The sequence below is a fragment of the Rattus norvegicus genome, chromosome 6, assembly GCF_036323735.1.
Source record: "Rattus norvegicus strain BN/NHsdMcwi chromosome 6, GRCr8, whole genome shotgun sequence".
Taxonomy (NCBI): Eukaryota; Metazoa; Chordata; class Mammalia; order Rodentia; family Muridae; genus Rattus; species Rattus norvegicus.
The window spans coordinates 13,140,692-13,211,986 of NC_086024.1; the positions used below are offsets into that span (position 1 = coordinate 13,140,692).

The following is a 71,295-nucleotide window of genomic DNA, read 5'->3' on the forward strand; positions in this document are numbered from 1 at the left end:
TAGGCCTCACGGCACACCTCGGGCCCTCGGCACACCTAGGCACCTCGGCACACCTAGGCCCCTCGGCACACCTAGGCCCCTCGGCACACCTAGGCCTCACAGCACATGTAGGTCCCACGGCACACCTAGGCCCCACGGCACACCTGGGCCCCACGGCACACCTAGGCCTCTCGGCACACCCAGGCCTCACGGCACACCTAGGCCTCACGGCACACCTAGGCCTCTCGAAACACCTAGGCTCCACTGCACACCTAGGCCCCTCAGCACACTAGCCCGTCAGCACACCTAGGCCTCACGGCACACCTAGGCCTCACGGCACACCTAGGCCCCACGGCACGCCTAGGCCCCTCAGCACACTAGGCCCCTCAGCACACTAGGCCCTCAGCCACCTAGGCCTCACGGCACACCTAGTCCTCACGGCACACCTAGTCCTCACGGCACACCTAGTCCTCACGGCACACCTAGGCCTCACGGCACACCCTCGCCCCACGGCACACTAGGCCCTCGGCACACCTAGGCCTCACGGCACACCTAGGCCCCTCGGCACACCTAGGCCCTTGGGCACATAAAGGCCCCTCCGCACACCTAGGCCCCTCAGTACACTAGGCCCTCAGCACACCATGGCCTCACGGCATACCTAGGCCTCACGGCCCACCTAGGCCTCACGGCCCACCCAGGCCTCACAGCACACTTGTCCCCTCAGTACACCTAGGCTTCACGGCACACCTAGGCCTCTCGGCACACCTAGGCCTCACAGCACACCTAGGCCGCTCAGCACACCTAGGCCCCTCAGCACTCCTAGGCCCCTCGGCACACCTAGTCCTCACGGCACACCTAGGCCTCACGGCACACCTAGTCCTCACAGCACACCTAGGCCCCACGGCACACCTAGGCCTCACGGCACACCTAGGCCTCTCGGCACACCCTGGCCTCACGGCCCACCCAGGCCTCACAGCACACTTGGCCCCTCAGTACACCTATGCTTCACGGCACACGTAGGCCTCTCGGCACACCTAGGACTCACAGCACACCTAGGCCGCTCGGCACACCTAGGCCCCTCGGAAGTCCTAGGCCCCTCGGCACACCTAGTCCTCACGGCACACCTAGGCCTCACGGCACACCTATGCCTCACAGCACACCTAGGCCCCACGGAACACCTAGGGCCCACGGCACACCTAGGCCCCTCAGCACACTAGGCCCTCAGCACACCTAAGCCTCACAGCACACCTATGCTCACGGCACACCTCGGCCTCACGGCACACCTAAGCCCTTCGGCACACTAGGCCCTCAGCACACCTAGGCCTCTCGGCACACCTAGGCCCCTCGGCACACTAGGCCCCTCGGCACACTAGGCCCCTCGGAACACCTAGGCCTCACGGCACACCTCGGCCCCTCGGCACACCTAGGCCCCTCGGCACACCTAGGCCTCACGGCACATGTAGGTCCCACGGCACACCTAGGCCCCACGGCACACCTGGGCCCCACGGCACACCTAGGCCTCTCGGCACACCCAGGCCTCACGGCACACCTAGGCCTCACGGCACACCTAGGCCTCTCGAAACACCTAGGCTCCACTGCACACCTAGGCCCCTCAGCACACTAGCCCGTCAGCACACCTAGGCCTCACGGCACACCTAGGCCTCACGGCACACCTAGGCCCCACGGCACGCCTAGGCCCCTCAGCACACTAGGCCCCTCAGCACACTAGGCCCTCAGCCACCTAGGCCTCACGGCACACCTAGTCCTCACGGCACACCTAGTCCTCACGGCACACCTAGTCCTCACGGCACACCTAGGCCTCACGGCACACCCTCGCCCCACGGCACACTAGGCCCTCAGCATACCTAGGCCTCACGGCACACCTAGGCCTCATGGCACACCTAGGCACCATCGCACACCTAGGCCCCTCAGCACACTACGCAATCAGGACACCTAGGCCTCACGGCACACCTTGACCTCACGGCACACCTAGGCCTCACCGTACACCTAGGCCCCTCAGCACACTAGGCCCCTCAGCACTGTAGGCCCTCAGCCACCTAGGCCTCACTGCACACCTAGCCTCACGGCACACCTTGTCCTCACGGCACACCTAGGCCTCACGGCACACCTAGGCCTCACGGCACACCTTGGCCTCACGGCACACCTAGGCCCCACGGCACACCTAGGCCCCACAGCACACTAAGCCCTCAGCACACCTAGGCCTCACGGCACACCTAGGCCTCCCGGCACACCTAGGCCTCACTGCACACCTAGGCCTCACGGCACACCTAGGCCTCTCGGCACACCTAGGCCTCACGGCACACCTAGGCCCCAGGGCACACCTAAGCCTCTCGGCACACCTAGGCCTCACGGCACACCTAGGCCTCATGGCACACCTAGGCCCCACGGCACACCTGGGCCCCACGGCACACCTGGGCCTCTCGGCACACCCAGGCCTCACGGCACACCTAGGCCTCACGGCACACCTAGGCCTCTCGAAACACCTAGGCTCCACTGCACACCTAGGCCCCTCAGCATACTAGCCCGTCAGCACACCTAGGCCTCACGGCACACCTAGGCCCCACGGCACACCTAGGCCCCTCAGCACACTAGGCCCCTCAGCACACTAGGCCCCTCAGCACACTAGGCCCTCAGCCACCTAGGCCTCACGGCACACCTAGGCACCACCCCACACCTAGGCCCCTCAGCACACTACGCCCTCAGGACACCTAGGCCTCACGGCACACCTTGGCCTCACGGCACACCTAGGCCTCCCGGCACACCTAGGCCTCACCGTACACCTAGGCCTCACGGTACACCTAGGCCCCTCAGCACACTAGGCCCCTCAGCACAGTAGGCCCTCAGCCACCTAGGCCTCACGGCACACCTAGCCTCACGGCACACCTTGTCCTCACGGCACACCTAGGCCTCACGGCACTCCTAGGCCTCACGGCACACCTTGGCCTCATGGCACACCTAGGCCCCACGGCACACCTAGGCCCCACAGCACACTAAGCCCTCAGCACACCTAGGCCTCACGGCACACCTAGGCCTCCCGGCACACCTAGGCCTCACTGCACACCTAGGCCTCACGGCACACCTAGGCCTCTCGGCACACCTAGGCCTCACGGCACACCTAGGCCCCAGGGCACACCTAGGGCCCACGGCACACCTAGGCCTCTCGGCACACCTAGGCCTCACGGCACACCTAGGCCCCTCAGCACACCTAGCCGCACGTGTACACGTCTTTTTCATCTTTTCCTCACCTGTGCCACACGCCTGTTTTCCTGCAGTGTCCTAGAGGCCAGTTTCTCACTCCTAGGATCCCTACAGAGAACAACATAGCACAAGAAGCCAACTGGGTGTTGGTGAGAACCTAGGTCCCCACCTTCCTTTCTTGGAGAAGGCTTGGATGATTGGAGACTTTTGGATCCATGGAACCGTGTCTCAATGGGTCCATTTCAGAGCGTCCCCAGCACCCCCAAATTCCTCAGAAATGAAATCCTTCAGGGAAAATGAATTTGCGAGGAAGGAGGAGGACTGAGCAGGCTTGAGCTGTAGCTTCATGTCCCCGCCAGCGGGGACCCAGTTATTCAGGGTCCCGAAGAGGCTTTCTACCTGTGGGCCAAAATGGGGGTGAAGAGAAGAAGGAGACCAAGCAAAAGTTCTGTTGTCAAGGTCTCGTTTATTGGGATGAACATTGCAGCTTTTAAGGCTTTCAGGTAGGGGGAGTGACCTTTGTGAAATATGAAGGAGGGGGAGATGAGGGTATAGGCAGTGATAGCTGGAGGCAAAGAAGTCAGGCGATGAGGTCAGGTGGTGGAGACACTGGGTGTTGACTGAGGAGATAACTGGTATCTGCTCGAGCTGAGGCATCCCTTGAATGTTATACTCCTGTGCCGTAAATTCATGGGAGAGGCTTTATCCAACAATCTTAAGATTTATGGCAGTCATCTTCGGGGTGAGTCTCTGTGGCCAAACAGCCCAGAGTCACTTTGAACCATGCAGTCAAAAAGCGACTAGGCCCAAATCCAATATGGCTCCGTGCATCTCCCCCATTTTTCTTTAAAAAAAAAAAAAAACCATTAGGTGGAAGTAGTGGTCTGAGAGAGATCAGACATGCCTCACAGAGTGCCCAGCTCGGCCATGGCAAGCCACTCTTGCAGTTAGGACTGCACCCCAATGGCTAGGAATGAACTTATGCTGTAACACACCGTTCTGGGCTATACGTGTGTGTTATTGGGGGAGAAACTGGGCAGAGGAGCATTTGACCGGCCCGCACGTTTAAACGGGGTGTAGCCACCTCTGTCTTAGGATCGACCTCTCAAACCCCAGCCTCTCTGTCATAGGACCACCTTGTCGCCCTCAAGGCTCCATGTCTAGATTGGTCAAGGGTCAGAGGAAGTTGCCCGTCACTGAGGAAAGCTACATTGGATCATCTTCTCATTCCTCTTACTTGAGCCCAGGGGCGAAGGAGCAGGAGCCAGATGGCATTAATATAAGAGATTGTGGAAATTGAGCCTCTCCCGATAAGTTGTAGGCACCTCATCTGGTTCTCCTCAGCTGCTATGGCCATACCACCAAGGACCTAGTCAAGCCTCTCCTGTAATAAAATTTAGAATTCCCAATTGTTAGCAACTACTCCAGAAAGTTCACCCACTGTGCTTGCTTAACAATAGATTGGGGGAGGGTAGCTCCAGACACTGCAGACACAATGGCTGCAGCAGTAATGGCTGCTACAATAGCAGCGAAAATGCCAAGGTCTTTCCCAGGACAGTTCAGGATCGGTCATTCTTCTCTGGAACAACCAGCAGGCAATGGGACCATGTCTGAGATCTGCAGAACCAAGGCAGAGTTCCCCAGTCCACAGCAGCTTCCACCAAGCAACAGTGCACGGAGGGTCGGAGCGCAGGCCGTGGTGGGACGGGACACAATGACTGCAGCAACGCCAGAATTTCTGTGATGACAAAAGATGAGTGGGAATCCTCCATATTCCTCCAAGGACACAGGAATGACTCCAGGGACCCGAACCAGGAGAGCTGAATCTTCATGCTCCCAGGATCAGCAAGTCTCACCAGCCACTCGGGCAGCTGGCACACTCCTGTAGCATCCTGTAGAAAAAACACAAAGATTCCCTCTTCCCCATATAAAATATCTGAACAGGATCATGCCAATATGTGGATCTTTCTATTTCACCTAGGCAGAAGTATGCCTAGCTGTAGGGTGCCATAAACTCAGAGTGTTCCTTGGCATCCAAATTTTAAAATTGAAATAAAAGGAGCATATTTTAGCATACAGGGATAACTCCCCTTTTTTATTTATTAAAATATTGTTAAAATATTATTTATTAAGGTAAGTCCTTAAGGATTAAATTGAGGACACTGAGCACTTGTATTTATAAATTGACTTTTATACCAAATTATTGTCTCCAGCATTATTGTTTTGGATATATAAAGAATGAGATTTTTTGACTAACTGTTTCTATATAAGGCCTATAATCTACCTGGTATCATTGTCCTCCCTTGCTAAGTAAGGTGTCCAGGCAATCCAGTTTGAGTTCTTAAATGGCCTATAAAGGAACAGTACTTAGTGCTCTTAACCACTAAGCCATCTCTCCAGCCCCTTACCAGCTTTATTTACCTAAACATAAGCATTAATTAGAGATGCCAAATCCTATAAATACTGTACTAGAAATCCCTGAGCCGGCAAGGTGAGGCTGGGAGTTGAAAGTAAGCAAATGGAGTCTTCCTCTATTTGTGAGGGAGTGTTATCAACTCCATTATCATTTTCAAAGAGCTGGGTCTATGGTTTTGTTTAGTTGTCTGAGCCAGAGCACTGAAAGGACAGTGAGTTGTCAGACAATTTACGCTGAAATAACTCACTGATTTCATGTAGAAAACTTGTCTCTAATAAAGCATTAAGTAATTGAAATCAATCGTAAACCACAAGCCACACATTGGCTATCAGTATATGAATTGAAAGCTTGTTTTTTTTTAACATTATAAAAACAGTGGCTAAAGCCAGAAATTTAATAATCTGTGCTGAAACAGCAGAAACTCAAGAGAATAAACAAGTGATCCAATCATACATGTAGCCTTTTCATTAGATGAACCACCTATAAATACAGTAAGCGCATTTCCTATGGGTTGTATGCACAAATATACAGGAAATACAAAAACATGTAAAGACTAAAATTATCAATTTTGCCTGAAAAATTTGTATATATAATAGGCCAAATATCAGTATTTTGTAATAACCAATTAACTGTTGTTTGGCTTTTTAAAATACTTCCATGACTCTAGCCTACAATTCTGTATTAACACAACTGAAGCTTTATCTCCAATGAGGATAACAAACAAAGACCTAAGTCCTCTGGTAAGGTGAGGTACTTAGCCAACTAGCATATCCTTAGTAGCTTAAAATTAGTTTTAAATACTCTTTTCTGGAGTAGTCTAACAGCTACTCCCCAAATATTAAAGCTCATTTAGAGAGCAAAAGTTTGTAGTAAAAATTTCTATATACACTTAAAGATTTAAAGTTCTAACTTCTTACATTGAAGAAGCGACAAAATTACATAATATAAGGCTATTAGCCATTCTTTAGTAAAAATTTTAATGATATCACTTTATGGGCTCTCTAAAATTATAAGCAAGCTCACGAAATGAAAACTCACAATCGCCAGGATGTAAACAAACTGCATAAAAACAATCCTCTAAATCTATCTTGAAATGGCAGTTGGATAAGCAAACAAGCTGTAATGCTCTCACAAGTTTTAAAACCTCATCAATCCTTTTTAAATCCTGTAACAATCTCTACCTGTTTGATTTTTTTCTTAATTATAAATAAGTTTGAGTTAGTCAATGTAACACTGACAATCTTTAATCACAATCTTTAAGATCTCTTTGTAACACCAGAGCACAGCCACAACTTTGGAAAGTCACCTGAGTTCTGAGTATGTGACTAGGCAGCTGTTCTTGGGACAGTGGAATTAGCATCAAAATACAGTAACTTTAGGGCAAACCACACCTTTGGCTATGACTGCCAATTCCTACATGTGAACACACGATGGTGCGGTCTCCAATACCTCAACAAAGAGACATTGCCCTAAAATCTTTTAGAAGCCTGGTTTTTAGAATAAGAATTCCATAAAAATATTACCTCAATTTGGACCTGTTTCCCTAGGTTGGCTCATATCCAGATTACAGTTTTAAGCCAACTTTCTGTTACCAATGTTACACCTTTTAAGCTGTGAAGCTCCTGGTGTCTTTAGGATCAGCTAGTATAAACATTTAGCCAGCCCCTGGGGAGCTTGTCCAGCAGACTTAGGCTTCTAGCTACAGATGTAGGCTCCAAAAGCCAATTGAAACTGTTCTTTATGCATTGTTCCCTTCTTGAAACGAGTTAAAACCAAGTCAAGGTGTGAACGACTGGCAGATAAAGTTTTTATCATTTTTTTCTTTTGAACACGAAACATAAAACATTTAAACAACGAGAAACAAAGACCACAGACATAAACTGACAGACATGGATAGCTTGGTGCACCAAGGACACACAACAGACCTAGAGGGAAAAAACTAGATGGTGTCCCACGATAGGGACCCACATATCCTACCTATGGAACCCAGAACTAGAAATAAGCATTTCTCCAATAGGAGCCAGCAGAGAGGCAGGACGTCTCCTGCCTTTCTTCTGTTCCCAGGAGAGCCCTGAAAAGTTTTTCTCTTTCTCCAAAGCATCCGTGGAGAGTCCGGGAGGACTGTTTTTTCCCAAACCCATTCTCTCTCATGTCTAGGGTGTAAACTATCTCTAGTCAGGATCCAAAGACTAAAATATAACTCTAAAAGAACGCATATGCAAAAACACTTTACCATTACCTTGTCCCTTTTTTATTACAAGTTTTACTTAAGCTAGCCCCACACTGCTTAAAATTAACCAGGGACACCTTTAAAACAAAAAAACTTGATTAAATCCTTTTTCTTAACTCTTAATCCTCTCTCCCTGAGTGAGCGCTTGATCTCTCCTATGAAACAAGCCTCCTAAATCCATACCTTCCCCATGGCAATTAGACGACAATTATTCGACCGGTCCTTACCTCCTTCTCCAGCGACGCACGAGCGATGCGGCCTGAAGAGTCCTTGATTCCCGCTGCAGCTCTCTTATCTCCATCGTCCTGTAGTCGGCCTTGCTTCGGGGTCCCTGTGTTCGGGCGCCACTTGTCCCCGCCAGCGGGGACCCAGTTATTCAGGGTCCCGAAGAGGCTTTCTACCTGTGGGCCAAAATGGGGGTGAAGAGAAGAAGGAGACCAAGCAAAAGTTCTGTTGTCAAGGTCTCGTTTATTGGGATGAACATTGCAGCTTTTAAGGCTTTCAGGTAGGGGGAGTGACCTTTGTGAAATATGAAGGAGGGGGAGATGAGGGTATAGGCAGTGATAGCTGGAGGCAAAGAAGTCAGGCGATGAGGTCAGGTGGTGGAGACACTGGGTGTTGACTGAGGAGATAACTGGTATCTGCTCGAGCTGAGGCATCCCTTGAATGTTATACTCCTGTGCCGTAAATTCATGGGAGAGGCTTTATCCAACAATCTTAAGATTTATGGCAGTCATCTTCGGGGTGAGTCTCTGTGGCCAAACAGCCCAGAGTCACTTTGAACCATGCAGTCAAAAAGCGGCTAGGCCCAAATCCAATATGGCTCCGTGCAGCTTCAGAGCTACCTGCAGTCGTCTCCGCCCTCACCCCCTCCCTGCACCCGCCCTGGCACCTGGACCCCTATCTGGTACTGGAGCTTGGGCTGTGAGGACTGCTACATAACCTCTGGGTGGAGACAGTGCAGTGTGCAGTCAGTCAGAAAAGAACTGAATCGTTTTTCCTTCAAATTTATATTTAAGCCCCCAACACACCTGCGAGCGTTTAGGAGATGGAGGTGTGGAGTGTGTACCTTGTGGGGACCCTCTCCGAGGTAGGATTAGTGCCGTGTAAGAAGAGGCCAGAGGATGGACAGGCCAGATATCTTCACTTCAGGAAAGAGCTACCATGACACCCACCACGCTGGCTCCCTTGTCTCAGATGTCATCCTGCAGAACTGGCTGAAGGGGATGTGTATTGTACAGGCCGCTCAGCCAGAACCACCATTAGCTCCATTCGCAGGACATTGAGGGACATAGAGGGCTACAGAGAGTAACTTGCTCAAGGGAGGAATCCCATGAGCCCAGAGACACAGTTTAAACCTAGTTAGTTTAGAAAGGGGTAGCCAAAGGGACAGACATGAAGTTGGTCTGTTTTAAAGATGGAGGCCGGGCCTGGTCTGACACTTTTTGACCTGGCAGGAAGGGTCCCTTACATGCCATGTGCCCCACAAGCACATGGTGCTTGTGCAAGCAGCTAGGTGTCATCCTGTTTACTTGCAAAGGCATCTGCTGGCACACGGGCTGTGGGAAACAGAGCTTGTAACTACAGCTATAAATCAAACGTGGACAGAGGAAAAGCTGTCAAACTTACAGAGTAGTTTGTACAGAAGTAAGAAGAAAATGCACCTGAGATGTGGCAGCCAGGCTAGCTAGGTGCTGCTGAGGGGGAAGCTTGCCCCCGCAGTGAAGGATATGTGTGTGAGGATCAGGGCTGTCCTCTGTCTCAGGAAGCCACATTATAGCCTTCATGCTTAGGATGTCAAAACAGCTCGTCACTTAGACAAAAAAAGAGAACAGGTTCTTCATCAAGGGACCTGTGCAGGGAGACAGCCGTGAGCTAAGTCCAGTTTAGTCCAGTTCACCCTTAGCCTCCTTGTTCTCTTGCTGGCTTTGAGTTCTGACTCTGTCGCTGTCCCCTCTTTGCCCTTGGGTAGAACACTTAGAGAAAATGATTCTAGGTGTTGATGGCTGCCTCGAGCTTCTCCAGGGTTGGCCTTCTCAGTTGTCTTTCTTCTTTTCAATGGTTTTATTCAGGCTTCAATCTCCCTTCTCAGCTCTGCTCATTTCTAGTCCTTGAAGGTCTAGATTGAATCAGGACATTCAAGGGCCCCGTTCTTCTCATCCTCAGTTGGCTTAGGTACAGGCATGTGACTCAATTCTCATCAAGGAGATATAAGACGTCTCCATTTTTCCAGGAAGAAGGGAGAACAGGAATTTAGAGAGGATTTCTAGGTTTGGCCTGACCCAGCACAGTTGTGCATTTTGAGGTTAGCTACTCCGTGCCTCTGTGTTTCGGTCTTCTGGTCTATATAATGTAGTGTCTCAGTGACTCAGGGTGTCCAGGAATGGTAAAAGAAGTGGTGTATGGGGGACTCTCAGATGAGGCGTATTGTAGATGCCCAATTATAGGCATAATGTTTTTGTGTACTGCATAAAGGTTATCCTTGTAGAATTCAGATGCTAATTTCCCTGCCCCCATATCTTGTTGCAATCCAGACATGCCATTGTCATGATTTTTCTAAGAATCTTCCCTCTCAAGTTTGTATAAACATTGTTCCCTGTTTATTCTCTGGTTTGTCAATAAAACTGGTCAGCCAGTTTATTAAAATGGCTGGGCAGAAAAGAGAATAGGGCTGGGCTTCTGGCAGCCAGGGGAAGGGGAGAGAGAGAGAGAGAGAGAGAGAGAGAGAGAGAGAGAGAGAGAGAGAGAGAGAGAGAGAGAGAGAAGTAAGAGGGAATTCGCCATGAAGAAGGGGTCTGGAGACAAATCATGGACAAACACCGGAAGCCCAGAGAGCCTGACCAATACTAAAATGCAGGTATCTCAGGGGCTTTGCCTGGTAGGTAGCCAGATCAATTTAGAGGATTAGAATAGATCAATGACTGCGTAGCTACTGTGTGGTAAAGCTAATTAAATAAATCTTATAGTCTCAGTCTCATTCATTTGGTAGCAGGCTGGGGTTAGAGAAAAACAAGCCACTTTATAAAAAAAACCCATTTACACCCAGTCATAGGGAACCATTACTGTGAGCTTATGTCACCGCACACATCTCTCCGGCCTGCCTCCCCCAGATGTCTTTATAATCCATCTGTGTTGGGGTTCACCCCCCGCCCCCACTTCAGCTTGCCAGACTCTCCTGATCACGTGTTGTAACCCCGAGACTTGATCCTTAGTCTAGTCTAGGTTGGCCTTGTGAGGCAGGTAGACCTGCACTAATAGGCCATTTCCTGGATCTTTAGAAGCAAAGGAGGTTTGGGAGCAGAGAAGCCCTGGCGTGAAGGCTCAGGCCATGAAGAAGGGTGTGGCAAACGGGCCATCGCAGAGAGGAAAGCCGTAGGGCTCAACACCCAAGAACAGAAGGAGAGGTGAAGCTGAAACCATTGGGAGATTCCAGGACTCTAAGCGAGAAGCGAGGCCTTCCCCCGTGGATTTAGTTTTTATGCTTTGATTTTTGACCTTGATCTCCCGCCTCGGCTTCTTGACTGAAAATACTATAGACGGTTCTGTGGGAGACCTGGCTTTGAGGCTGGAGGGTCACCTATGTCAGTTCTTTAAGACTGCGTGTTCACTGGCCTTTACCCTGCGTGTGTCCTCACGCCATAAGATGTAGTCTGGAGGGGCAGGAGGCCCTGGAGGCAGCTGGGAGCGCTGACTGCTCTTCCAGAGGACCTAGGTTCAGTTCCCAACACCCACATGGTGGCTCACGCTGTTTGTGGCTCCAGTTCCAGGGGACCTGATACCCTCCCACAGGCATACATGTAGACAAAACACCAATGCATACAAAATAAAAATAAATAAAATTATTAAAAATAATATAGCCAGAGATACTGTTGTCTATCATTCATCATAACCCAGAAAGCCGCATTTTGGCTCTGTTCTTTAACACAAGAGAATTCAAGAGTTAGGATCTACAGGGACCTGGGCGTTAGGTTTGTGGGGGTTTTGGTTTGGTTTATTTTTGTAGGGGGCATGCTTAAGTTTTCCTAGGGGTCCACCCCCAACCCCCAACTCCTACCCTTCTATTCTGCGGCTATTCAGAGCCGTTGGCTATGTTGGATTAAACTGTAGAAAAGACTGATTTGGGATCATCTATTTTTAGCTTAAAAATAATATAAGCGTATTGTCAAAAAAAAAAAAAAGAGCTTGGCGGGTTGGGGGAAGGCATTTGTGATCCTACCAATAACTGTTACTTCATTTTCTTCCCAGCCTTGGTCGGAGTGCTGGTGTGTTTCATCACTATGTTCTGTTGATCTGTGAATCTGGTGTCAGCATCCTTGCTGCCGATCCATGACTCTCCCAGGTAGACGGACAGTTTGTCTGTCTGTCCTTCCTATTCTGTTCTTTCTCCATCCTGCTCCGAACCTTGGCAGCTGACCTCTGTGGACTTTACCCACTCACTTCTATGCCTCTGGGACTGGTAGGGTTTAGCCAGTAGGAGGGCATCAATCAAAGAGCACAGAAGAAGGGTGAGGGCTGGGCACTCCTTTCTGGTGTTTGTCTGTTGCTGTTACTGTAACAAAATGCTGCAGGCTGTGGGGTCTGAACCATGGACAACTGTTCTCACATTGATGGGAGCTACAAGCTCCGAGGTTAAGGGGTCAGCAGGATTGATTCCCCCTGAGCTTCTCTTCTTGCTTTGCCTGTGTTTGTGTGTTAGAGAGACACGAGAGGACGAGGAGCAGAGAGGGAAGAGGGGGACAGTGAGAGAAAACAGATCCTGGTATCTCAGTCTAGATTTCCTTTCCCTTCAAGGTTACCAGTCAGCTTGGATTGGGGTCCCAAGCTCAGTTTACCTACCTTTTGCAGAGTTTCTGTCTTTAAGCATCGTATTGGAGAATTAACACTTCAATATATGGACATGGAGGACAGCTCCACAGCTTCTGTCAGACCGAGGACAGCTCTGGGCAGTGTTCTCTCACCCTCCCTGCCTTGGTGGCATTAATATTGCTGGGGCTATTATCAGCCCTAGGGCCTACAGTCCCCTGTGACCCCCCAGATGACCCACATTTTTATAAATAGTCACTTTAATTGACTCTGCTCACTGGACCATTTTAAGAGGGTGGCTTTCTGCTGGTGAAAGATCCAATAGCTGTAAAGGGGGAGGGGACAAGCCCTGGTTTAGCTCCTACAGGGGGACACTTGGCTCTGGTCACTTACTAATGAGGATGTGGAGAGGGGATGCTGACCGTGTAGCACATAACCTCGGGCAGAGTGGTTCACATCTCTAAGGCAGCCTCAGCAACCCTAATGGCTGCTTCTCCTGCCTCCAGCCTCAGTCCCAGTTCTCAAATCCCGTCTCTTCTGTACTGGACTGGTTATCAGACCCCCGCCTGCCCCTGTGTTTGCCATTAGCCCATCCCGGTTTTACTCAGATATTTCTCATTTCTCTCCCTGAGAATCGCTCGCGTGCTGGGATGGACTGGGGTTCTCTCGTGAAGACCCTGACATCGCCTTGTAAAACGCCCATTTCCCTCTCCACACTCTGACAGTTCTGCGTCTGTCATACCATGATGGTCATCTGAGGTGCGACACTGTAAGGTACTCTGGAGGAGTAGCGTGCCTTTAGCCATAGAGACTACTATTTTTTTAGAAATGCTGTGTGTATTTAAGCAAACTTTTTGAGCCAGTGTTCAGATCTCAGCTGCACATATGACGGAAACAAGGAGAGGATGACAGTATGAGTTCTTGAATCACATGGCTTATTGCGAGGGCAATTTTTACTTAGGTTTATGATCCTTTCAAGCAGATGGCAAACGTGAACAGCTCTCGCAGTGACGCACACGGTAGAGGAATGTAATGGTTAAGCTTGCTCGTCAGCTCAGTGGGATCTGGAACCCACTGGTGGGTCTGTCAGGAGAAAAGATTAAGTGAGGAGAGAAGACCCTGCTTATAGCATGAGGTGCCTTCTGTGGAGTATGGGGTGCCTTCTGTGGAGTATGGGGTGCCTTCTATGGAGTATAGGGTACCTTCTGTGGAGTATGGGGTGCCTTCTGTAGACTATGGGGTGCCTTCTGTGGAGTATTGGGTGCCTTCTGTAGACTATGGGGTACCTTCTGTGGAGTACAGGGTGCCTCCTGTAATCTTCAGTCGCCGTTAACACCTGACTGACCGTGTTGGGGAATCCAGCTACAGGACAGATGTGTTTCTTAGGCTCTCTGGCATCCGGATAGCCCACACTGTAAGCCACTCTAGCAAACCACCCCTCCCCCACTCCCAGCGCTTGGTTCTGTTCCTCTCAAGACTCTTGTCCGACACAGTGAGGTACGTTCGTTATTCATAACATGAGTTGCAAAGTTATTAATCTGATGCTCTCTGAAGCAGGGCTCTGTGAACAGCAAGCTGTAATTAAAGTCTGAACTCTTCATGTGAGGAGCTCTCGGAAAGTGACAGCCTACGCTGTGCAGATTCCCCTGTGGGGGGAAGGTGGAGCTAGGGATGGAAGGAGAGACTTCTGGGTTCGAGTGCCTGCAGTTTGTGGCCTTGACTCTGAGCTCTCAAGTTGTTTGTCAAATTGCTGGGTTTATCTATAGCTTGAATCTGAGTACAACATCTTAATTCATTGGTCACTCAGAAATCATCTCTCTCTCTCTCTCTCTCTCTCTCTCTCTCTCTCTCTCTCTCTGCGCCTGTGTGCATACATGTTTATTTTTTGAGAGAGATAGCATTTCATTCTGTAGACCAGGCTGACCTGGTACTCAGACTCACCTGCCCTTGCCTTCCAAGTGCTGGACTTAAAGGCAGGCATGCGCCACCACTGTCACTGTCAGCTCTGTATTTGAAGTCTTGTGCTGGCCGTTAGCAGGCAGTTCTCCTGTGAGGCCTGGGAAGGTCTGTGTTACACTCTCAAGCGGGGAGGTCACTCCAAGTCTCATACTTGTGGTTGAGAGAAACTTTGAACAGGAGCAGGAAGAGGAGTACACTTCAAGTCCGTGTCTGTAGCTGTGCAAGTGGACTCTTTCAAAGCAAAGGAACATGGAGATGCTATACATGAGCTTTCAGTGGCCTTCTGCACACAAAGATTTGACTTCTCCTGAGTGACACTGAGCAGTCGCCTGTAGTCCATGCTAGCACAGAGTCTGAGGCTCCAGGACCATTGTTCAAAGGGGCCAGAAGAGCTTTCTTAAGATCACAGAGCTTGCCTGAAAGAGAACAGTCATCGGGTCTCTCAGTTGGAGAGTTACTGGTAAGAAATGATAGCTCCATCACTGGACAGTGTTCCAAACATTACCACACGCTCCATAGATCTAAGACGCTCTTAGGTGCTCCCCTCCGAAGACCCAGGTAAACAAGAGCCTGAAACCCTCACAGTGGCAGAATTGCTAAATGTCCTAATGTCTGGGCCTTGCTTTACCACATGGCGTCCTTCAGAAAAGCCTCGGAGTAGTGGTTCTCAACCTTCCTAATGCTGTGACCCTTCAGTGCATTCCTAAGACTGTGGTGACCCCCAATCATAAAACTATTTCATCGCTAATTCATAATTGTAATTTTGCTACTGTTACAAATTATTAATGTAAATGTCTGATATGCAGGTGTTTGATATGCAACCCTCTAACAGGTTAGGATCATATAATCTGAAACATACATCTTTATAATCCAACATTTCCGTAAACTGATCACATATAAAACATTACTAATTTAAATCTCATAAAACTTGAAATTCATGGAATACATTTTTGGAAACATTGCTCTTTAGCTTTTAAGGATCTTTGAAGTAAAAGAGAAGGTGTAATTATTTAAGATAGTTTCTACAAGCCTTTGGAAAGTGCTAGTAGTTAGTAAGTTAATTGGGAGGGTTCAAGTGAGGAAACAACTTTCTGCTCCAGGCTAGATAGTTGAGAACTGAAAGTTGACAGAGGAATTAACAGGAAAACAGCAGATAAGTTTCTTAGTTTGAAAGTTTACAGGAACTTGTGGAACTCAGTGAGGGAAACTTAAAGACCTTCTTCATGGGGGAGAGAAATCTGCTGGGTGTGGGCAATCTGAGAGGGAGTAAACGGCTTTGAGGGGAGATAAATGGGCTCAAACATTGCCCAGGACAAAGTTCAAAGTTCACCTAGATTTGTGTGCATTGCATCAACTCTACTCTTTCTTTCTGGATACATTCTAGAATATTCTGAGGTCTAAGTTGGTATATGAACATGTCGTAATGGCCTAAAACTTATGGAATTGAAAGCCCGTGTGTGTGTGTGTGTGTGTGTGTGTGTGTGTGTGTGTGTGTGTATGTGTTTGCATGTGTGCAATAAGTCAGGTTGCACATTAGACGTCACGATCTGCCACTCTCACCTTATATGTTGAGACCTCTCCACAGAGCTCAGAGCTCATGACTGGCTAGCCTCGCTAACAGGCTTGGCCTGGATGTCCTCTGCCTCTGCCTGCCAAGGGCTGGGGTTGCAGGTGTCTGGGACCATCTGTCACACTTGCCCTGCTTCTACGTGAATTCTAAGGATCAGAATTCTGGTTCTCCCACCTGCAGGACAAGCACTTTCTCTACCGAGCCATCTCCCAGGCCCTTATGTGGGTATAAGGACCCTGCTCACCTTGTCTGACCTTATCCTTGGCCTCGCCTCCCTCCTGTCCATTACAAACCTTCTTTCCTGTTCTGACTCAGGATCTTCACTCCCATCTGCCTCCTAAAAGAAGCTTTTTGGACCGTCATTGACAATGAATTCCTTTAAATCATCTAAGAAAACATGTGTAATCCACTGGGAATCTCAAGGCAGTGAGTCATCGCTCTCCTTGTCCCCCTCAAATTCCCATCTCTTATGTAAGGCTGAGTCACTCTTCACGAGGTCCGTTAGCTGCAGGAAAGAAGCGGAAAGCTCTCAAGATGTGTGCGTGTGCATGTACTCGTGTGTGTGTGTGTGTGTGTGTGTGTGAGTGTGTGTGTGTGTGAGTGTGTGTGAGTGTGTGTGTGTGTGTAGGGGGAGGGATGATGGCTGTAGCTCTGAGGGGCCAGCAGCACAGGACCCACATCCTCCAAGGTCATAATCTCTGCTGTTTCTGCTTCGTTTTCTACACTGGGGGGGCATCTGATTGAATTTGTAAGGTGAACTGACACTGTCAGAGGTAGGCAGAGGGTGTCCCTGCCCCAGTCCCACATGCCCTCTGGGAAGGCTTGGGAGCTGCACCTGTGCTCTCTGCAGGGTTCATAGTGGACAGGACAAGTTCGGGGTCAGCTTGCAGGTCCGAGCCATGGCTAATGCTGGCTTTCTCATAACGATGTGGGGGAATCCAAGAGAATGGAGACCAGAAAGGGCATTCGGGGGAGTAGAATGAGGGAGCCCAGTCCTTGGATGATGAGGTGGTTCACTGGGAGCTGACCGTAAAATTGTCACACAGGCATCAAGCAGATAAAGGGAAAGTCATCCCCAAAGGGGACAGAATGAGACGGAGGCCAGCATGACTAATGGAGTCAGTGTAACATGTCTAGGCTAAAAGAACAGTGCAGGAAAAGAGCTGGTCCCTAGTCATGAGTTCACATCCTTTTCATTGGGTGGGGACAGGGGTGCTGGCTGAGTCCCCAGCAATGAGCCTGTTTCTGTTGGGGAGGTGGCTGCCTTAGATTGCCAACCACCTTTAATGGACACTGTCTTTTTCCTGAGGCCAGGTATGCAGGACTAGCTTCCCAAGAACAGCGTCTCCTGGGAAAAGGGGTGGACAAGTACTCAGGGTTCAATACAGCAGTCCTAGGTCCTTGTCTCAACTGGATACACACCTCCCACGACAAGAGACAACTGTCTATCAGAGGTGACAACCAGCCAAACATTCTGAAGGTCATGGAGCTATCCACTAATCACTACCCTCTTGGGGTCCATGGGCCTTCGAAGGGGCGTCCCCAACATCGCCAGAACGCTTGCCTCGTGGTTTTCTGACTTCATGACCCTCCGTTGAGATGGCCACTGACCCCATGTGCTGGTTAAGCACTTCACAGGTGGGCAAACTGCTGAAGCACCAGAGGTGGGGTTTTTTTATTTTAAAGATTTAGAAAAAACTAAAAATGGCACAACAGCGATTTTCTACACATCAAAGATTACATGTTGAAATGCTAACTTTTAGACACACTGGGTTAGATTAAAATACGGCTTTAAAAGTTAATCTCAACTGTTTCTTTTTACCTCTGGCCCCGCCTCAAGGCCCACAAAATGAAAAAAGGGAAAAAGCCAACAGAAAGATAAATGACACCAACAGAATCGTGGGGACCAAACCTCAGATGGGGGTAAGAGGTTACTGATGTCAGCAACTAGGTAAGGTGGGGTCTAAACCAGGTCTGGGCTGCACTGGATACCTTGACAATGTAGCCAATGACGATAAGGTTCTTCTGGTTTAGGAAGGTTCTTCTAGATTAGGAATCCAGGGACTGTCTTTCTTGTAAGAAGCCGTGTGAGCGCAGAGACACCCACAGACAGAAGTACACTTGGTAGAAGAAATGGAGACTGAGAGATACAGCCACAAGACAAGGAAGGGCATAGATCTACCCCCAGCCTCAGAAGCTAGCAGATGACTTGAGGAGTAGGAAGGCTTCTCCACAGCGTTCAGAGGGAGCATGGCCATACCCATATCTTGATTTCTTTCATGCAGCCTTGATGTGAAATGACTCTATTTTGTTTGGTTCTGTTGTTCTGCTTGTTTGTTTGATTGATTTTTGAGATAGGGTCTGTGTGTACCCCTGGCTGTCCTGGAACTTGCTATGTAGGCCAATCTAGTCTGGAACTGAGATCCGCCTGCCTCTACCTCCCCAGTGCTGGGATTAAAGATGTGCACCAGCACTGCCCGACTAAGTTCTATTGTTTTAAGCTACCCAGTTTGTGGTACTTCATTATAGAAACTTTTGCACTCACTATGAAAAAATACCTTATTAGTGATTTCTATGAATTGTGGAACAATAATTCAGGATGTATTGCATAGGCCGAATTGAGTTAGTGAGGTTTAGAACACAGGTGAACTGTGATCGCAACTCACATGGCTTACGTTGTGTTTCTAGTGGGCAATGCTACTCAAGGGCGAGCAACAATGTGAGATCTGAGGCACTTCAGTTGGCAGAGGGGACTGGAAGGCCAGAGGAAGTCGGGCAATTAACTTCCTTTCCACACAGAAAAGGAATCTTCGCTATCCCCGCCCCCATCACAGCATTCCCCTGACGGGCCTTGTCCAGGGAAGGCTGGGTAAGTAGGTGTCAGACAGCCACAGCCCCCGTTTCCTCGAGCTCTGCTTTCCAAGGCACTGGTTCTAGACTCTAGCTTGTTCTGCTGACTGTCGGCTGCTGTGAACAGTGTCTTGGGGTGGGTTACACAAACAGCTTATCAGTGTGAGAATGCCATGTTAGGATCCAGTTGTTGCTCAAGCTGATTAGGCACAAATCCACCTTCTGTACTCTCGTGGGTACGACAAGCATCCCACGGAGACATTCCCTGTGAGTCCTTAGCTTACAGACTTCAAGGAGCCGGGATCTCTTCTGGAGAAAGGAGTTTACATCAAAGCGGGTTCTGGTGGCCATGGGTCCTGATCCCCTCTCTCTCCTCTGACTGGGAATCAGAGAGCCTGTCTACAGGCTGTGCTATGAAACTTCTCCAGTTCCCAGAGAGATAATAAGAAAGACCCATAGCTCTGCCACATAGGCCCTGATTTCTGCTCTTCAGAGCCTCTGCATGGACGTGTTTGTGGCAGGTGCTGGGGCCATGCTATGGTCTCTCTACTCACTGCATAGGTGCCTTTCATAATAAATCCCACGTCCTAAGAATCCATCTGTGTCTCTCTGGAACCCATAGTCCAGACCTTTCCATTGTCTCCAGGGTTGGTGGGTGGAGTGAAATGTGGGGAAGAGAGAAGCCACCTGGCCTAGCCAAACCTAGTTCCCTGGTTCATGTTTTCCTTGACTGGAGTTAGGATTCAATCAACCAACTGGAGTCGGTAGTCCGGTCAAGCGGGGTGATGGCTGTCCACCCAAGCCAGGGGACTGAAGGTCAGTCACAGAATATGGAAATGGGGACGAGGTCTCCTTGGAAGCTTGCCATCCTGGAAGGGCCTATGTGTTTTCAGAGGTGAGAGTTCAAGAGGTAGAGATCTGATGGGGGATCCTACCCACTTTGAAGGGGGCCTTCTGATAAGGAGGGATATAGACCAGTCTGATACGGTAATTCTTCCAGGATCCAAGGGACCACAGAGGTGATCTTGGTCACAGAGGAAACCACTCTCCAGAAGTTCAGTCAGTTTCCTGTATAACAGCAGGACCCGCTGTCACTGCCGCTGTTAAGTCTGGTGACTTTCCTAATACTGCCACAGGTATAGCTCAGCTCACAAACCGTTCCCTGCATGAACTGCCTGGCCTCTCTGCTTCTGAGATTCTGTCCCTGAGGAGTTGGTCCTGGCTACAATTTCAGCTCACTGCAGGAGTTAGACAGGAGAACATTTTCTGCAGAGTTCTTGAGCGCTGTGAGGCTGCATGGGAGCACACGGTAGTGTAGCTGCTTCATGACCCCTGGAGATGGTGCAAGCTCTGGCCGTCTTCCTCTCTGGGCATGTGTTTGTGAGGACGCTGACTTCCTGGGACAGTGAGCTGGTGGCAGAGTGAGTGAGTGAGGCTCTAGCTCCTGAACCAGTGTAGAGTGTAAAGGGGAGGGGTCCCTGCATATGTGGCAGTGTGTGCCCATGTTCCAATAGACTTGGACGTCTGCCTACAGAGCTGAATTTTCTCCCTGGGCCCAGCTTTGGTTCTCAGGCCTCCTTAGCTTTCTCCCCCTTGTCTGTTCCTTATCTCTGGCTCTGGTGTTTAAAGAAATAAAAGAGTCATATTGAACAGTCGAGGGTGTTCCGAGCCCAGAGAGCAGTAAGCGTACAGCAGGGGATGGCGCCACCTCCACCCCTCTGGGGCTGACTTCACAGCCTGCAGCGGGTCAGAGCCAGAGGGGTTCTTGGAGACTATCATGCGGCCACAGGCTTTGCCGGGCCCCCCACCCAGCCACCTCAGCCTCAGCTTGGGGAACTGAGATTAGTTGTTTTGATAGGTGGGGGTGGTGATAGAGATGAGATTTCTCACCCCTCCCCCAGCTTCCCCCACCAGTGTTTACTTTAAATAGGAAACGGAAGGACAGGGTTTCACTTGGTCAGAAGAAAACCTGCTGCTTGCTCTGAAAGACCCTTCCCAGTAGGCAGTAGAATCAGCACTCCTGGGCGTTCTGGGGTGAGAGAGTACTCCCTGTCCCTCGCCCAAACTCCAGAGGGACCCAAACCACTGGCTCTTTTGTATCTTGGCTGTATTCCAGTTCCCATGAGGACTAACCAGAAGAAATTGACTTCTGCCCGGGCAGTGGGGAAGTAGCTGGGCCTGGGTAGGTGGGATAGCACAGGGCTGCTGACAGCTCTCCGGGCTGAGTTCACAGACCAGCCTGCCCCTGTAGGCTCAGGTGTGCACCTAGGAGGGGCCCATCTGGGGACAGATGTTTTCTTTCTGTTGTTCCAGCCCCATGGCTTTTATAATTAGTCCTAGAAAAACATTTATTTTCCTTACTTCAGTTCTTTGAAAAAAATCAAGATTGGCTTAAACACAAAGTCATCATTTGGGTCTTTTGAAGGTAGAAAAAAAAGGGAGGGGGAGGGAGGGAGGGAGGGAGGGGGAGAGAGAGAGAGAGAGAGAGAGAGATGACCTTTTGAGAATAATGCTTCATTTCCACAATCGGCCTCCCACCCCCATAGTTCCCAGCTCCTCTTGCTTAGGGGAATGAGATTAAAGCTGAAGATAACAGCCCTGTGTTTCAAGGCATTTCCCCAAGGGCCCAACTGCTTGCAAGGCCTCTGAGGAAACCTTGGCCAACCTCCTGGCTCCAGCAGCTGGCCTCAAAACCAAGGCTGCCGGTCCTGTCCCGGAAGCCTGTGAGTCCCCAAGACGGCAAGAGGCTGCACTCTGTGCAGATCACCCTGTGGCTTAAAGGCCTGGCTGCAGCCCTGGGCCTGCCTCAGCCACACTAGAAGCTAGTGTAAATGAGCACATTTGCCTCGTGCAGACTTCGTTTTTTTCCTGAGGAATTGTATTCTCCTGGGGGCGTTAGCAATCAAAAGTCATTGCCCCTATGGGGGGTGTGTGTGTGTGGGGAGGGGTACAACTCTTCCCCACCTGAAATTTGATAATTAATTGGTGGCTGCTGTCCTCTAGGTTTTAGCCATCCCATGGTGTTAGAGGTTTTAGCCAAATGTTAACTCCTTTGGCCCCAAGGTAGAGGGCAGTGGCTCTCCTAACAGCATTTTACTCTACAAGGCCCCAGGGGTAGTTTGCACAGAAGCTCCTGTAGGTTTCATCAGCAGAGAAAACAATTGTCAGAGGTGTATTAGGTACAGTTCAGGTCTGGGGGAAAAGAGGGAGTCTCAGTCTAGACAAAGGGCAGGTTGGAGAACATTAGTCCGGAAGCCTCAGGACCGGAGATCTTGACAAAAGGGCAGCCAGAGTGGAATGTGTGGCTCTACCAAGGCCACGTGTCAAGGTGTGGGACAGAGGGAGCCAGACACCTCATCAGACACGGGATCACCGTGGCAGGAGAACAGGTAGGCCCCAGGCTGTTCCAACTGAGCTGAAGCAGTTAGGAGAGCAACTGTTTACCAGGGCTGGCCCACCCCTCCAGTTCAGTGTATTCCTCAGTTTCTACTGCGGTGGCAGAAGACGGGGATTCTGACGTACAGGGGAAGAAGACACCCACAGGGACTGTGCAAATAGCACAAGGCGGCACCCACTTCAGAAGGAGGGACTGTTATGGGACCACCAGCTAAGCCTCACCAGCTGAGTTCTGTCTTGGGCCACAGAGGCAGGTTTACTGCCAAAAACCAGCCTATTCCCAGTTGGCCAGGCTGGTCTGCCTCCTGGGGAGATCTAGAAAGTTCTTGGCAGACTGAGGCTGCCTTGGGAGATGGTGGCTGGCCCTTTCCCTCTTGCTTGTGTTCGGGATTAACATGTAGCCCTTGAACCCTTTTCATTTTTCTACTGAGATGGAAACTTGGCCGGGGACCAAGCCTGGATGTGTTTGCAGAATGGCTGGGCTCAGGCCCAGCGCATAGTAATCATGGTCGTATTCGAGATGCTGGCTCATTGGGCATTAGAACTTCGGGACAGGGTTACCAGGCAGAGAGAGACTGAAGAGAGGGCTCCCACCCTTGTCTTTCTGTTCCTTGGTTTTCCTGTTAAAATGGTGGGATCAGCTTGTAGGCCCTGGCTGGCCTGAGAGTCTAGACAGCTTGAGACTGTGACCTTCCGTGCACACAGGTCAGTGAGGTGGGAGGCTCCAGGACTGCCTCATCAGCCTGAATATGTCCTCACAGGACACACAAGGCCAGGCAGGGAGCCTGAGCCACCACAGAATGGTTAGGATGCCTCTATCCTACAAAGGGGAGTTCTGGATGTAAGGCAACAGAGTGGGGTGGAAATGTTTTGAGAAAGGTCTAAGTGGAAGGGTGGCCAAGACCACCTTCACGGGCTGCCTTATGGGTGAGGGCAAGGCTGCCCCTGTTCGCCATCAGCCCCAGGCTGGGGCTGCCCCTGTTTCACCTTATCCACACTTTAGGTTTGAATGAAAAATAAAAATAAAAAGGAAAGGACATGACTGGCCCAGATATGGTGGAGGAGAAAGTTTACTGTAGATGTGATGGGAGACAAAGGCAGAGGCAGTGACATCTGAGAAAGAATGTGAACAGACTGAGCTAGGCAAAGTGAGGAGAGGGGAGCAGGGGAGCAGGGGAGTGAGAGGGGAGAGGGAGGGAGAAGAGGGTAGGAAGGGAGAGGAATAGGGAGAGCAGGGAGAGGCTAAGGACAGGGGAGATAAATTGCTGACTAAGAGGGGTAGCCTGGACCAAGAGCCTAGCCAAGAAAGTAGATGAAGAAAGACCAGGTAACCGCAATGGTTGGATTATCTACCGAAGGGCAGCTGGAAAAGGGCAGCTCGGTGCCTGAACTGGAGAAGTTTAGGGTGGGGGCAGGGTGTGCGGCTAGAGGTGCCTGCTGTACCTGAGTGTGCAGGATGCTGGAGGCCAGGTCTGCTTTGATATATCAAACAGGTGACTCAGCTTGTTTGTCCCAGGAGTGAGTCCAAACAAGGTTGACGTTACCCCCACCTCCACCCAGTCAGCCTGGGGGTTTCCCTTCCTCTCCCACCCTGCTCTCCATGTGTCTTTCACTGTCTCCCCCAGCAGCTTACCACTTCTCCTCATGCTTGTTAGGCTTTGTAAAGCGTTACAACTGCAGCGGGGTGGGGAGTAACTGGCGGGCGCTGCCAAGATGTCCCCCCACCCTCCAACTCCACGACCAATCACGCCGCGCAACAGCCTAGTACAAATAAGATTTATTGGGAAAGGGAGGGGAGCGGGGAACCGGAATAGGATAGAGACAGAGAAAGGGAGGGGACTTGGGGTAACAAGCATCATCTTATACGCCTGGCTCGCACCTGGCGGCAGATGATGACGTAAGCTGTTGCTAGGTAGCTGTTGGGCGGAGCCTAGCGGAATGGTAGGCCAACATCTGTGGTTCTTCAGAGACTTAGCAGAGAAAGGATGGCTTGGGAGGCAGGCAGACTTGCCTCTTTCAGCATCAGGCTTCTCTAATGTTGGAACAAGGGACAGCTCACCACAGTGCTCTGGAAAGATGGATTAGGAGCCTTCTCCCTTCAAAGCATGCTTGGGTTTGGTCAGAATGTTCTTTTTAAAGTTATTAATTAATTAATTAACATCCCGACTGCAGTTTCCCCTTCCTCCTCTCCTTCCAGCCCCCCTCCCCGACTCCGCCTCCATTTCTTCTCAGAAAAGAGCAGGCCTCCTGTGTCTTGTGGATATCAACCAGCCTTGGCATATCAAGTTGCATTAAGATTAGGGGCATCCTCTGCTATTGAGGCTAGCCGAGGAAGCCCTCTAGGAGGAAAGGGTCCCAGAGGCAGACACCAGAGTCAGAGACAGCCTCTGTTCCTGTCAGGAGTCCCACATGTTCAGAATGTTCTGACACTCAGATATTTGAAATACACAGGGTTGGACCAGTGTGGTCTGGGAGCTACCGCTGGGCCCGTAAACTCTCAGGAGGTCCAGCTCTGCAGAGAAGACACGGAACGAGACCATTTTCATCCTCACAGCACCAATAATGTGATTTGCAGGGGCACTTGGGAGCTGTAAATACAACACATGTGCTCAGAGGAGCAATTCGTCTCACCCCTGCAATGCAAACACCTTGTACACACAACTCACTGCAGAGAGGGATGCTAGGATTCTTCCTCAGCGGCTTTTCAGGCCTCTGGGTTTCTATTACTGGTTTTTCCAACTCCACGTGTGGCCTTTCTTGTCCCCTCAGCTGCACTTAGCAGAAACAAGGGATTCAAACACCACTGTGCCTGAGGAAGAAGGGAATGGGAACACAGAAGTAGAGAGACATTTTGCTACTTGTTGAGACCTAAATAAAAGTAGTTTACAGGCTTGCACTGTAAAGTCGAGACAGAGAGAAGAGGGCATGTTAAATATTGGCCAACAGCTCGGGAGGCTGTAGGGGGGACTGGGAAAATCACTTGGTCCTCAAGGGAGCCATGAGTGTCACAGCCGAGGAGAAGACCCTGACTCTGAATATCTTGGCTTGCAGGACCTAGGCCTTGAGACGGGGGAGAACTGAGGCTTCCGTCAGGGGCAGGGGATCAGTTTCACATGGAACTTCTCGGGTTTCTTGAAATTGCCTCGAAAAGAAGCCTGCTGCCAGGTGCCAGGTTGTGAGTAACACCTGGGAGGCAGAGGCGGGCAGATCTCTGAGTTCCAGGCCAGCCAGAGCTACACAGGGAAATCCTGTTTCTGGGAGGAGGGGGAGGGGGAAGAGTGAGAAATTCATGTATATGATCATATGTGAAGTTCACTAAGGTTGTTGGACCACGACAATGGCCTCAGACTTGGTGGCTTACGGCAGCAGAAGTTAGTAAACCATAGTACCTAAGCAACCCGACTCAAAAATAGTTAGATGTGGTAGTGCACACCGCCAGTCCTTGTAGTCAGGGGACAGGAGCAGAGGGTCCAGATGGAGGCCAGCCTGGGCTGTGAAACCGTGTGTGTGTGTGTATGTATGTGTGTGTATGCGTGTGTATCTCCGTGTGTGTGCGTGTGTGTGCATGTGTGTGTGTATCTCTGTGTGTGTGTGCATGTGTGTGTGTATCTCTGTGTGTGTGTATGTGTGTGTATCTGTGTGTGTGTGTGTGTGTGTGTGTGTGTGTTAGAAGGGAGGGACTATATGTGCTCTGTGAGTAGAGGCACTTCTGTGTAGGCATGAGGATCTGAGTTTAATCTCCAGATCTCAAGAGATAGGACAATTCCTGATGTTGTCTTCAGATTTCCCATTGTGTCACATGTGTTTACCTTCTGTCTTAGTTAGGGTTTCCATTGCTGTGAGCAGACACATGACCAAGGCAACTATTATAAAAGACAACATTTAATTGGGGCTGGCTTACAGGTTCAGAGGTTCTGTCCATTATCATCAAGGCAGGAGCACAGTAGTGTCTAGGCAGGCATGATGCAGGAGGAGCTGAGAGTTCTACATCTTCTGAAGGCAAACAGGAGAAGACTAGCTTCCAGGCAGCTGGGACAAGGGTATTAAAGCCCACACCCACAGTGACACACCTACCCCAACAAGGCCACACCTCCTAATAGTGCCACTCCCTGGGCCAAGCATATTCAAACCATCACACTTGAGCACGCATGCACACACAGAGACACAGTCACAACACACACACACATAGACACCCTCACACATACACACACACACACACACAGTCAAACACAATACACATACATATACACACATGCATATACACACATATACACACATATTCACATACAAACATATGTGCATACATGCATACACATATACACACACTGAAACACATATATACACATGCATATACACACATACAATCATATACATGCAAATGCACATATACACACATTTACACAGGTATACCCACATGCATACACACATACATACATGTACATATGCACACATGCACACACATACATATGCACATACACACATATATATATATACATATACACATATATGCATGCACACACACATGCACAGATGTACACACACATGCATGTATGAGTTTGTATGTATACTTGAGCACAGATCAGAAGAGGCACCATATTGTCTGGGACTAGAGCTACAGGTGGTTATGAGCCACCCTACATGCATGCTGGAAACCAAACTGTGGTCCCCTGAAAGGACAGTCAGTGCCTTTAACCCCTGCACTGTCTCTGCTGCCCCACATTTGATTCTTAAAGTTAACATTTGTCACAGGCATTCTTTCTTTTTCTCTTTTCTCTTTTGTAAACTTCTCTTTAAAGGTTGTTTGCACTCCATCCAGCGGAGAGGACACAATTCAGGTAACCATCTCCCCACTCTAATGCATTCAACCTTAACTTTTAAGTTGTGTTGTGAGGATTCGTGTGTATGCACAAAGGCCTTCCCACAGTTTTGAATTCTTGCCATACTTTCCCGGGGGTAAAATTACTGTGGATGAGAACAAACGTTTTTATAGTCTTCACTATCTGTCACCATATCATTCTCCTTGAGCATTGCAAGGAGGGATGCAGGCCCTGGCAGCACACCCGGCCGGCTAGTTCATCAGGCTTCCCTGGGGGTGTGTCGGCTCGAACACTTCTTCCTGTTTAGCTCTGCGTTTGTCAGTGATTAACAAGCTGGGACAATTTTCTGTGAATCTGTCTACAGATTGTAATTTGTTTTATGTAAATTGCTTCATCATTCCTGCCCCTGTTTATAAAAAGCCTGTGGGCTTGTAATTGTCAGCTCGCATGATGTCCTACCTGAAAACACTTTAGAAAGGAGATAACATACAAACACATATATGCACGCATATACAACATATGTAGACATACACATGTACATATATGTATATGTGCACACACACGAAGATGTTCTACTTAAAATGTTCTGAATATTTGGCCCCCCTTTTCTTCTTTTTTTCTTTTTTTTTTCAGAGCTGGGGACCGAACCCAGGGCCTTGCGCTTGCTAGGCAAGTGCTCTACCACTGAGCTAAATCCCCAACCCCTGGCCCCCCTTTTCTTGAGACACGGTTTCTCTGTGTAGCACTGGCTGTCCTGAAACTTGCACCATGGACTGTGCTGACCTTGAATTCAGCCTCTGCCTCCCCAGTGCTGGGATTAAACCTGTGCTACCACCTCCTGCCTTGCCTTTCTAGATTCCTTCTTTCTCCTGCTTTGTCTTGAGACAGGATCTATCATGTACCTGAGGCTAGCCTCGAACCGTCTCAGTAGCTGAAGAAGACCTGAGTGATTCTGGTCCCTCTGCTTCTATCTCTTGAGTGCAGAGATTATGTGTACTGCCAAGCCCTACTTGCAGTCTGAGTTCTCAAATCCAGAGCGTTGTGCGTGCTAGGCAGACCCTCTACCAGCTGAGCCACACTCCAGCTCCGGCCATTTCCCTTTTTAAATACAAAGACTTAGCATTGCTTTGTAGTCAAACCTGCTGCTCTTCCCTCCTGACTTAATCATCCACTCCTAAGTATAATAAATGTTCTTTCTGTTGAAGGCACGAGACTTTCTCGGCTCCACTTGGCTTTTAAAAAGCATGGAACTCTAGTTCATGAAGGATGTCTCTGTAAAAACTGCCTTGGCTTGAGGAAGAGGCCATCCACAAACCCCTGTCTCCGAGACGAGACGGGAACTGCTGTGTATCCCAGACTGGCTTCAACCTTGCAATCCTGTGTCACCTCCCAGGCACCGCCAGGTTGCACCGCCACACCTGGCTAAGGTGTAAGTTTCCCAAACTCTGGAGTTTCACCAGCCTGGATCCCTTGTTTGCTTTGAGGACTTGGCCCAAACATGATCGTGTGCATCAACTACATGCCTAAGAAACAGATAACACAGACCTGGAAGACGTATCCCAAACCATGTAGGCCTCACCTTTCTCTAGGATAATGGAAACAGTTGTGGTAAAGGTGGGAGTCAGAGTTGGGTCTGAACTCTGGCTGTGTGTGACCCTCTGCCAATGTGTCAGACCATGCCTGACCAACAGCTTTGTGGGGAAAGTATGAAGCATGCGAAGAACATCCCCCAACAGTACTTTCTCTGCTCTGAACCGCTTGGGGGCCCTCGGACAAGCCTTGTGAGCAAAGGTTGCTCTGAACCCCCTTCCCTACAGATCGGAGAGGCTCCCACACAACAGTGCAGTGTCTACAGGGCCGAGGAGGCCAAGGACCAGCAAAGCTGAACAGCAGAGAACTGAAGGCTCTCAACCTTCCTACTGCTTCAGCCATTTAACATAATTCCTCATGTTGTGGTGACCCCCAACCATAACATTATTTCTGTTACTACTCATAACTGTAATTTTGCCACTGTAGTGAGTAATAAGGCAAATACCTGATATGCGGGATATCTGGTATGGCAACCCCTGTAGAAGGGATATTTGACCCCGGAAAGGGTGGTGACTCAGAGGTTGAGAACCATTCCACTGTCCCTGTGTTTGTCTGCCGCCTCAGCTCTTCAGCCTCCTGTGTGTAAAACGCAGCTAGTTCTCCTGCTTAAGGGTTCTTTGATGATTAAATGAAAGGCTCCACAAAGGTCATGGAAAACTCCAGAGGTAAGGGAGAGGAAGGTCCTGGCCTGCTTGCCCTGTTCCTCCCTCCACTGGGGACACAGTTGAAGCTTCTGTGCAAATTCAGAGAGGCTCCCACTTCCCACGGTCTGCTCCTCAGGAAAACCACACAGAAACTCTGTAAAGGCCCCTTGTGCCCATGGCTTGCCCATCAGGAAGCCTGGGGCTTGGCTGAGGCCCCAGGAAGCTGAGCCTGGAGGTGGCCCACACCTCAAATGCAGCTGGCCTAGTTTGGGGCAGCTTCTGATGTCTGATCAGAGAGTCTCAGGTTATTCAGGTGTCCCCATGGCACAGATGTGAAAGTCAAGGCAGAAAGCCAGTTAGCAGAGTGGTAGCATTTCAGCTGGGGGTCCTGGCTTTTAGTCCAGAGTCGCCATAGCAGCATCCCCTTGGGAAACGATCTCTGGTCCTTCTACAGAATTCTTCTCTACTGCTCGGTGTCGGTGGATTAGAGCGTTTGGCAAGCATGGCGTAGCAGGGGTGCCTCCACAGTTAGGAGGGTGTTTCCTGAGGCTAAGACTCTGCAGGGAGGGGAAGGAGCGCATGAAAGAAGCAGCTTGGTTGTTTGGGAGCAGCTGGGAGACTACGTGGGCAGTGGCCTCCAGCTGGCCCAGGTGCGTGCGTGGGGCGTGGGTGGAGCCACGTGACATCACTAAGCCACCCGGACAACTCGGCCTTTGAAACTAAAGTTTCTCTCTCTTCTAACTTGAAAAGAAAAGGAAACCAGAAACCACCCTGCTCCCTCCAAGGTCTGAGAAGCTGGCCCTCAATCCCGGTTGCACAGCACAATGCCTTAGGCTGTTTCTGCAAGCCTTTGAGGGATGACATGAGGACCTGGTGAATTGAGGACCCATAGGTGTGTGGTGGGGGAGGGGGCAGCAGCGTTTCTGAACACTTCTCTGAGCAGCCCCGAGACCCTCCAGGGTGGAGACCATGTATAATCTCCTCTCATGCTGCCCAGGCTTCCTTCCCGGGGAGGCTTCCAGGAGCGTTTCAGCTCCTCCAGCTTTCCTCATTAATCTTATCTGCTGTCTCACAGGTGCTGTCCTGGGTCCTCTGAGGAGTATTTTCTGAATATGAAGTGTCTGCTTTCTTCAAAGCTTGTCAGCTAGAGGCCCTGCTAGGGCCCTCCAACCCAGTGGCGAATCGCCTGTGACTGACTGTTTCTGTTCTCAGAGCCACGTGCATCACCTGACCAGGGTGAAGGGGTGGAAGGCAGACAGTACGCCTCTCTTGCGCTTCCCCTCCCAGTCCCCTGGCTTGCCTGGAGACTTCTGAGACACCCGTAAAGGAGAATTCATTGCCCCACCCAGTCGCACACACATTTTGTTCTGACCCAGTGGTGGTAGAGGAGACTGAATTTAAAAATATCCATTTTTATGGTGAGGATCAGTGAAGCACCATGAAGTCGATGTCATCTATAAAGTCACAGTGCAGTGGAAATTTCTGGTTTCTTTGGAGACTCAGTTGTGTCATGTGATGTTTTTCTGGAAACTGACTTTTGAGAGGATGTTTTGCTGAGAACAGACATGTGGCGGTTTTCTGGAGGCTGCCTGGTGAGAAGGCACGAGATGTTTTGCTTGAGAAGACTCGTGGTGTTTGGAAAGACTATACGTATAACCCAACAGACAGTGGGCAGGCGCTGTGTGGGTTGGTTCACCTTGCTGTTTCTGTTGATGCTCGTTTGTCCTGATGTCAGAGAGAGAAATGCACCAAGGAACTTCTGGAGGTGTTTTGGCTGCTTCTTGCTGCTTCCGAGACTTGTGCTTATCTGCAGAGCCTCGTGGTTTCTTCTGGATCGAGCTGCTACTGCTGCTGATTCCTCTGGACAATGAAGATTGGAACTGCCCCCAAAGAACTACTTCTAAATAGGTCCACATCCCCCTTGTCCTGTTAACCAACCATCTTCCCCTACCTTTGATCGGCGGGCTACAAGGGAGGGGAAGTATTTAAGAACCCTTATTAAAGTAGGTTTTGAAAAATATAAGCCTACATCGTAGAATGTGGAAGTGGCCTGGACTCCCTTCTTCAAAACACAGTACATGCTAGCACTAAGGACATCCCTAGAGCAGGCAGGACTTGGCTCAAAACCTCGACTGATCAGAAGATGGGCCATGGATGAAGGCCTACTTGGTTTTGAGTTCTTGGGAGAAGAGTATGATGGGATATTGATTTGCTGAGATGCTAAGATAACAGCCACCAGCTCCAGAGTCACTGGGACAAAACGTTATGTCGAATAGGGAAGTATTTAACCACGGTTACATCTCTTTCAGTCTTCCTGGAGGAAGAGGGTCAAGCTAGTAGGATAACAGGGGCAGGTGTGTGTGTGTGTGTGTGTGTGTGTGTGTGTGTGTGTGTGTGTGTGTGTAGTGTGTACATGTGCACCATAATCCTCTCACTGGAGCGCAATGGGCCCGAGTTTCACACCGGAGCCAGAAATTCTGTATCGAAGGATGTGCTAGCGAGAAGCAAACAGAAAGACCATGGAGGTGAATGTAAGCTTGCTTGTCATTTTACCTACAGTTATGTTTGCTAGGCCCTCACCTCCATCTACGGCATCAAGGGGAAGGCGTGTGGGGCCAGCAAAGAAATATTTCCCAAGAATCACAGGCAGTCTAGCTTACCTCATTGGATCTCCATGGATACCAGGAATCTCGAGTAGCACCCTCCATCCACATGTGTGGATGGAGGGGCAAAAAGATCGCTTAACCTGTTCAAGGTCACAAAACAAAGAAACAGCAAAGCAGAGATTTGAGCATAGGCTTGCCTGACCCTGCTGCCTCACCCTAGTGGCAGCCCTCTCCTCACTGATGCTGCAGAGATGTCCCCAAGTGTTGCAAAGAGCTGACCCTCAGCTGCTACCACTCAATGGTACCTTGTGTGACTTGGATCACAGAGGTTCAGCCAGAAAGGAGCATAGTCCTTACTACCCATCTCTGTTTTCTCTCAGCTTACTTTGGTCTCAGTTCCTGGTAACTGCTAAGGCACAACAAGAAAATGGCAGGGAAAGGGGATGTGGGCCTGAACTGGAAGGGTATCCACTCGTTCTGTGGAAACCAGACCTTGGTTAGAGATTCTGGGCACAAAAGAGGCGTTGGGATATTTTCCCTCTACAAACTTCAAATACCTCATAATTCTGGGGGGTCCTCATGCAGCTCATAGGGAAAGACCCTTAGTGGGCTTCATGAAAGGCTCAGTTGTGGGAGGGAAGGCAAGGGGTTTGAGCTAACAAGGACCCAGAAGTGACAGTGGTGCCCCTGAATCATGGAGGAGGGCCACAGGCAATCGCTGTGAGGCAGAGGACCAAGGAGCCTCTGACCTCACCTACTTGTGCTAACCTGGTTTCCTGCCTCTGGAAAGCTCTCTGGCTCCTCTTGGTGCTCTGAGTAATCACAGGGCTGTGATGTCCCTAGTATGGAACTTGTCACCGCTCTCTGTAACCCCACTTGGTGTCCATCTTCCCCTCTGCACTCTAAGTTCAGCACAGGCCAAATCTCTCTCTCTCTCTCTCTCTCTCTCTCTCTCTCTCTCTCTCTCTCTCTCTCCCCATCTATGGGGCTACAGCCTGGCATAGGATGGGCTCTTGAACTGGGCTAGAAGGCTTCACTGTGTGAGTCAAACAGGACTAGGGTGTCCAGCTAATAGCACTTCTTCCTCATCAGGGCCGACGGAGAAGGCAGGCGAGTCTGGTGGAAGAGAGTCACTGGCGGCATTTGCTGCTGCTAAAGGGTGAGAGCTGGGTGTGGGGTGGGCTGGGCTGTCGGGTGAGCTGGGGGTGGGGTGGAGAGATGGCTCGGAAGAGCATTCTGAGCTGTTGCAGAAGGTGAGGAACGGTTATCAGTACCCACACCAGGCAACTCACAACAGCTTGTAAATACATTTAAGTGTAGTTCCAGAGCACCTAAGGAAGCATTTACCACTCAGGCTCACACACAGACACATAACATAGAAAAGTAAATGAAATCTTTAATTCTTTTACATTTTTATTTATTTATTTTAGGAGGTAAGATCTTCTAACGATGACCAGGCTATCCTGGCATTCCTGGGCTAGGGCAATCCTACTGCCCCAGGCTTCCGTGTAGCAGGGACTCAAGGCTCATACCACATGCACAGTCTTACCCTGTCATAGATGTTTTGGGTTATAGGGATCAGTGGTAGGTGTGTCTGCCACCTAACCACACAGAGGAAAAGCAAGGAGGAGCCCCACCTTCACAGTAGGGCACTCTGTCCAGTGGAAGAGTCAGCCAGGTTGGAGGGTGGGCTGGGGTGTTATCTAGGGGGAAATGTTTCTATCGAAAGATGAGAAGATGAGGAGGAGGAGGAAAGAGACATCTCCACATTTGATTTGCTGGTTTGTGTGTTTGTCACTGTCCCCATGAAGGGAAGTCATTGCCCTTCTACACCCATTGTGAAGGTCTGGGGTCACCTTCTAGATGACCCACACAAATGTCTTTATTCCTTTTAAGGTTGAGCTTTATTATTTAAAATAAAATGAAGGTAAGTGGATAAAAGTTTAGCCTCCAGCTCAAAGCCTCCCCCGACCCCTACCTCCCAGGATCTTGAGCAAACTTACTTCCCAGGACTCAGTGTCTTCTCTGTAACTTGGACATGTTCCTACCTTCTGCAGTTGATTCTGGGGTCGTGTGGCGTGTGCACGCCTTAAAATCACCTTGCCATGCAAAATTGCACGGCAAAATCCACAGGGTTTGCAATTCCTGTATTCAACAAACCAAGGACACAGAGAAACGGCATCAACAGAATCAGAACTATTTACAGAAAGCCCAGAGACAACACAGCCTGTGGTGAAAGACAGAGACCAGGACGTCTGCTCTCACTTCTGGCCAACTCAGTTATAAAACATCGAGGAAGCGGACTTTAAAATGTGCCAATCACTTAAGCACGCAAACATTTCTCCAAAGACGATGTACAAATAGCTGACAGACATGTGAAAAGATGAGTACCATCCTTAATCTTCAGAGAAATACAGAGAAGCCAGATGAGAGGGAGACATCATCTCACGCCCCTGGAGCCTGGGTGAGCTCGAGGTAGGATCAGAACAGGCGCCATCACTGTGGAAGACAGTGTGGCTGTTCTTTAAAATGTTTAACATGCAACTACCATATAAACCGGTAATTCTACTTCTGGGTATATACACCAAAGAATTCAAGGGGGGTCTGGAAGAGATATTTACATGTTTATAATCAGAGCAGCAGGCTTCCCAGCAGGCAAGAGATAGAAGTCACCCCAGTGTCCATTAACGGAAGAATGGATAAACAGAATGTGGTGTATAAGCGCCTTACTTGTGTGTGCTGCTATCATGAAATATCCAAGTATTTACAAAGAACAGGAGCTTAGGCTGGGTATGGCGACACATGCCTATAAACCCCAGCACTTGGGAAGTGGAGGTGAGGGAATTATGGATTTGAGGCCAGTCTAGGCTACATAGTAAGACCTACACCCATTCACATACCCCAGACAAATCAAACCAAACAATAAAAACATCACCCCAGAAGGAAACATCTCAGGAATTAATTTCTGGAGAAGCTGGAGGCCCCAAACAAAGGTCCTGACAGACTCCGTGTGAGCTGAGGGCAGCTTTCTGCTTTGTAAATGGCGTTCGCTGCCGTAATGATAGAGTGGAAGGATGACTCTGTCTTCACACAGAGAAAGGGCAAAGGGAGGAAAGTCTTAGGGTGCAAGCCACAGCAGAACACAGAATAGTGCAGTAGCCTTGGGGAAAAGAAAAGTCTGATACATGTAATGTAGATGAGCCTTGAGCAATTAGACCAGAAAGTAAACCCGTCTTCAAAGTCCACTACTGTAGATTCTGTTTGTAGAAGGCATGTAAAGTACTTACACCCACAGAAACAGAAAACAGGACGTGGCTAGTGGGACTCGAGGGGACAGTTTCATGAAAAATGTCAATAAAAAATGTACAGAGTGGTTTTACAAATCATTTGCAAATCCATTGAACACTCCTGAATTACTCACCGAGAAATGGTTACTTATGCTATGTGATTTTTTTAAAACCATGACAATAATTTGAAATTATTTATTTCTTGTATGTAAGTACACTGTCGCTGTCTTCAGACACAGCAGCAGAAGTCATTGGATCCCATTACAGATGGTTGTGAGCCAACATGTAGTTGCTGGGATTTGAACTCAGGACCTCTGGAAGAGCAATCGGTACTCTTAACCGCTGAGTCATCTCTTCAGCCCTCATCATGGTAATAATTCTAGAGACTATCAGGGGTTATGACAAAAATGAGATAAAAGCAAAATATTTCAAACATTTATCAGTGACACATAGAAGACATCAGGCCATAATAAAATGTAGTCTTTAGAAAGCATATTAAATAATGAAAATATATAAATACTACAATAAATATGTTTTTCTTGAAAACACCCTGAAGTTGACTTGTACTGTGGGAGGGTTTGCCTGGTGGGGGAAGGGCATCTACAGTCAGAGAGTAGACACAGATGTGACTGGGCAGGTCTTGTAACCATCAGAGAAGCCATTAGTGGGTTATGAATGTGGCTGGCTAACGATCTGTTTCTGGAAATGCCCTTGAAGTCTTACCCAGAGGGATGCCTTACTTGCAGTGTAAGAATCACCCAGATCAATGGAGTCAACAATCAAGATCAGCCGTCACAATGTACAGCCGAGGTTCCCACAAATTCTTCTTCAAAAACCTGCCAGACTTCCCACTTTGCAGAGCCAGCCCTTCTCAGTTCCATGGTGTTGCAAAGAAGCAGCAGCCCCAGAGGTGAACGAAGCCGCACTGTGTCCCAGTGAGCCTGCCTTTACGAATGCAGGCTGTAGCTCGTTCATACACAGGCTTCTCATTGAGAGCAAAGTGAGATTTACTTTATACTCAAATCATTCCCTGACACGTGTGTACGAGTAGGAACAGAGTCATGTTGCAAAGCATGGGTCACAGCAGAACTGAGTGAAGCCCACTGGCTGTTACAGGTTGAGGACGTGAACTAGAGCATGAGACCCCGAGTCACCGGGACTTCCGTGCACATGGACAGTAGACATCACTGGCTTTGCTTCAGGCTGCTGTTGGGAATCCTTTAGATTAGATTTGTAAAAGTACTTAGAACATTGCTTGAAGTGACGAGTTGAAGGACTTCACTCTTTTAGGGAAGTTTTAGGTTTGAAGGTTCAGAGACGTCCCGACCCTCTGCCGTGTCTACAGCTCCGCTCTCACACCCCCTCCACATGGCAACAAGGCCATAGCAAGTCCGTACTGGCAACCACAGCTTCTCAGGGTCCACAGCCCACCTTCTGGCTCTCTCTTCAGGTCGGGCGTCTTACTGCTTTGGACAAAATGTAGTGGCAGATGTCAATCATCATAATAGCACACAGAAGAGCTTTACTGCCCTAAAATTCTGTTGTTTCCCCTTACTAACCCCCCTACTAACCGCCTCTTCACTGACACCTGCCACTGCTGATCCCCTCGCCGACCCATCCCCCTCTCGCTGACCCCCTCACTGATTCCCTACTAACCCCTCCGCTGAACCTCTGCTGACCCCCTACTGACCCCCTCTCTGACCCCCTATTGACCCCCTCTCTGACCCCTCCTGCTGATCCCCCTCCCCCCACTTATTCCCCCTCCTCAGATCCCCAACTAACCCCCCACCCCCTCCCTGATCCCCCAATGACCCCCTGTTGACCCCCCACACACACTGACCACCCCTGACCCCTGGCAACCACTGACCTTCCCACCTGTACCCTTGCAGTCCTGTGGCAGATAGCCTTTCAGAATGGCTCCTGTCATTTAAAACAACACTTTCTGAATGAAGATGGCCACCGTTGCCAAACATAAAAGCTAGTTTTAGAAATAAAATAGGGGCTGGTTGGGAGGCTCAGTGGGTAAAGGTGTGTACTGTGCAAACCTGGCGACCAGAGTTCTATCCCTAGAGCTTACGTGAAGGTAGAAGGAGAGAACTGACTTCCACACTCACGCCGAGTATACCACCCCCACCCAACATACATCACACGTGTGCACGCGCACGCACACATGAATAAGAAATACAACTTTTAAAAACAGGATAAAATACACATAATATAAAATTTTACCACTTTAACTAAAGCCCACAGCACAGCATGAACGTTTGGTGCCTTTATAGTGCTATGCTGTCTTCATGGCTCTCTGACTTGGGCTTTGTTCATCTGTTAAAAGGAAGCTCATTCCATTAGGCAGTCAATCCCCTCTCCCTTCCCCCAGCATCTGGGAGATCCTTAGAACAGACACACACACACACACACACACACACACACACACACACACACACATACGCGCATACAGACACACACACAGACACACACAGAGACACACACACATGCAGAGAGACAGACACACACATACACACATACACACATACACACAGAGACAGACACACACACATACACATGTACACACACACACACACATATACATACATACACATACAGACACACACACAGACACAGACAGAGACACACACACACAGACACACACCCATACATACACACACACACCCACGCACGCACGCACGCACCCACGCACCCACGCACAGCCTTCAATGTTGCTTAGGTGTTTCGTGCATTTGGTAACCGCCCTCCACCTACAGTGCCTTCCAGGAGGCTGTTATTCAGGAGAGAAGTGAATGGAGCCTGGAGGAAGACCCAGACAGTGGAAACATTTGTTACTAATGCATTATCATCACAGGGCGGCTGCAGCTGGAGTCTTCCAAAGCAAGTGCCCCATGCGACGGGAGAGGAAGATAGGAATAGACGAAGCTACCCTAGGTTTGGTTCCTGAGACATATTTACAAAGATGGCCTTTCACATTGCAAACAAGGCAGCCAGAGGCCCCTTGGAAGAAAGAGGGAAAAATTACAACTAATGAAGGGTTGGTGTGATTGATTTGCATGTCCTGTGGGCCTGTCTTGAGAAGCGTCATGACTCACTTTAACAATGGCATACAGGTGGACGTGCATCTCACCTGGGACAGCCTTAAAATGATACTACAGGAGACATGGCGACCTGGGTTGTTTCCATTTGCCCTGGGTTGTTTCCATTTGCTGTGGGCTCTCCCTCTGGACTGTCATGGTTTGTTGTTTTTAACTGGTGAGGGCAGCTTTAGCTTAAGTAACAGAATGCTCAAAATACTAATGCTCAAAATACGAATGCTGCAGCAAGACTGAGGCTGGTTATACCCTGGACAAACAGACACTTCAGAGACCGGAGAGCATCACGGGATCCGGGTCCGAGTTCTAGTTCTCCGCCATTGTAAACAGGGCATTCATCTTTTTTTTTCTTTTTTCTGATCTTTGATTGGATATTTTCTTTATTTACATTTCAAATGTTATTCCCTTTCCCAGTTTCCTCTCTGGACACCCCCCCCATCCCACACTCCAACCCCCTGCCTCCATGAGGGTGGTCCCCACCCACCCATGCACTCCCTCCCTCCCACATCCCTGCCCTGGCTTTCTCCTACACTGGGGCATCGATCCTTCACAGGACCAAGGGCGTCTCCTCCTCCTATTGATGCCTGACAAAGCCCATCCTCTGCTACATATGTGGCTGGAGTCATGGGTTCCTCCACGGGTACTCTTTGGTTGGTGGTTTAGTCCCTGGGAACTCTGGGAGCTCTGGTTGGTTGACATTGTTGTTTTTCCTATGGGGTTGCAAACCCCTTCAGCTCCTTCAGTCCTTTCTCTAACTCCTCCATTGGGGACCCCATTCCAGTCCAGTGGTTGGCTGCGAACATCCACCTCTGTATTTGTCAGGCTCTGGCACAGCCTCTCAGGAGACAGCTATATCAGGCTCCTGTCCGCATCCACCTCTTGGATCCCCAGTAGTGTCTGGGATTGGTGACTGCTTGTAGGATGGATCCCAAGGTGGGGGCAGTCTCTGGATGGCCTTTCCTTCAGTCTCCACACTTTGTCTCTGTATTTCCTCCTTTGAGTATTTTGTTCACCCTTCTAAGAAGGACTGAAGCATCCACACTTTGGTCTTCCTTCTTCTTGAGCTTCATGTGGTCTGTGGATTGTATCTTGGGTATTCTGAGCTTTTGGGCAAATACTCACTTATCAGTGAGTGCACACCATGTGTGTTCTTTTGTGACTGGGTTACCTCACTCAGGGTGATACTTTCTAGTTCCATCCACTTGCCTGCGAATGTCATGAAGTCATTGTTTTTGATAGCTGAGCAGTGTAAATGTATCACATTTTCTGTATCCATTCCTCTGTTGAAGGGCATCTGGGTTCTTTCAGCTTCTGGCTATTATAAATAAGGCTGCTATAAACATAGTGGAGCACGTGTCCTTGTTATATGTTGGGGCATCTTTTGGGTATATGCCCAGGAGTGGTATAGCTGGATCCTCAGGCAGTTCAATGTCCAATTTTCTGAGGAACCTCCAGACTGATTTCCAGAATGGTTTTACCAGTCTGCAATCCCACCAACAATGGAGGAGTGTTCCTCTTTCTCCACGTGCTTACCAGCATCTGCTGTCACCAGAGTTTTTGATCTTAGCCATTCTGACTGGTGTGAGGTGAAATCTCAGGGTTGTTTTGATTTGCATTTCCCTGATGACTAAGGATGTTGAACATTTCTTTAGGTGCTTCTCGGCCATTAGATAATCCTCAGCTGTGAATTCTTTGTTTAGCTCTGAACCCCATTTTTAATAGGGTTATTTGTCTCCCTGCAGCCTAACTTCTTGAGTTCTTTGTATATTTTGGATATAAGCCCTCTATCAGTTGTAGGATTGGTAAAGATCTTTACCCAATCTGTTGGTTGCCGTTTTGTCCTATTGACAGTGTCCTTTGCCTTACAGAAGCTTTGCAGTTTTATGAGATCCCATTTGTCGATTCTTGATCTTAGAGCATAAGCCTTTGGTGTTCTCAGGAAAATTTCCCCTGTGCCCATGTATTCAAGACTCTTCCCCACTTTTTCTTCTATTAGTTTGAGAGTATCTGGTTTGATGTGGAGGTCCTTGATCCACTTGGACTTAAGCTTTGTACAGGGTGATAAGCATGGATCGATCTGCATTCTTCTACATGCTGACCTCCAGTTGAACCAGCACCATTTGTTGAAAATGCTGTCTTTTTTCCACTGGATAGTTTTAGCTTCTTTGTCAAAGATCAAGAGACCATAGGTGTGTGGGTTTATTTCTGGATCTTCAATTCTATTCCACTGATCTACCTGCCTGTCTCTGTACCAATTCCATACTTTTAAAAATCACTATTGCTCTGTAATACAACTTGAGGACAGGGATGGTGATTCCCCAGAAGTTCTTTTATTGTTCAGAGTAGTTTTTGCTATCCTGGGTTTTTTGTTATTCCAAATGAATTTGCAAATTGCTCTAAGTCTATGAAGAGTTGAGCACAGCTTTCATCATATGGCTCCCAAAGGCTGCTCTGGCTCTACTCATGGTGTTACTACCGAGGGGAGTAGAGAAGGAATCATTCTTTGAATACTTCTTGGAAGTCATAAATGACACTGTTGATGGTCAGAACTTATTGCAAGGAATCCAGATAGAAGTACAGGCTTCTGTCTAGACATCCCGTGGCTAAGACCCAAGGGACCTATTACTGGGGAAGAGGGGAGAGGGTGGAAGCTGAGGGACAAGTGTCACAATTACTAAACTTCCTGCTGCCAGCATATTACAGACATAGGAAGGTCGGCCTCAGAACTGATAGGGCTGTAGGGTGAAGAAGGGGTATGAGCTGTGCTAAGATGAGCAGGATTTTAATGAGAGGAACAAACTAGACGGGGGGCAAGCACGGTGTCATTCACCTGTAACCCCAGCATTTAGGAGACTGAGTCAAGTAATCATGAGTTCAAGGCCAGTCTGGGCTACACACTGAGGTCCAACAACAAGATAGGTAAGGGCATTTGAGGCAGAGCATGACTAAGCAAAGATCCTAGCTGGGACTAGCATTAAGGGAGGCTTGAGAGCAGATACAGTTGTCTTGGTCAGTCAGGGGCATTGTGTTCAGAGAAAAGGACCACCCAGACAGTTGGCTAGCTGGGACTCAGGCTGGGGGTGGGGCTCCCTGTGGTGCTAACTCTGTGGTCAGCATGGGTTCACCCAAACCTCTGAGTTTGTACTTCCTGTGTCTCTGCATGCTGTGATTGTAACAAGCATGTGGTGAGGACTCAAAGGAAGGACACAGGAGGAGGCCATTGTAATCCATCGACCAGCATACCCCCTCCATCCCCCCTCCAATTCCTCTCCCCCACCCCTTGCACTTTGTACGCTTGAAAGATGGCTAAGCATCTGCTGTTAGGGGACAGGCTGAGGTTAGGAATGGGAAGGCAAGAAGTACATGCTCCTTTAATCCTTCTCCAGGTGAGTAATCACTCACCTGTCCCCTCAGGTGGGAGGGGAACTTCGGAGTGGACAGGCAAGACAAATTCAGACAAAGGGACAGAAGTTTTTACTGGGACTCAGCCAAGACACACAGGTGATCCTAGGATGGAGGATGGGACAAGTAGAAATGGGGAAGGACAATTCTGGATTGCCCTGAGTTCCACTATTCTCTCACTTCTACAGGAAGCACAAAGGAAGGTAGCCTGTGCTAGCCAGAGACCGAGTTCCTGTTCAACCTGCACGGTTCCTAGATGTCTGGGTTAGAGTGGAGTCCGTAGGGAGCCACGAAGCAACTCCCATGCAGAGCTCTGGGGACAGGAGAGGGTACGCCTTCCCTCCCTCCCTCCCTCCCTCCCTCCCTCCCTCCTTCCCTCCCTCCCTCCCTCTGCCTGGATGCCTCATATAGTCTCAGGCAGTCACCATTCTGAGAGAAGCCCTGGGCGTAGGCTCTGAGCTGTCATAGGGAACATGGCTGGGCCCCTTTAGCAGAATGGGGTAACAGCATTGTTCTTTGTAAATGAAGACAACAAAGACAGAGGCTAGAGCAGAAATGCCCCTGAGGCCTGCTGGTCCAGCCCTCACAGAGGACTGGGAAGAGCAACCAAGCCCCTAACACAAAGGCACACAGGCAGACTAGACTCCTGAGGACCTGCTTGTCAGTGTCCTGAGTTGGACTTGCCTGAGTTTCTCACATGCTTTCTCGGTGGCATTTACAGTCCTGGGATGTAGGTAGGAGACTTCCTAGTTCTAAGGAAGCTGAGGCTAGTGAGTGTCCTGTGCGATGTCGTGGAGCCACTTGAGGTGGAACTGGAACCGGAACAGGGAAGGATCTAGACTTTCTTTCTCTGCTATGCAACCTGGCAGCTTGCCTTCCACATTCAGAATTAATTGCATTAGGCCAAGATGGCTGCTGGCCTTCCTTCCTTCCAGCCCCAAACAGCTATTGCTGGATAAGGGATCACCTCAGGAGCCCTTGTGTGTCCTCCTGACCTGGCTGGTCCACCCCTGAATAAGACATTCTTTTTTCCTGGCAGGACTCCGGTTTTCCACGGGTCACTTTTTTTTAGTTTATGTTCTATTCTCATCTTCTGCCCCGAGCCACCGTCAGTTCCTGATGCCTTGGTCTGGATGAATGGATCAGCTGCTGTCCCTTTCCATAGAAGAGGCTCCAGGCAGCTCCTACACAATGCCATGTGTAGCATTGATGTGGGATAAGAGCATTTCAGATCTGGGCTTTCCTTTCGAGGCTGGAGCATGTGGTAGCTGGAGGCATGAGGACTCTGTCTCCCTTATGGCTGGGAGGTAAGAGAGGCATGTTGAAGAGTGGGAAAGACGGGGATAAAGACACTCCCAAATTCCCAGGGTCTTCAGAGCTGGTATTGGGAGATTGCTGCGGACTGGCAAACATAGATCAGTCAGTCTTAGACATATAAACACCCCTTCCCCCGGGGTCCTGCCCCCAGCACATGTCTCTGTAGGCAGCAGCAGAAATAACTGATAGGTTATTTTTCTGCGGATGAGATGAGCCCATTCAAGCCAGACTAGATTCTATTAAAGGCAGGTTTATGGGGAAGCTGCTCTCGGGCAAGTTCATTGGCCCCCAAGGATTGAGGCCAGGGGAGTTGCCATGAGGAGGGGGTGGAGAGAAAAAGAACAGAGGAGAGAAGGAGGAGGGAAGGAAGGAGGTCCCCCTAGTTATAAAATGAGCTCGTTCTACTCTTAAAGCACCCTAATAGTCCAAGGCCTCCCTCCCTGTCAGGAGACATCACTATAGGAGGGGGCAGTCATGAGTTGTCAGTACAAGTTAGGAGGACTCCAAGACAGCAGGGTGAACTCAACAGTGGCCTGCCGGTCTGGTGTGGTGCCCTGAGAGGGCATGTGACCAACTAGGCTATGCCTCAGCCCTGGGTGTGACACCCAAAGGACTGGACAAAGGTGACTACTGAGTGTCCAGAACACAGGTACACAGAGGGCCGCTGTCTAGTTAGGGTTTCCATTGCTGTAAAGAGACACCATGACCAAGGCAACTCTTGTAAAGGACAGCATTTCACTGAGGCTGGCTTACAGGTTCAGAGGTTCAGTCCGTTATCATCAAGGCAGGAACATGACAGCATCCAGGCAGGCATGGTGCAGGAGGAGCTAAGAGTTCTACATCTTGTTCTGAAGGCAAAAAGGAGAAGAATGTCTCCCATGTGGCTAGGAGAGGAGTCTCGAAGCTCACCACCACAGTGACACACTGTCTCTGGCAAGGTCACACCTCCTAACAGTGCCACACCCTGGGCCAAGCACTTTCAAACCACCACAGCTGCTGTCTCCTATGAAACTGATGCCCCTGAGATACAAATGGGTACAAGCGACCTTTAGTTCCAAGGTGTCCAAGGGAAGGGGCTAAGCTTTCCAGAATCTAAACACCTCAGAGGTCTTTAGGGCAAGTACCCCGCCCTCCCTCCAAGGAGCTACTGAACTGGTTAGTTAGCCACCTCATTGTACAGGCCATTACACAGGCAGGGCCTTTGAGGAGGCCATTCCCACCCCTGCCAGCATTGCACTGAGCCCCATGTCTTATGAGAAGTTTCTAGAGGTGCTGTTAGTGAGGCATGAGCATAAGAACTTCGGCAGAAAGGAACATTTGGGGACAACTTCTCCCCAGGGAATCTGGAGAGGTGGGCACTTAGAGTCCGCAGTACTGACCTTCATTCACTGACAAAGCGTTTATTGTCAGCTGTGCACTCCTTTAATGCTGGATACAAGAGTCCTAAGCCTCGTGCACTTTAATGGCTATCAAGGAGGTCATAGAAATAACCCATGGTGACAGTCAAATGTGTCACAAACTCCATAGGGGAGGCATAGTCCAGGATTTATAGGTGGCTTAGGTGAGATACTCTCAGAATATAGTGGCCAACAATAATGACGTCTGAGGGGCATTAGCGTGTGCGTGTGAGTGTGTGTGTGTGTGTGTGTGTGTGTGTGTGTGTGTGGGCACATGCATGTGTGGGCACATACAAGTGTGTGTGCATGGGGGCGGGGAAGGTGGGGGAAACAAAATAGCTAGAGCAAGTGCGGATGAGGCTCTCCTGAATGGCTCCCAGAGCAGGTGTTGGGAGCGGCAAATGCAGAGGTAGGTGGGAGCCCCTCCTACAGAGCACTCCTTGCAAGCCTTGTGTATTCATACATGTTGTGAATCTGCAGCCAGAACTGTTTGGGGCATCCGGACCCTGCAGGAAACCTGGGGAGAAAGGCTTATTATCTGTCCTATGAATGGGGGAGGAAGCAAAACTTCCAGCAACATTTGCCTACCCTGGTGTCAAAGGTGACCCATGCTGGTTGGGTCACTTTTCCCTCCTCAGACAGGCTCTGTGCACCTGTGCTCTGTGTAGGCAAAGCATTAAGAGGAGAATAAGTTTTTACAGAATCTTTACATGAAGGGAACTGATGAATCGTTTCTCTCTGTCTCTCTCTGTCTCTGTCTCTGTCTCTCTCCCTTCCCACCTCTCTCTCTCTCTCTTTCTCTCTCTCTCTCTCTCTCTCTCTCTCTCTCTCTCTCTCTCTCTCTCTCTCTCTCTGTCTCTCCCGCTCTCTCTCTCTGCCTCTCTGCCCCTGCCCTCTTCTCTCTCCAGGATCTCTCTATGGAGTCCAAGCTGACCTGGAATTCCTAATCTTTCTACTTCTGACTCCTGAATACTGGCATCATGTATCCCTATACCCAGCTCCCCCCCTCCCCGCCCACACCCCCACCACCCAGCTCCACCCACCTCACTCCTTCTGTATATTTTTTGTTACATAGTTGAAGTAAAACATATATGACTTTACTTTCCTTACTCTATTAACATAAGCTGTCCTCGGACTCTCACAATGCTTCTTGTTTAATAGGCTGCACACACTCCATCATATGACTATATCGCAACCTACCTAAGCCTCGTTCTGGGCCACTTTGATATAGTGCCTTTTTTTCCTGGGGTTCCCTAGGCTTCCCCATTGCCTGTGAGATCCCAGGTCTTGACAGTTCTGCCTCCCAAGCCAACAGAACCCCAAGAATCACTTGGGGGAGCCCAAAGAAAGTCCATGTTGCAGGGCCTGTAGGAAGGATGGGGTTAGACTCAGGAAGGAAAAGAAGGAAGTGAGCTGTACTTTGGTCTGCTCCGAGTAACGTGTGGTTATGCTCCGGTAAAAACTGTGCTCATGAGATAAGCACAGAAATTCTGAGCAAACACTTAGAAATTGTTACCGCAATTTTCTACCATGCCCAACACGAGATCATGTTTCTGGAGATCTATTTTGATAACATTTCACGATGCACTGACCCATACCTGGGGAGGTATTTTTAAAGTGATCTTCACCACCAAGACTTTGAGATGGATATCCCTGCAACCACTCAGTGGTATCATGTTGTACGCCTGTGGAGTCCGAGAGACCTCCGCTCTCTCTATCTCTGTCTGTTGTTGGGACTCTGACTCCTCAGGAAGAGCCCCAGAAAATTCTGGAGGAATCCGGATGTCCCTAGGAAGATAGGGCTGTGGAAGTCGGAGGACAGAATAGTGCCAGGGAACTGAATGCTTCCGGAATGTTTCCCTGCAGACAACCTCTGTATCTTACACATCGTAGCTGCGCTCAGTCTCCCTGCTGTGGCTGCGGTCCTACAGCCGGGCTCCAACTGTACTTACACACCAAATGGAGACACTTTTTTGGTTAAGCACTTACTCAGATGGACTCACTTGCTTTTCCCAGTGGCCTTGTGAGATACGCTCTATTTTTAATCTTCAACCTCAAAACAAGACAGCTTTTAAAAGCAGGCTGTAAGTGGCAGACATGTAAGACGGTTTCCAGAATGCCCACTTGAAGCCTAGGATCCAAACCAGCTTTAGGTGTCACAGCCCTGCCTTCCAGGGGCTTAAAGTCTGGTTGAGTTGGTGAGACCCTGAGTCCTTGGAGTCTGGGAGTCCTAACTATAAACCCAGGAACTCAGAGAAGGGAAGAAGCCTTGGGACCTTAGGCAGGCAGTCGTCCTTGGGCCTGCTCTTACCTTCCTGGCTCACCAGAAACACATTCCGACAGTCTGCCAGTTCTTTCCCTCCCTGGTCCTCACCCCTTCCTCTTCCCTGGTGCCCTGAGGGGTGTCAGTGGCTTCATCCTCACAGAGAGCTTTGGGGTACATATAAGGCCCCGTCACCTTGTGCAATCTAAGTCTCCAATGATGGGGTGAGTGGGGTGGGGTGGGTCAGTACCCTTAGCTCCTCAGCCCCTAAACAACCCCACATGAGAAAATGAAATAAGGGGGGAGGGGCATGAGTACTCCTAAAGGACAGAGAAGGATTTTATTGTAAATATAAGAGAGAAAGAAGGCAGAGGGAAGAATGCAGGCTGAGCATGGCTGGCAGCTTAAAGCAGACCATGGGAGGAGACATGGGGAGTGAAGAAGGGAAGAGAAGAGGGGGAATTGTCGGGGGAGGGGCATCTTCGCGGGCTCCGAGGGGCTCTGTCTGGCCTGGCTTCTTGTTGATTCTTTTTACATCTTGTTCTGCTCTCAAAGCTGAGGTAAGGCAGACTCCCTCTAGGCCCTGCACCATTGTGGACCCAGCACATAGTGATGTCCTGTCCTGAAGAGCTGTGACCACACCAGGAGGCCCACCACAACCTTCCGCCATGCTGCCCCATCCTAGCCCCAGCCTCAGATGGAGTGATTTCTGACTTCGCTTTAGCACTTGATGGCTCTCGCATTGGGGGGTGAGGACTTGACTACCCAGGAGATGGTTTGAGGAGAAAGTTCTTGTTATTCTTACTAAACTGGTTTGGGAAAGACATTGATAGACCAAAGGACCAGACTAAGACCACAGAGCTAGTTAGTGGCTTTTGGTGGCATAGTTCACCTTCGTGTTCTGATGCCCAGAATATTCTCTATCTGCCATGCTCACCCAGAGCACCCCAAAGCCAAAGCCCAAGTACATGTATCACCCTGATGTCACCTCTTATTTTATTCTTTCATCCACACAAGTGGTCACTGGTCCCCTTCCTCTATGGCTTTTACATTTTATCCTGTCTGTTTTCAAGTCCCCTCTTCTGGCAACTCCTAGTCCTCTCAGAGCCTTCTCAGAGCTGTCCTCCCATGCCCAGCCTCTCAGCCTCTACAGTGAGCTAGGTAGAGAGAGTTCCAGTCAGGGCTGCTGAGGTAGACCCTATACCCTACATATGTCCGTGGGATCCCAGGATCAGGTGGGTGGGGCTGTGCTCTTGGCAGGACAAATAGTCCTGGTTCTAAAGGTCCCAGAGGCCTGGACAGAGTTTTAAATAGTCAGCAGCAGGCCGATTGTGGTGTCTGTTGGTGTTGACTGAATCAGGTTTAATTGTTGGTTGGTGCTGAAATGATGAATGGGAGGAGGCTTTAAATAGGAACCTTAAGTGTTTCAGCCTCTCCCTGGGTGGGAACTCAGAGTGTCTCCTATTCAAAGGGTCCCCTGGAGGCAGAGGCTGTGGAGGGCTGCCAGCCCAGCTCCACCTGCTTCCTGGGGGTGGGTTAGGGGTTCCTGCACAGAGATGCAAGCAGGGCCTGATAAGGGTTGGAGAAGAGAAGAGCTTGCTGATTTAAGAATCCCTAGATCAAGCCATCTGTCCATCTGTCATCTTTCTCACTGAGCCCGCCCATCGCCGTCCCCAGGGTGGCCCACCTGCTCCCCTCCTGGCTTCACTTTGTACCCTATACATCAGAGGAGGTGTCTGCACAGAAGGCAGGTTTATAACTGGGGTCCAAAGTCACATGTCCCGGCTCTGTTCCCAAACTAGCTTCGTTAGGCCCTCGATGTCTCTGTTGGACAATGTGAGGAATAGCCTATCTGGCCCAGTGAAGCCCAGGAGAGCAGTGGAGATGGCCAGAAAAGCATCAACGCTCGAGTTGCCAAAAAGAGCTGGGGTTGCAGAAGGGTTCTTGAGCTCCTCCCCCACCCACAGCCTACTGGGGGTTGTTTGGGAGAAGGCTCTAGAAGGAAAGACATGCAAGTTTCCAAGAATAGGCAGAGCCCCCTCCCCCCCAGCAGGTTCTGGCAGGTTCTGGCAGGTTCTGTGTGCTGCTTATTAAAAGTCCCCTCTGCACTTGCAGCTAGTCGAGGGCCACCCTCCTGCAGATTCCTCACTTCACTCCTAGCCTCCAGCCATGGTCCCTGCAGCTACTAGTGTTCCCTCTAACCCATGCCTGGCTCCCTTTGAGAGTGTGCGCTGCCTCCCTTGACTTTCACCAGGAATGCTCGTGTCAGGGGGTTCGAATCACTCTTCTCAGACAGCTGAGGATTTGGAGCCTGCAGCGGACCCTGGATGCACTTCACAGTACAACAACAAAGGTTCTTTTCCCTTTTTCTAAAATCTCTGAAATTGTCGTGGTTGAATCTGCTGAGACTAAAAACTGACAGTAAATCCTCAGGAGAAAAGGCACAGGAGTCAAAACTTTGTCAGACATCAGAAGGCCAGGCGGAGGCTGCAGAGGGGGGCTCTTCCGTTAGGAGCACTTGCTCTTCTTGCAGAGAACCGAATTAGGTTCCCAGCACTCACGGTGAGTCACAGCATCTGTAACTTCACAGTATCCTTCACAGAGGATCCAGTGCCCCCTTCTAGACGTTTTAAGAACAACATGCACATCATGCAAATACCCACACACATAAATATAAATAAATCAATCTTTTTAAAAAAATTCTTTTGTTCAAAGAAGGGCTAGGTGACTCAAGTTTAAACATCACTCTGGATTACAGAGAAGTGTCAACTAGAAGCTTCAGATTCCAGGGAGCAGAAGAAGAGGATGCTTCAGAGCAAACAGACTGTCTAGAAAAGACGGTTACTTGTGGCAGGTCTCTGTGGGCGAGCTGTCTGAACTTTGGACCCCTTTTCATTTTTAGTTCAGTGAGGGATTAGAGAGGAGACCACGGAAAGTGCACCTCCCCGGGAGGAACCATCCCTCACAGACACAGCCAAAGTCTTTTTCTAAGCTCCAGGAGGGGAAATAAAGAAAGGAGGCTCAGAAACAGAGGCCTCAGTCCTTCAGTTCAAAGTCCTTGGCAGGCCAGAGTTTGATGTTCTGGAGTATTTTCTGAGCCCCAACATTATCTTTAGTTTTAGGGTGGTTTTTTGTTTGCTTGTTTGCTTTGTTTTGTTTTTCCGTTTTAAAGGCTCACCACCGCCAAGATGCAGGAGAGAGGCTTTTGAAGAGAAAAGAAGACATCTCTGTCAACCGTAGTGGAAGGGTGGGAAGATTGGGAGACAGGATGCTAACCAGGGTAGCTGTGCTGTGCTTTGGAGGACAGAGCCCTCCAAGCCTGTCACCACCTGCTCCCCCAAACTCAGGAAGCTGGTATCACCGGAACACCCACTTTTGATGAAGGAAGAAACTGAAGGAACTGTAGTCTGTAATGCCCACCCGGGGAAGAGGAAGCCAGGGCTTAGAGAGACTCGTGAGACTATGGCAGTCATCACTGACTGCCCATGGGGGCAGTGGGTGAAGGGTTCCAGACACCCTCCTTCCTGATCCCAGCACAATGGATGTAATCCTCCCCCTTTGATGGAAGCCTGGACGTACTAAGAAATGTGCCCATACATCCCACAGCTAGGAAGTAAGAGTCAAAGCGGGGCTCCCACACCCTGCTTGTCCTAGTGCTGGAACAGAGATGACAGAGGGTCACCTGGGGCCACCATCTCATCTCTAAAGAATAGTCGTGGCCAAGCGCAGAGATAAGGATTTTCTTCCTCTCTGCCTGAAGTTAGGTCTAGGTCTTGTGTGACAAGAAATGACAAGGGGCAAAGATTAGCTCACCCCGCCCCCAGGGGCAGTGCATACAAGCTTTCCTCAGATTAAAACGACAGAGAGGCACTTGGACAAAGGATGAACTTGTAGCCTAAGTACTGAGGAAGGAAGTCGTACAACTGGGGACAGAGTCATCCTGGTTCAGAGCCCATCCTGGTTCCACCACTGACCTCCGCCTCTGTGACACTGACTGACTCCATCCTTTCTGGGTGACCACTTCCATGTCTGTAAAAATGAAAAGGCTGGGCTTTGGGTGAGGGAGCTGTGGGGACCCTGAGCTATGTAGTAAGGTGCAAACATATGGCTGTGGCCCTCCCCGATGTGGGTAGACCCTAGACCCCAGCCAGTGGGACACTGGCCACTCCCCGAAGCTCACTGTGACTTTATTCCTCACACTGGCTACAGGCATTTAGTTTAAGAAGCCAAATGCACAGGTGGGCATGAGCCAGGGCTGGGGAGGGGAAGGGGTTAAAGCGATCTATCAGGTTGCCTGCAGATCTCGGCCCTTGGTTGGAATTCTTTTTGGAGGCGAGCCCTGGGGGAGGAGAGACGACTCTTTCGATCTGTCTGAAGGCGAGCTTTTGTCTCAGTTCCTTCTCAGGGCTCCATGCACACTCTGATGGTGCCATGGATGTGCTTGGAAGAGAAACAGGAACTGACAGTGGCCAGGCCACATTCTCTACCCCTCTTCCCACAGAGGCGTCCAGAGCAGAGGAATTGGCCCTCTCTGCGGTGCCAAAATAAACTCCCATTGTTTCCAGCTGTACAAGAGGCCTCAAGTGAAGTGGTGTTTGCCAAACCCTAAAAGGAAGGAAGGCTAAGGGAGGGGAAGAGATGGCTGGACCAAGGGAGTGCACCCCTGCTGCCCTTCCAACCCCAGATTCCTCCTGACTTTCAGAAAACTCCACATAGGCAAGCCCTAAAGCAAATCCCGGGGGACACCAGGAACACCCAGGCCTGAAGGGGACAAAGGAGGACCCATCACCCCCTTCTACATAGTAGAGCCTACCTTCTCCATTCTGGGCTCCACGGGCGTGTGAATGGGAGTACGTATTCAGTGTCTTGGTTCAGACGGTGAATCTGCCGTTCATTTGTCGTGTGGCCTGGTGCATTGAAGTATTTGGAATATTTGTTTCCTACAGTAAAGTGAGATCATAACGGCAATCGGAGAATGGCTCTCTTGAAGGCTAAGTCAGATGATGCAGTAAAGACTTAGTGTAGTGGACTTGGCATGTGTTGTTAATTACGGAGCTGGAAATAGCTATATTGTTTTAAACTTCTTGAACATATGAGCAGTAGTTATTGTTATAAAAAATACTACAGCCAAGCTTTGGAAAGTGGGGGGCAAGAGAGGTAGAGATACCATCCTAAGGGGCAGGCTCTGAGTCCCATCGATAAGCTCCTAATCTGAGATGAAGGTCTCATGGGGCTTCCCAGTTCAGACGCCAAAAGCCTGTAAGACCGGGAAATGGGAACAGGTCAAAGCCACAGGCCATGGATATCTCCCTAGACTCGATAGGCTCAGCTAGGATCTAGCTGGACCTGGCTGGGCATGGAAGTCTTAGACTGCTATTGCTGGCTCCGGGTTCCTTATCATCATCAGCATCTGGATTAAACGCCTGTCGCCCAGGCCCCCCATCTGCACAGCTGGGCTTGCTTCCCCGCACAGATGGCTTAGTGAAGCTGACTCAAGAGAGGCCAGACCTTGACTCCTGGCTTAGGCACAAACTCACTGGGTGACTAGAGGTGGCCCTCCTGAGCCTCAGTTTTCTCCTGTGTGACACTGATTCCTAGCATCCGGCTTCCTGAATTTAAGACAACACTGTAGCGTGTACTTGAAGGTCAGCCCCCTCCTTCTCCCCATCTCAAGATGGTGCTCCCTCCCTGTTTACCCACAAGTTCTTGACCATGGGACCGTGCATCCTGGCCAGGATCCCGTTTTTCCTTCTGATATGTATTTTCTGCATGTCATCCGTAATGAAAGATGAATAACTCATGTGTTTGTTTCATTAGATGCTGCCCCCACAAAAGTGTGGGCTTCTGCAAGCCCCAGAGACTGGAAGATAACTCAGAATTCCTCGTAAATCACACAATTTCATTTTGCTGCCAAGACTGTCAACTTTCTTTGCCTTGAATAAAGGGGGAGGTGTGGCTGGCCTAGGGTGGGGTCAGACATGCTGGCTAGTCTGGGTTCTGTTAGCTAACTCTGGTCAGGGGCAGACTTCCTCAAGTCTTCAAGCTCCTGGGTCCACTTCTAAAACTGTGGCGCTCATGTGTTGGGGCCTGCAGGATTCCTTTCCTTTTCCAGTTCTAAGATTCTGGAACTTAATCCTTCCTTCCCCCATGCCTCCCTCTTCCCCATCCCAGCCTCCTCATCTTAGTCCTCTTCCTCCCTGTCCTCCCACAAGCACTATCTCTCCTGTCAATCAGGTCAAATCAGCCCAGACTGTAGAGGAAAAAATATCTCTACATTCCTGGCAGATAGAATCTTCCAATGCCCCTTATTACAAAAGCAGCCCTTCTTTGGAGCAGAAAGAAGGTCAGTCAGAAATCTGTGTTTCTCTCTTGGGGTTCAGAGGGGGCAGGGGAAGCTTTGTTTATGGGGCTAAAGAGAGATAAATTTAGAAGTCAGAAGATGTCCTCATCCCTGTGGCTTTAGAAAGGGCTCCCAGGGCAGCCTGGGAGCAGTGAGGTCAGCAGTGGGGCACAGGGGTCTGTGAACTGTTGGGGAGTGGCAGGGGCTGCAGAGTACAGAGAGGAATATCTCTGCGGGAAAGCCTGGGAGGAAACTCTGCCTCCCCAAAACCAGTTCAAGCTGGTTTTAAGGGAGGGAAGGACTGGAAAGCTAAACTGTCTTGATTCTTTACTACCAGGTCATCTGACTGAGAGTGAGAGATACAAATACACTAGAGGGCTGCTGAGAACGGGATTGAAAAGCAGAGAAGTGAAGAGGAGAAAGTGGGACAAGGATGGTGACAGAGGGACAAAGAAGGGGATAGAGGGACAAGGATGGAGGACAGAGGGACAAGGATGGGGGACAGAGGGACAAGGATGGAGGGACAGAGGGACAAGGATGAGGGATAGAGGGACAAGGATGGGGGACAGAGGGACAAGGATGGTGACAGAGGGACAAGGATGGTGATAGAGGGACATGGATGGAGGGACAGAGGGACAAGGATGGAGGGACAGAGAGACAAGGATGGGGGACAGAGGGACAAGGATGGGGGGACAGAGGGTCAAGGAAGGGGATGGAGGGACAAGGAAAGGAACTAAAAGAAGATGGATGGGGGAAAGATGGGTGGCAACAAAGGAGATGCATAAGGAGGGGAAAAGAACGAGGGAGGAAGTAAGTGAACGAATGCGGTCATAGCGTGAGCTTCCATGGTGGGGGCTGGGCACACTCGGCTCACACCAGCCTAGGGCCACAGTGAGCTCCCAGAATCCACACTTCTGGGCCATCTCTGCTCTATGGGCTTCTGAGAAAATCAGATTTGTCACACTACTCAGAGAACAAAAGGAAAATTCAGACCTTGGAACTTTCAAAGATGTGGCAGACCTGGTGTGGCTGGCTGACCCCTATATGTTGATTAGATGGGAACAATAAAATACAGAATGTGTTACACTTTCCATGAAGTCATTCAATATATAATCTCTGGGATGCACTGAACCTAAAACTTGGGAACAGAATACAGGGTGGTGTCCCATATCCATGGATGCATACTGCATGGGGTGTACTATAATCCTAATATCTATCAAAGCATCATTTAGTGTCTGCTCTTAAAATCTAATTATTTCATACACATGAAGGGTAAGTTTGGTTACATACTGTCTTAGTTATGGTTTCCATATGAGCAGACACCATGACCAAGACAACTCTTATAAAGACAACATTTAACCGGGGCTGGCTTACGGTTTTAGAGGCTCAGTCCATTACCATCATAGCAACCAACGTTGCAGCATCCAGGCATGTCCAGCCAGGCAAGGAGCAGACTGTCTCCCAGGTAACTAGAAGGAGGGTCTCAAAGCCCACCCCCACAGTGACACACTTCCTCCCACAAGGAAACACCTACTCCAACTTGGCCACACCTCCTAATAGTGTCACTTCCTGGGCCAAGCATACTCAAACCACCATTCATACTTTTGTTGCAAATATAATTGATTAGTTAAAAACCAGTACTCATTGGTAATACGTATTGATCATATATCAATGCAATGATATGTCACAATGCAATGCAATGTCACTTTTATACCCAGTAATCTTGTTAAACTTGAGCTAATCATATTTGTACATGCTTAGATTTTTCTATCCACAGAACATATCTATATATACTTAAAGTTTATTTTCTCAACCCTTAAAATATATTTTCTTTTTTAGTGAGATGGGTTGGGTGAGAATAATTACCCTTGTTTTGTTCCCCTTCCCAAAGGCAGGGAACTGACAAGATGACCCCTGGAGCCCATCCCAAGGCAAAGCTTTTGTGTTTCCTTCATGACCATCTTTCTGTCTAAGGCCTTAGCTATATAGATATTTCTTAGTCCAGGATAAGGATGGCAGTTTATATCTGGTCTTTTGATAGTTGCATTTCTGTGCCTAAATAAAGAAGATTGTAAGTTCTGACTGATTGATTATTTTGTAACGTTTTATACTGGTTGAGTCATTTCCTTCCCAAACTCTCAAACCATTTCTGGTTCACATTTTGGACCATGACTAATCTTCCCAAGAAATGAGATAACTGAGAGATTGTCTCTGCCATCTCCTTTTTAATATGACGCTCTCTGAACTCCCTAAGCATGGGGGAGACAGACAGTGGCTTCACTTCTATCTCTGAAAGACGCAGTGCCCACTGGGGTCTTCTGTGTTTGTACAGCTGTCCAAGGTACATTCAGGTTTCAGAACACCGGGTCTGGCACCTCTTCCTTCAGCAGAGAATGCCTAATGCTGTTCTCAACTGCTGATGTGACAAACCGCTCTTGGAAGACACATGTTAAGTGTTGAAGACAGTGTTCATGTTGTTCCCCACATAAGTGCACAGAATATGTTTATTCTGTAATTTAAAGTCAGCATATCAGGATGGTCCTGCTGAACCTCTCTGTGTGAGGTTACATTTCCTCAGATGATTATTAAATAAGCCCCCATGGCTTATAAATATTGCTATTCTGGGTTTTGTTCATGGAAGCAATGTCTGCCTCTCTGATGGAAAGCAAGCCATTATCAAGGAAAAAAGGGATCTCATCTAACACGGGAAGCGCGAGGCCTGGTGGAGTAGATTTTGAGATGGGGAAACTTGACCTTTCCACCACTGTGGTCTGTGGGAATAGGGAAGGGAGATCAGGTGGAGTCGGGCCTGGGCTCTTTTCTGTCCCTTCTACTGTCAACTCTACACACTGTTCTCCAGGGTGCCAGGGCGTGCTGGGCGTGCTGAGGAGTAAGGAAGCATGAAGGTGACAATGGGCATCTGAGGTAGATGCATAGGTGGACTGGAGCAGGCTTCACCTGCAGAACACGGCAAGGATTCAGGATGTGTGGGAGAACCCAGGCAGCCTCCCCATGCAGCTGGGAAAACAGAATCATTTGCCATGCTGGGGCACAAGGGGTATTCCAGAGACTGGGGTTTACCTGTATCCCACGAGTCACCCATTTTCTCTTACTAAAGCAGACTAGAAGTTTGCCATATTGGATTACAAGGGGTCCTTTTCCACCCGCTCTACTCGGTGGATAAGAATAGATAAGCCACAGAAATAAATCTGAAATCTGCTATAGTCACCCTTTACAGAAAGTGACTGTGTCCCACTGTACATTTCTGTGAATCCCATTTCATTGTGGCAACTTTCTAGCTGAAGACCTAGTGGCGAGTTTTCCATTGCAGATGATAGGCCTGAGTTTGTAGCCCAGGCTACACTACAAGATTAGGGGATCCTAGGTTTGATATTTGTGAGCCTCTTTTCTACTCACAAATTAAATATGATTGTGTTGGCGTAGAGACCAATCCATTGACATTAGATACTAATGCATTTTCTTTAGCCTAATTGTTCTTGTGAAATTCTAGTTTTAAAGGAAAATTTTAAATATTCATCAGTTCTCTAAAGTCTGATCAAACCTAGGGGCCTGTATGGCTTGTCTTTCACCCGGCTTAGGCCCTGCCTCCTTGCTCCTGTTGCCCTTTCTGTAAACCAGAGCTGTTGGGCAGAAGGACCTTGGCACGCGATGATAAGTAACACAGGCTTTCTTTCTTCATTCTTGTGGACTGGCTTTTTGGTTTTTAATTCAGTGATCTTGCTTCATATGTGGTTTTCACTCTGAGTCACCTTTAAAATCCTCTTTGGAAGTAGGTGGGGTATAAATTATAAATAAGAATTCCTTTTTACTTCCTCAGAGTTTTGCACAATGCCTGGCTTTGTGCTCTTAGCCCTTGTTTGTTGACTGTGCCGGTAAATGGCTGCCTCCCCTTCCGACCTCCACCCACCACTGTGTCCCACCAGGCCTGACAGAGTCTGAGAGTGTGACCCTTCTTCCTCCTCCTTCTTCTTCCTCTCTCTCTCTCTCCCAGAACTTGAGAGTCTCAGTGGCCCATGTTCTCTTGGCTGTCAACTTGAGGAGGCACCCACTCACTCTCAGGCTGACTGGGGGCGCAACCTGTGGCTCTGCTCCATCAATGAGGGAGATAGGGCTCAGCCATAGTGAGATCTACTCAATAAACAGTGGGACAAGGACTGAGCCTGGGTCCTCTGACCCCCTCTGACCCACGATGCCTAAGTGAAGGGTGCTGAGCCTCCATGATTTCAGACTTTTCAGGGAGTATACTGAATTTCTTGTCATGGCTCAACTCAAACCCTACAATAGTGGTTCTTTCCCTTCCTAATGCTGCGACCCTTTACTACAGTTCCTCATGTTGTGGTGACCCCAACCATGAAATAATGTTTTTGTTGTTTTTTGTTTTTTGTTTTCTTTTTTTCGGAGCCGGGGACCGAACCCAGGGCCATGCACTTGCTAGGCAAGTGCTCTACCACTGAGCAAAATTCCCAACCTTGAAATAATTTTTGTTGCTACTTCATTGTTGTAATGTAAATATCTGATATATAGGATATCTGATATGCCCCCCTTGGGAAAGGGTTGGCCCATAGGTTGAGAACTGCTAATCTAGAGAACACCAATTCCATCTCCTGAGGTGCGCTCAGCTTGGTCTCTGTGCTCAGGCCCCAGCATTCTCTGCACTGGAAGCTTGTGCTGAAACCTTCCTGCACAGTGCAAGGGTGGGTAACAGAGCCAAGGAGAAGGAACTGCCCTTAGACAAGCCCTTGGAGTGCTTGTCACACACCAGGCACTGGGACCTTAAGATCACAACAGAGCATGTATGCAAAACCACCTGCACACATATGGAGGTCCCTGCGTGCGCGCGTGCGCGCGCGCGCGCGCGCGCACACACACACACACACACACACACACACACACACACACACACACACACACACACTGCACCCTTCAGGGCTGCCTGCTTGGGAGAAGCAGAGAAAAACATCTGCCCACTTACTCAAGGGAAGGCAAAACAAAAGCTGCCCCATGGTGGGGCAGAATCTGTGGTTTTAAAAGGGAAGCGTGTGTGAGTCTATTTAAGTCCTATTACACCAACTCTGCCGTTCCCCACCCCCAGCCCACCCCCTCAATCTGTCACACTCAGGGATCTGGGGCTCTGAGCCTTGGAATGAGTTAAACAGATTCAATGGCATGTCAGGCTTGGAGGAGGAGGAGAGAAGGTGGGTGGATAAGACGGAGAGATAAAAACACAGGGAGGTGTTGGAAGTCAATTCATAAACCTCCTGGAAAGGAGAGGAGGTCAGCCAGAGAGACCTGGAACATTCCAGTTGCAACAATCATATTAATAATGGGGCACATTTATAGAAAGCTTCTGGAGCCAGACCTTGTTCTAAGTCATATGTTAGCATATTTAATTGCCCAGCTGTCCACCGTTTTATAGATTATTGATGAGACCCTCTCTCACCAGGGTGCTGGAGCCTCTGCTCATCCCATGGTCTCTGTATGGGCACCTGGGACTCTGTGTGATAGGCGAGGACAAGATGGCCTGTATGTTATCACTGCCGTTTGGGTGGGGGTTATGGTCAAAGGTGTGGAGTGTGGATTGTGGAGTTTGAACCCTGGCTTACCACTCCTAACTTTGTGACCTTGGACAACGTCTTTGGCTTCCCTGTGTTCTTAGAATCGATGTCTGGGGATGAGGACAATGACATGCTGGAAGAATTTCCATAATTCTGAAGCCAACGGGCTAGGAAAATGTCTAGGCAGATCCACTGATAACACCCCCTTCCTCGAGGCCACAACTGGCTTCATAGGTGAGGTTTCCTTTGCCACCACCACCTAGGTTTGACAGAAATCCTGTGTACTTGCTCTTCCTGGAGCTTCTGCCCTCAGTACCTTCCTATGCCATGCACTAGGAACCATGGAGAGGAGAAGTTCCTAAGGACAGGTGACCTTGTCTACAAACTTAAGAGCATATCAAAGCATACACATTTAGTCTCAGCACCCAGGAGACAGAGGCAGGCAGATCTCTGGAGTTTCAGGCCAGCCTGGTCTACATACCAAGTTTCAGACCAGACGGTGCTATAAGAGTAAAATACTGTCACAAAACAAAACAAAACAAAACAAAACAAAACAAAACAAAACAAAGAGCATATTGGGAAACCAGATCAAGTATGTCTGGGCTCCTTGTGTGGGAACACTCTGGACCACATACTGAAGGACATAGGCTAGCCTCTGCCTCCAAGTGGATACATCTGACTGGGAGCAAAAATTTCCTTTGCATAAACCAAGAGAGGACTTTCTAGGGCCACTGTAATGTGTAGTCCTAGTTACCAAACAGCAGAGTGGCAGGTGAGGAGGACAAGGAGTTTTGAAGACACCGTGACAAAGGGAGGTAACTCAGCCAACTCAGAGTCTCCCTTCATTTTTGGCAGGGACTTCAGCTCTTAGCCTAGCAAGTGTTGTCTTGGTACTTTTCTCTTTTTGAGTGGAGATTGACTCAGGGTCACATTTGAGGTCCTGATGTCTACCTGTCCAGAGCTGCTCTGGGTTGAAATAACCGAAGCCTGTGTGTGCAGGGATCATTCTGTGGGATGCCATTAAGTGTGGTGCTGCCAAAAGCCCTTGAGAGATGTGTCTGCGTGCCTGGTTTTGTCCTACCTGTCACAGAAGAGGCACGGTGACCATCTGTTAGACTCCCTACTCCCACCCCTCTGTTCATTTTTAACCACAGATTTTCACAGTTTGCCTTACTTATTTAAATCTGTTATTTGGTAGGACATGTGGATTGCTAAGTAAAGCTTTCGCCCATTGAAACCTGTTCTATCCACACTCTGAAGTTGGCTATGGTCCCATGAGAGACTCTCAAGCCTGGGCGTCCTTATGCAGGTTGATTTAGGATTGCACTCTGCCTGGACTACTTGAAGCTTATAATAGGTTTTTTTTTTTTCCAAGAGTAACAATGTGACCGAAGTTTCTGGACCTATATTGTGGGGAATGGGACTTCCGTTTTTACCCAGAGACAGTACTCATGTTGTTAACATTTGATACTCTTGATTTATGTTGTGCAGCAGGCTACTAGTTCATTTACTTAGCACCTACTATACGCAAGGCACTTGTATTACCTCAGGTTAAAGGTTTCATTAGGGAAAGACAGGCCAGAAAAAACAAGGTGCTAGATGCTTTAAAAGCCACTACAACAGAGAGTGGACAAAGGGTGAGAGGCATGGGTGATGACACAAAACTGGGGCCTGGCAGAGGAAAGGTGAGGAGAGTCTTATGTATCTGCTGAGTGAGAGAGATCTGGCCCTGGCCTCATCGCCCTCTTGCCTGGAAGACCTCCCCCCACTTCCTTCTCTGACTCTGTGGCTCCTTGGAAGTAGGGAAGATCAGTCTTCACACACCACCTATCACCCGCATCACCCAGAGTGCTTGGCCTGCCTGCTTACCCAGACATCTTTCTGACCAGAGTCTCACAGGGGCTCCAGACCTCCTAGACATACTCGATCTTTTGCTTCTGCCCCATGTCAGAGATCATAACTTGGTCCCATCTCTGGCCATCTTCCTGTAGCCTGACCATTTGAACCATACCTCAGCCTCCAGCCCATAGGAGGAAATTCCCACCATCCTTTCTTTTTTGCTTACTGTGGCTTAATTGTTTTCAGGACTTTCTCTCACCCCCTTCTTCTCCCATTCTGCTCTTGACGGTTCACTACATGATCATTTTGTGGTTTGAATGAGAAATGGCCTCACAGGCTCCTATGTTTGAACACATTGTTACCAGGTGGTGGCGCCATTTTGAAAGGTCGTTTAGGATATGACGCCTCCACGGGAGGAAGGGGGTCACTGGGGTTGTATGTGTCTGGAGGTCTTATGATCCAGCACTTTCTGTCAGCTCTCTGCATCCCCCACTGAGAAGGGAGGAGCCCCCAGCTCTACACACTTGTCATCATGGAGCCGGCTGCCATGTTTTCCCCTCCACAAGGGACTGTATCCCCACAAGCTGTTAGACAAAGTAAAGCTTTTCTCCCCAAAGCTGCTTTGTGTCAGATGTTGTTCACAGCAAACAGAAAAGAAACCAATATATTATTACAGTTTGTGAATGTGTGTGTGAGCGCGCACACTTATACGCACACACACACACAAACACACACACAAACACACACACAAACACACACACACACACACACACACACACACACACACACACAAACGTGTTTTAAATGAGTTTCACTGCGTTGCCCTGGAACTTAAGATCCCCCTGCTCACCCCCCTCAGTAATACCTTTCTATATGCTAACTTATTACTTTAAACAAAGTCTCCCAGAGTGCACTGTCAACAAGGACTGTTGAATGAATCCCTCACAAGCCCCTTTGAACAAGGAGCCACATTTATTCAGTGTCCCTTTCAAAACTGCCCCATTTCATGCTTATGCATCATTCTTTAAGATTTAGTGGTTGACCTCTTCTGTGGGTAGGGAGGTAGAAAAGGAATATATCTGCTACCACACATAGATCGATGGCAATTCTGTGATAGTCTTTCCCCATAGCCTGGTGCTCTTTACAACCTAGAATCATAAATACCACATGCTTTATGGTGTCTGCTGAGTGTACATTACTGTATCTTCCACAACCCTCTAAATGTTTATCTTAAGATATGAGAGAGCATGTGTGTCAAGGCATGGTGTCACTTGGGAGGCTGAGGCAGGAAGATTGCTGTGAATTTGAGGCCAAAACCAGTGGCTTTAACTGTGAGCTCTAGGCCACCCTGTGTGGTAGAGGAAGAGGAGAGTTTGGGGGAGGAGAAGGAAGATAGAGGAGAGGCTGGGAAGGAGAAAGGAGTGGAGGGGAGAAATGGGGAAGGAGGAGGTCCATTAACCTTCTGGCCACTTATTTGAGAGGCATTTATTGAACTCCTACTGCATACTGAACTTAGCACTCTGGGAAACACTGAAGATGAAAAGTCCTTTCTTCATCGTTCCCATAAGTATTTACGGGAAAGGACCCAGAGTGACAGCCAGTGGAGAATGGAGCTCAGGATAGGGCAGTCCGCAACAGTAAAGGTGACACTCTGAGCAGGCAGGGTTAGTACCGAAAGGCCCATGGAGAAAAGGCTACAGAAGCCATTCCCACAGGGGAGGAGGGGAGATAGGATGGGAAAGGCCCAAAGGAAGCAGGTGGCCTAGAATGAGGCACTGCCTCTGAGGACAGGTGACAGCTAGAAGTTATCTTCCCTGATGTGAAGTGTTTCTCTTTGTCATTTCCCAGCAGTAGTTTCGAGGGCAGCAAACCCTGTCGTTTCAAATAGTGGAGGATGCCTCATCCCACAGGGCTGGCTCTGCGAGGGCTGGCTTCCTTCGTCCATCTTAGGCACTGAGTTCACCTCAGGCTCACTCTTCAGGTGACCCCGTGAAAGGTCACCCTCTTGCCACATTAGACAAAGCTAGGACACATGATAAAGCACACAAGTATCACTGTTATGTCCATGTATCCCATCCTTGGGACTCAGAAAAAGAACCCAAACAGGAAACCCACCACACAGGGAGTCAGTGAGCCACAGAAAACGACAGAAGAATTCGGGAAGTTCTCACAGTCTGTTTGGAACCCACAAACCTGTGCAGTAGATAGGCCTGCCCACCGGGCGACCCCCAGCTGATGGGCATCCACTTAGCATTAAAATATTCTTTCCGGACTTAATATCTCACCCCGCCGCAGGTACCTTCCTATTTCTGTTCTAGAAACAAGGATACAGGTCTTCAGAGACGATGATGCTGGCTGCCCCACACCCCACTGGTCAATCATAAAGCAAGCAGCTGAACAGCCTGACAATAGTCATCTACTTGAAACCGTCTTTGGAGCGTCTCCTACGTGCCGGGCGCTGTTCTAGGCATTGAGAACATGCACAGCTACAAACACATGGGCAAGCGGCTCTGCCTCATTCCTGGAATCACAGCTGCCATGGAGACTGAAGTGATTGTGCCCAGATGGAGAGAGGAGAGGCCCCCAAAGACCCCAGACAGGCTATTGGTCACTCAGAAAATCAACCTGCAGAACCAGGTCCCCTGACTCCTGACCCTGTTGGAAGTCTTTCCTGGGCAGACAAAAGACCCTTTCAATTTCTGGGTTCCCTGCACAGCCCTCCTTTTCTATCTAATGGGAGGGACCTTCGAGGGTGAGCTTTGGCGAGTAGAGCTTGTAGAGGGGTATGCTCAGGGCCGTGGGCTTTCATTTGGGGGAGATATGTAAGTGCCCACCACTGACTTTTTTTTAATGCATGGTATTTATGAGGGCTCCCCCCTGGGGCTGCCCCATGTTCTGAAATGTGAACATGACAAAGCAGGACGGATACATTTTTAGCACAGTAACTACAACCAGATGTGGGGATGGGGCTGAAGAAACACAGCAAGCTTTTGTGAGGGCTACAGAGCTGGGAGACCCATCCTGTTTCTCTCTGGGGAAACGAATTTACGGCTGGCAAAACACTCCAGACTAAGATCTGCTGTGGAAAAGGATACCAGCTCCGTGAGCCCCTGACATGGGGGCCTGGTCCAACATCCACTGAGCCCTCTCGGACAGCAGGAACCAGGTGCTTGGCACAATCCTCTCATCTCGCTCCAACTGAACCCATGGAATTCACCCGTGAGGGTTAAGCAGAGCCTCGGTTTGGCTGGAGCCCACAGTGGTGGCCATGGCTGAGATGAAGGCAGTGTGGTCGGGCTGACAGCCGACTTCCTTTCGGTTCCACATCTCTCTAGATTAGGCTCTGTGTTCCAGATGCTGGGGCTGGTAGATCTTCAGGGGTCCAGCATGCCTGGGAAGCACCACCCTAGGCAACAGTAGAAAACCCTTCCTGGCATTTCTGGAGCAGCTAATGAGAAGGATTCAAAATAGTGCTCATCCCCGAGTTTAAAACCAAAGGAGGAGTAAAATGCAGGCCCCAGCGAGCTGGGAGAGACATGTGTCAGTAGTCAACCTTTCGGGGACTCCAACTAAATAAGACCTGAATACTTTCGGAGCTCTAGATGGTGACCAGGAAGCATTCAGGCTGGAAGGATTCAAGAGGCACCTGAGAGATGATGGATTTGGGGAGGCAGAGAGACGTGAGCGCAAACCAGGCAGGAGTGCAGAGGGAAAGCAATGGCTTTTGGGTAAGCAGGGAAAGAACATTTGCTTGGTACATTTTGTGTTTCATGACTGGTGTTGGGGGGATTTGAACATGTCATGTCAAGAAAAACACACACAATTTAGTTTATAAATCTATGAGCTTTGGCAAACATATATACTTCCACAACCACAACCAATGTCTCTGTATATTTACGCCCTCCTGAGCAACTCGGTGGGGTATGCAGGAGTAGCTCGCTGTGGCTTGAATTTGCACCTTCCTGGTGGATCCTTATGTATCATCCCTATACCTTTTATGAAGTGTCTGATTTAAATTAATTTAATAGTGTTTGTATTTTTTTTTCTGTGCTTGGATATCTTGCGTTTTACTCCTTAACTGTGCCATTTTAAGAGCAGAAAAAGTTGATTTTTAATGAAAGCCAATGTTGTATTTAAAGTTGTGAAGATTTTTCTCCTATATTTTAGTGGACCTCTTTTAACGTTTTAGCATTTATATTCAGGTCTACAAATATTTGACGTTACTGGGTATGTGAGGTAGGGTGGGCGTTTGTCACCATTGTTCTGTATCTGCTTCTTGAAAGGACTACCCTTCCCCACCGAATTCCTTTGCACTTTGCTGAAAATCAGTTGATCAATAAAATGTGGCTTGGTCTCTGGAGTCTATCTGCTTTTTTTTTTTTTTTTTGGTTCTTTTTTTCGGAGCTGGGGACCGAACCCAGGGCCTTGCGCTTCCTAGGCAAGCGCTCTACCACTGAGCTAAATCCCCAGCCCCGTCTATCTGCTTTATTAATCGAAATGCCCACCGTTATGACAGGAGCGGAGTCTTAAGAACTATCTAGTCGGTCTCAAGTCAGGTATGCTAGATGTCTCAATTTGATTTTAATTCCTTCACCAGCTATTTAAATTTAGTCTTCAGTATTTTTTTTTAATAAATCAAAATTTTCTTTCTGAAAGGATCTTGGTAATATTTATTTATTTATTTTGTTTATTTGTGACACGGTTTCTCTGTGTAGCCCTGGCTGTCCTGGATCTTGCTCTGTAGACCAGGCTGGCTTTGAACTCAGAGATAGGCCTGCTTCTGTGCTAGGATTGACGGTATTGCCACTACTGCCTAGCTCTTATGTCTTTGGTGAGTGTGTGTGTGTGTGTGTGTGTGTGTGTGTGTGTGTGTGTGTGCTGTAAAAATAGAAAGAGAGGCAGGGATAGAGGCAAAGGTGTTAAGCTTATGCAGTTATGGAAGTTGGTGAAATCAACAGGGTAGACACCAAAAGGAGAAAGCCAATGTTTCGGTTTCAGGCCACAGGCCATCTACTTCCAGAACTTCTTCTAACCTGAGGAATATGCCTTGCAAAGGCCTTTAATTAATTGCATGTGGCCCATCATGAAGGGTAATCTATCTTGTTCAAACTCTATAGATTTAAGAGCTAATCTCCACCCCAAACCAATCAACCAAGTCAAAACAAACAATAAAACCCACCATTTTCACAGAAACACTAAAATAATATCTGGCTAGATGTAAACATGTTTTATATTGCTAATTTAGCTTTTCTTTGTCAGCAATTGTCGTTTTTTGATGTATACCTCTCATGCATACTGTAATGGCTGTTCCTGGTTGTCAGCTTGATTATTTCTGGAATGAACTACAATCCAGAATTGGAGAGCTCACCTGTGATCCAGTCCTTGAGGCTGGGAGATACAAGTTTCTCACCTGGATCTTGGCATGGAGGTCTTCAGGCATAGTGGCTATGAATCCCAGGACACTAAGACAAGGAGATTTCTGAGTTCAAGGTCATCTGGGACAAAGCAAGTCCCAGATCCAGGCGTGGTGGTGCACACCTTTAATCTGGGCCATTCTTTCTGCTGGAGACCTACATAAGGACACGGAAAGAAGGAAGATTGTCTCCTCTTCACCTGCTTACCTTGTGAGACTGAGCAACTACTAGGTCCTTGGACTTCCATTCACAGCTACCCATTGTTGGGGAGTTGGACTACAGACTGTAAGTCATAAATTCCCTTACTGTATGGAGACTACCCAGTTCTGTGATTCTAGAGAACACTGAATAATACATACACTGTGCTAATTTTCTACCTTTCAATTTCATATTTATTTATGTGACTATAAATTAAGTTGTTTTAAAAGTATCATTATCAACTGTTTGTTGCAAGGATGTAGAATTGTAACTTACTTTCAAATACCCAGAATGCATTTATGACTCTGTTAAATTCGCTTATCAGTTCTGGGCATTTTATAGGGTTTTTTACTAGTCCACATATTTGTCCTATGAATAGAAATATCTTACATTTACTACCGAGCTCCCATCATGCCTTTCTTCTTTCTTTGGCTAGGACCCCTAGCACCCAGATGAACAGAGCTGATGTGCTTCTCTGTGCTGACACAGAAGAAAGCCTATTCTTCGCATTGTCCTCTGGCTTCCTTGACTGGCTTGAGAAGGTTCCTTATTTTCAATTTGCCGAGAGTCTTACAATGAATGGTGCTGAACTCCAGCCAGATATTTTCAGCATCTGCCTAAGGTAACTGCATGTAAAAAGAATAAAATTGCATGCCTCTCTGTGTGTCTGGACAGGGGTAAGTGTAGGGAGGCCCAGGGCATCAGAGTCCCTGGAGCTGAATTACAAACAGTTGTGAGTCGCCTGGCATGGTACTGGGACCTGAATTCCAACTGGTACCCACTGGGAAACACTGAGCTACCGCCCCTGACCCGTTTCTGAAAGTTTTAAACATGCTCTCTTTCTTACTGTTCCCTGGGTATTCCAAAGTCTCTTCCTATTTTATATGAATTGTTAGAATTCTGCTTTATCCCCATCAGTGACTTGCTGACTATGTCACTTGGTTTCCTTTTATTTAGTATTGTTGTGGGGCTTAAATATTCATAGTTCACAAATCACAGTCTACCTTTTTATTAGAGCCACAGTAGTTCATATGAAATACAGAGAAACCCAACAACACACCATCACTTCCACTCACGTTGTCATAATAAAATTGTTTTGCCTGTGTGTGTGTGTGTGTGTGTGTGTGTGTGTGTGTGTGTGTGTGCGTGTGTGCTCAAGCGAGCACACATTGGCTCTTTTTGTTGATTTGAGTTTCCTCCTGTCTAAATAATTAACGTTTTTTGAAGTCCAAGCCTCCTGGCAACAAGTGCACTCTTTAGTCTGTCTTTTATGTTAATTTGAAAATTATATCTTTGTTAGAACTCGTCAGCATTTTCTTTTCTTTCCACACTCTAAAGTGTGTCTTTGGATGCCCGTCACACTTACAGGGAGTCTCTACTGTCTTATCTTTGCTCTTTTGCTTAAAAAGTGTGTCTTTTTTCTGGATGCCTTATTTATTTTCTTTTAATTATGTGTGTCTGTATGTGAGCATGCACATGTATGTATGTGGGCATGCACGTGTGCATGTGCGTGTGTGCGTGTTTGCATGTGTGTGCGTGTGTGTGCGTGTGTGTGTGCATGTGCCTGTGTGTGTGTGTACAGGTGTCTTCAGAGGCCAGGGGAAAGGGCTGGATGTCCCGGAACTTGAGTTGTAAGTGACTGTAAGCTGCCAGACAGGGTGCTGACAACAGAACTTGGGTCCTCTGCAAGGGCACTCAGCTCCTGAGCCCTTTCTCCAGGTCTTTCTTTTGGGATGCTTCAAAGATGCTGTCTTTTGTTTCCTTCCTGTTTGATCACACTGTATTTAGTGTATTTGACACCATTGAGTTTGAGAAGGTGCCACCATTTTGTTGTGTGGTCACTTGATTTCTCTTACCCTCCAGGATCCCCCCTCCACCCCCCGTAGGTTCCATAGACACTTTCATGTTGTTCTGGAGGGCACTATGACTCTGCAAGATCTCTGCTCGCTCGCTTTCCCTCTCCCCCTCCTCCCCCTTCAATACTTTTCAATACTTTTTTTTTGCCATATTTTCCCATGAACTCTATGACTGTAGCATCACATCTGCTATCCGCAGCACCCGGGCAATCTTGTATCCTCTTTTCTTCTTGTTCTTTGGTTCTTTTCTATATTTCTCTTTCCTTCTCATTGTGTTCATGTTTTCCTTAACTGCCGGGACTTGTTTATAATAGCTATTTTAAGGCTCTCTGTGCTGATTTTACTGTCATGGACACTTGCTCCTCACTATCACCCGCTGGGCTTTCCCTTTGCTGTAACTCTGTCTCTGCTTCTGTGAAGTCTCGTAATAGTGTATAAGATGCTGGACACTGTGAGTTTTCTTTTTTTTTTTTAAAGATTTATTTATTTTATGTATGTGAGTACACTGTTGCTGTGTTCAGACACCCCAGAGGGCATCAGATCTCATTACAGATGGTTGTGAGCCACCATGTGGTTGCTGGAAATTGAACTCAGGACCCCTGGAAGAACAATCAGTACTCTTAACTGCTAAGCCATCTCTCCAGCCTGTGAGTTTTCTTTTGTTATTTTTTTAAGGCAGGGTCCCTCTATGTAATCCTGACTGTCTTAGAAGTTGCCGTATAGACCAGGCTGGCCTTGAACTCACAGAGATCCACCTGCCTCTGCCTCTCAAGGGCTGGGATTAAAGGCGTGTGCCACCATGCCCAGACCTGTGGCATACTTCTGTTATGTCCCTTTAACATAAGGAGTCTTCATTCAGGCAGGCAGTTGTTGCCTGAGCCTTCTGAGGACTGTTAGCAGCTTTCATAGCCCTACACCTAAGACAGGCCCCTTCTGAGTTTCTATTGAAGGACTCAAGAAGGCATTGCAGACCTAGTGATCTGCTTGAACTCAAAGTGTAGTCCTTCGGGAGCATGAAGAAATGTTTAGCTTATATTTCTCTGATAATTCTTTGTTACTCTCATGGAATTTTACCCTACTCATGTTCAGCTGAGTGTTCAAAACCAAACTCCAAGGGAGTTCGTGGAAGCTCTCAGCAGAGCCCTCCCCTCTCCAGGACTTCATGGCACAAACTCAGTCGCCTTTGCCTGCCTAACCTCAGATCTCTGTCTCTCCATCCGGGTGAGACCACTGTATGCTTTATAAACCTCTCTCCCCGCAGCACACATCCAGAAATGGCCTCGAGGAAGAACATTTGAGGCGACTGTAGAACTTATATTACAGCTTGGGTTTTATTTACCCTCGAGAGGCCATGTGGTTTGAAAAGTTGGTCTCCATCTAATGTTATTTCTAGAATCGGTGGACACTCTAGGGGATGGAGCCTACTTGCAGCTAATAGACCACTGGGCCATGCTCTGGAAGATGTGTTTTGTCCCAGTCCCTTCCATTTTATAACCCTTCCCGTTTCCCTCTTCTTTCCCTTCGGTCTCTAGTTGGAGCGAAGAGGAGAGATTTCAGATAGGTAAGCAACGTTCTGAGCAGGGCAGAAAATGCACCCTCGGGAGCCTGGATCGAGCAGACGGTAGTACTGTGGTGTGGGTGTGGATTGTCTCATCCAGATTCATTGCGACAGGACGATGCTGGAAAGTGGGGCCTGCAAGAATTAATCATGTCAGCCAAGGCTCTACTTTTTTTTTTGGTCAGGACGAGCATGGCGCTCAGGTTTATTTATTTTTAATTGCATTTTAAATGTTATCCCATTTCCCGGTTTTCCCTCCAGAAACCCTCTATCCCACCCCTATTCCCCACCCCTGCTTCTATGAGGGTGTTCCCTCACCCACCGACTCACTCATTCCCACCTCCCCACCCTGACATTACCTGGGGCATCGAGCCTTGGCAGGACCAAGGGCCTCTCCTCCCATTGTAGGAGGCCATCCTCTGCTACATAGGCAGCTGGAGCCATGGGTGTCCCCATGTGTACTCTTTGGTTGGTGGTTTAGTCCCTGGGAGCTCTGGGAGCTCTGGTTGGTTGATATCCTTGTTCTTCTTACGGGGTTGCAAACCCCTTCAGCTCCTTCAGTCCTTTCTCTAACTCCTCCATTGGGGACCCCGTGCTCAGTTCAGTGGTTGGCTGTGAGCATCCTCCTCTGTATTTGTCAGGCTCTGGCAGAGCCTCTCAGGAGACAGCTATGTCAGGCTCCTGTCAGCATGCACTTCTTGGCATCAGCAATATTGTCTGGATTTGGTGGCTGTGTATTGGCTGGATCCCCAGGTGGGGCAGTCTCTGGATGGCCTTTCCTTCAGTCTCTGCTCCACACTTTGTCTTCATATTTCCTCCTGAGTATTTTTGTTCCCCCTTCTAAGAAGGTCTGAAACACCCACACTTTGGTTGTCCTTCTTCTTGAGCTTCATGTGGTTTGTGAATTGTATCTTGGATAATTCAAGCATTTGGGCTAATATTCATTTATCAGTGAGTGCATACCATGTGTGTTCTTTTCTGTGATTGGGTTACCTCACTCAGGATGATATTTTCTAGTTCAATCCATTTGCCTATGAATTTCATGAAGTCATTGTTTTTGATAGCTGAGTAGTACTCCATTGTGTAGATGTACCACATTTTCTGTATCCATTCCTCTGTTGAAGGGCATCTGGCTTCTTTGCAGCGTCTGGCTATTATAAGAGAGTCTACCCTTATGACTGAAGCAATGTCTTCCTTGAAACGACGTCTTAGTTCTCATGAGTCTTGATTCTCACAGTATCTTGGTTAGGATTTCTCTTGCTACATCAAAGCACAACAACAAACATACAAGCTGGGGAGGACAGGGTTGATTTGGCTTCCACTTCCACATTGCCGCTCATCAGTAAAGGAAATCAGGAGAAGAACTCAAGCAGGACAGGATCCTGGAGACAGGAGCTGATGCAGAGGCCATGGAGGGGTGCAGCTTACTGGCTTGCTCACATGGCTTCCTCAGCCTGCTCAGGACCACCAGCCCAGAGATGGTTCCACCCACAATCCCCATCAGTTAGATTTCATGGATGCTTTTCTCAATTGAGGTTCTTTTCTCTCTGATGCCTTAGCTGTGTCAAGTTGCCATAACGCCAGTCAGTACACAGAAAAAGGAGTTAGAATGGGCTGCCCCAAGCAAGCCTGGTCTCGCCATTCTGCACACAAGCTCGTTCTTCTGAG

The 71,295-nt window shown here is 48.8% G+C and overlaps 1 protein-coding gene and 2 long non-coding RNA genes across 7 annotated transcripts; 1 reads left to right on the top strand and 2 right to left on the bottom strand.

Moving 5' to 3' along the window:
- Positions 1-3,644: 3,644 nt before the first annotated feature.
- On the bottom strand, positions 3,645-8,699 carry LOC134479308 (uncharacterized). The gene is made up of 2 exons (XM_063262733.1): positions 8,072-8,699; positions 3,645-5,090 (listed from the first exon to the last, which is right to left on the bottom strand). The coding sequence occupies exons 1-2, from the start codon at positions 8,501-8,503 to the stop codon at positions 4,758-4,760; spliced, it is 765 nt and encodes a 254-aa protein (XP_063118803.1). The 5' UTR covers positions 8,504-8,699; the 3' UTR covers positions 3,645-4,757.
- A 17,059-nt stretch (positions 8,700-25,758) lies between these two features.
- Positions 25,759-31,508, top strand: LOC120103467 (uncharacterized). Of its 2 annotated transcripts, none has more exons than XR_010052453.1 (2): positions 25,759-30,365; positions 30,549-31,508. It is a non-coding gene; the product is annotated as an uncharacterized LOC120103467 (long non-coding RNA). The 2 variants fall into 2 exon arrangements; XR_010052452.1 differs by having other exon boundaries at positions 25,759-29,494.
- Positions 31,509-34,710: 3,202 nt separating this feature from the next.
- LOC134479309 (uncharacterized) lies at positions 34,711-52,434 on the bottom strand. Of its 4 annotated transcripts, none has more exons than XR_010052457.1 (4): positions 51,660-52,434; positions 45,172-45,243; positions 43,940-44,034; positions 34,711-36,832 (listed from the first exon to the last, which is right to left on the bottom strand). It is a non-coding gene; the product is annotated as an uncharacterized LOC134479309 (long non-coding RNA). The 4 variants fall into 4 exon arrangements; XR_010052454.1 differs by lacking the exon at positions 34,711-36,832 and adding an exon at positions 42,276-43,271; XR_010052456.1 differs by lacking the exon at positions 45,172-45,243.
- Between the last annotated feature and the right edge of the window lie 18,861 nt (positions 52,435-71,295).

Coding starts and splice junctions, on each gene's coding strand:
- LOC134479308 (XM_063262733.1), bottom strand. CDS start 8,503: ATGCCTCAGCTCGAGCAGATACCAGTTATCTCCTCAGTCAACACCCAG. Junction 5,091..8,071: donor GTGCGTCGCTGGAGAAGGAG/GTAAGGACCGGT, acceptor TTTTTTCTACAG/GATGCTACAGGAGTGTGCCA.